The 72,089-nt window shown below is 34.1% G+C and overlaps 2 protein-coding genes across 2 annotated transcripts; both read right to left on the bottom strand.

Moving 5' to 3' along the window:
- Positions 1–28,478: 28,478 nt before the first annotated feature.
- Positions 28,479–28,859, bottom strand: LOC139870596 (uncharacterized mitochondrial protein AtMg00820-like). Its single transcript, XM_071858378.1, has one exon. The coding sequence runs from the start codon at positions 28,857–28,859 to the stop codon at positions 28,479–28,481; it is 381 nt and encodes a 126-aa protein (XP_071714479.1).
- A 4,056-nt stretch (positions 28,860–32,915) lies between these two features.
- Positions 32,916–33,987, bottom strand: LOC139873656 (uncharacterized). The gene has a single exon (XM_071861595.1). It carries the CDS (start codon positions 33,970–33,972, stop codon positions 33,001–33,003), a length of 972 nt encoding a protein of 323 aa, XP_071717696.1. The 5' UTR covers positions 33,973–33,987; the 3' UTR covers positions 32,916–33,000.
- Between the last annotated feature and the right edge of the window lie 38,102 nt (positions 33,988–72,089).

Below are 72,089 nucleotides of genomic sequence, written 5' to 3'. Positions count from 1 at the left end.
ACCATAAACTCATAATGACCGTAACGTGTTCTGAAAGCAGTCTTTGGAATATCATCTTCTTTCACCCGCATTTGATGATACCCGGAACGTAAGTCAATCTTTGAATAAACAGACGAGCCTTGTAGTTGATCAAATAAGTCGTCGATTCTCGGTAGTGGGTAGCGGTTCTTGATGGTAAGTTTGTTCAACTCTCGGTAGTCGATACACAACCTGAATGTACCATCTTTCTTCTTGACAAACAAAACAGGAGCTCCCCACGGTGATGTGCTTGGTTGAATGAAACCACGCTCTAAAAGTTCTTGTAATTGGCTTTGCAGTTCTTTCATCTCGCTGGGTGCGAGTCTGTAAGGAGCACGAGCTATTGGTGCAGCTCCTGGTACAAGATCTATTTGAAATTCAACGGATCGATGTGGGGGTAATCCCGGTAATTCTTTCGGAAATACATCGGGAAATTCTGTTGCAATGGGAACATCATTGATGCTCTTTTCTTCAGTTTGTACTTTCTCGACGTGTGCTAGAACAGCATAGCAACCTTTTCTTATTAGTTTTTGTGCCTTCAAATTACTAATAAGATGTAGCTTCGTGTTGCCCTTTTCTCCGTACACCATTAAGGGTTTTCCTTTTTCTCGTATAATGCGAATTGCATTTTTGTAACAAACGATCTCTGCTTTCACTTCTTTCAACCAGTCCATACCGATTATCACATCAAAACTCCCTAACTCTACTGGTATCAAATCAATCTTAAATGTTTCGCTAACCAGTTTAATTTCTCGATTCCGACATATATTATCTGCTGAAATTAATTTACCATTTGCTAATTCGAGTAAAAATTTACTATCCAAAGGCGTCAATGGACAACTTAATTTAGCACAAAAATCTCTACTCATATAGCTTCTATCCGCACCCAAATCAAATAAAACGTAAGAAGATTTATTGTCAATAAGAAACGTACCCGTAACAAGCTCCGGGTCTTCCTGTGCCTCTGCCGCATTAATATTGAAAACTCTTCCACGGCCTTGTCCATTCGTGTTCTCCTGGTTCGGGCAATTTCTTATAATGTGGCCCGGTTTTCCACATTTATAACAAACTACATTGGCATAACTTGCTCCGACACTACTTGCTCCGCCATTACTCGTTCCGACACCATTTGTTCCTTTCGTTCTATTAACCACTGGTCCGTAGACCTCACACTTCGCCGCGCTATGACCATTTCTTTTACACTTGTTGCAAAATTTGGTGCAGAACCCCGAGTGATACTTTTCACACCTTTGGCATAGCTGCTTCTGATTGTTGTTGTTGCGGTTATTATTGTTGTTGGGATGATTGTTGTAGTTGCTGTTGTTGCTGTTGTTGTTGTTGTTATTGTTGTTGTTGTTGTTGTTGGGCCGTTTGTTGTAGTTGCGATTGATGTTGCGATTGTTGGGATAATTGTTGCGACTATTGTTGTAATTGCTGTTGTTGTTGTATTGGTGATTCTTATCACCGTTTTCCTCCCACTTTCTTTTGACTTGCTTCACATTGGCCTCTTCAGCAGTCTGTTCTTTAATTCTTTCTTCAATCTGGTTCACTAGTTTATGAGCCATTCTACATGCCTGTTGTATGGAGGCGGGCTCGTGTGAACTTATATCTTCTTGGATTCTTTCCGGTAATCCTTTCATAAACGCGTCGATCTTCTCTTCCTCATCTTCGAATGCTCCCGGACACAATAGGCACAATTCTGTGAATCGTCTTTCGTACGTGGTAATATCAAATCCTTGGGTTCGTAACCCTCTAAGTTCTGTCTTGAGCTTATTGACCTCGGTTCTGGGACGGTACTTCTCGTTCATCAAGTGCTTGAATGCTGACCACGGTAGTGCGTACGCATCGTCTTGTCCCACTTGCTCTAGATAGGTATTCCACCATGTTAACGCAGAACCTGTGAAGGTATGCGTAGCGTACTTCACTTTGTCCTCTTCAGTACACTTACTTATGGCAAACACCGATTCGACCTTCTCGGTCCACCGTTTCAATCCGATCGGTCCTTCGGTTCCATCAAATTCCAAAGGTTTGCAGGCAGTGAATTCTTTGTAGGTGCATCCTACACGATTTCCTGTACTGCTAGATCCAAGGTTATTGTTGGTATGTAGCGCAGCATGTACTGCGGCTATGTTTGAAGCTAGAAAAGTACGGAATTCCTCTTCATTCATATTCACGGTGTGTCGAGTAGTCGGTGCCATTTCCTTCAAAATAGTCAAATGGAACAAGTTAATCATACAGAATATTAAGAGTAGTTAATAGTATTTCGTAGCATAATATGAACTCATTTATAAAAGCTTTTTCTTCATATTAGCGTTTTATAAGTTTAAATTCGGGTAGTACCTACCCGTTAAGTTCAAACTTAGTAGCTAATATACAATTCAACTACTACAATTCTATATGAAAAACTGATTATAATAATATTTCGCGTTCAAACTTTTACACAATATTTTACAAACTTACAATACCGCTTATTTTACATATAGCATGAAATATAGCACACAATAAATTTGATACAAGATGGTTGTGAATATAATTCTAGCTAGTACACAAGTCGTTCAGCAAAGGCAATAAAGACACGTAATTCATACGTCCAGAAACAAGTCATGCATTCTGGTTTTACTAGGATTACTTCCCATCCTTGGTCTTGTGGAACATAACCGTTATGGCCATTGATAAGACAGCGTGTTGTAACGTCGTCAAAGGGACGAGGGTTACGCAATGACCAACAGTCTCGTAATAACCTAAAAACCTCATTTCTTACCCCAATTACCGACTCCGTCACTTATGGGAACGTTTTGTATAATAGCTGTAGCCCGATGTTCTTTTTCTCACTTTGGTGAGAAGCGAACATTACTAACCCGTAAGCATAGCATGCTTCTTTATGTTGCATGTTAGCCGCTTTTTCTAAATCACGAAGTCCAATATTCGGATATATTGAGTCAAAATAATTTCTTAACCCATTGCGTAAAATAGCATTTGGGTTCCCCGCAATATATGCGTCAAAGTAAACACATCGTAACTTATGGATTTCCCAATGTGATATCTCCCATCTTTCGAACGAAAGCCTTTTATAAACCAAGGCATTCTTGGAACGTTCTTCGAATGTCTTACAAACTGATCTCGCCTTAAATAGTTGTGCCGAAGAATTCTGACCGACTCTAGACAAGATTTCATCAATCATGTCTCCGGGTAGGTCTCTTAAAATATTGGGTTGTCTATCCATTTTGTGTTTTTATACTGTAAAATAGACAAGAGTTAGATTCATAAAAAAATACTTATTAATACAAGCAATTTTTACATATATCATAAAGCATAAGCACACTATATTACATATATTACACCATACGAATACAACTATCTTATTCCGACTCGCTTGTTTCTTCTTCTTCGGTTTTGGTTCGTTTTGCCAAGTTTCTAGGGATATATGATGTTCCCCTAATACGAGCCGTCGTTTTCCACATTGGTTTAGAAAAACCTGGTGGTTTAGAGGTTCCCGGGTCATTGTTACAACTTAAGGACTTCGGGGGTTGACGATACATATAAAGTTCATCGGGGTTGGAATTCGATTTCTCTATTTTTATGCCCTTTCCCTTATTATTTTCTTTTGCCTTTTTAAATTCAGTTGGAGTAATTTCTATAACATCATCGGAATTCTCGTCGGAATCCGATTCATCGGAGAATTGGTAATCCTCCCAATATTTTGCTTCCTTGGCGGAAACACCATTGACCATAATTAACCTTGGTCGGTTGGTTGAGGATTTTCTTTTACTTAACCATTTTATTATTTCCCCCCACCGGTTCTATTTCTTCATCCGGTTCCGATTCTTCTTCCGGTTCCGATTCTTCTTCCGGTTCCGACTCTTCTTCCGGTTCCTCTTCGGGAACTTGTGAATCAGTCCACGAATCATTCCAATTTACATTTGACTCTTCATTATTATTAGGTGAGTCAGTGGGACTTGTTCTAGAGGTAGACATCTATCACATAATATCAAACGCGTTAAGAGATTAATATATCACATAATATTCACATGTTAAAAATATATAGTTTCCAACAAAATTTGTTAAGCAATCATTTTTCAAGTAAACACGGTCGAAGTCCAGACTCACTAATGCATCCTAACAAACTCGATAAGACACACTAATGCAAAATTCAGGTTCTCTAAGACCAACGCTCGGATACCAACTGAAATGTCCCGTTCTTATTGATTAAAAACGTTCCATATTAATTGATTTCGTTGCGAGGTTTTGACCTCTATATGAGACATTTTTCAAAGACTGCATTCATTTTAAAACAAACCATAACCTTTATTTCATAGATAAAGGTTTTAAAAAGCTTTACGTAGATTATCAAATAATGATAATCTAAAATATCCTGTTTACACACGACCATTACATAATGGTTTACAATACAAATATGTTACAACAAAATAAGTTTCTTGAATGCAGTTTTTACACAATATCATACAAGCATGGACTCCAAATCTCGTCCTTATTTAAGTATGCGACAGCGGAAGCTCTTAATAATCACCTGAGAATAAACATGCTTAAAACGTCAACAAAAATGTTGGTGAGTTATAGGTTTAACCTATATATATCAAAACATAATAATAGACCACAAGATTTCATATTTCAATACACATCCCATACATAGAGATAAAAATCATTCATATGGTGAACACTTGGTAACCGACATTAACAAGATGCATATATAAGAATATCCCCATCATTCCGGGACACCCTTCGGATATGATATAAATTTCGAAGTACTAAAGCATCCGGTACTTTGGATGGGGTTTGTTAGGCCCAATAGATCTATCTTTAGGATTCGCGTCAATTAGGGTGTCTGTTCCCTAATTCTTAGATTACCAGACTTAATAAAAAGGGGCATATTCGATTTCGATAATTCAACCATAGAATGTAGTTTCACGTACTTGTGTCTATTTTGTAAATCATTTATAAAACCTGCATGTATTCTCATTCCAAAAATATTAGATTTTAAAAGTGGGACTATAACTCACTTTCACAGATTTTTACTTCGTCGGGAAGTAAGACTTGGCCACTGGTTGATTTACGAACCTATAACAATATATACATATATATCAAAGTATGTTCAAAATATATTTACAACACTTTTAATATATTTTGATGTTTTAAGTTTATTAAGTCAGCTGTCCTCGTTAGTAACCTACAACTAGTTGTCTACAGTTAGATGTACAGAAATAAATCGATAAATATTATCTTGAATCAATCCACGACCCAGTGTATACGTATCTCAGTATTGATCACAACTCAAACTATATATATTTTGGAATCAACCTCAACCCTGTATAGCTAACTCCAACATTCATATATAGAGTGTCTATGGTTGTTCCGAAATATATATAGATGTGTCGACATGATAGGTCGAAACATTGTATACGTGTCTATGGTATCTCAAGATTACATAATATACAATACAAGTTGATTAAGTTATGGTTGGAATAGATTTGTTACTAATTTTCACGTAGCTAAAATGAGAAAAATTATCCAATCTTGTTTTACCCATAACTTCTTCATTTTAAATCCGTTTTGAGTGAATCAAATTGCTATGGTTTCATATTGAACTCTATTTTATGAATCTAAACAGAAAAAGTATAGGTTTATAGTCGGAAAAATAAGTTACAAGTCGTTTTTGTAAAGGTAGTCATTTCAGTCGAAAGAACGACGTCTAGATGACCATTTTAGAAAACATACTTCCACTTTGAGTTTAACCATAATTTTTGGATATAGTTTCATGTTCATAATAAAAATCATTTTCTCAGAATAACAACTTTTAAATCAAATTTTATCATAGTTTTTAATTAACTAACCCAAAACAGCCCGCGGTGTTACTACGACGGCGTAAATCCGGTTTTACGGTGTTTTTCGTGTTTCCAGGTTTTAAATCATTAAGTTAGCATATCATATAGATATATAACATGTGTTTAGTTGATTTTAAAAGTCAAGTTAGAAGGATTAACTTTTGTTTGCGAACAAGTTTAGAATTAACTAAACTATGTTCTAGTGATTACAAGTTTAAACCTTCGAATAAGATAGCTTTATATATATGAATCGAATGATGTTATGAACATCATTACTACCTTAAGTTCCTTGGATAAACCTACTGGAAAAGAGAAAAATGGATCTAGCTTCAACGGATCCTTGGATGGCTCGAAGTTCTTGAAGCAGAATCATGACACGAAAACAAGTTCAAGTAAGATCATCACTTGAAATAAGATTGTTATAGTTATAGAAATTGAACCAAAGTTTGAATATGATTATTACCTTGTATTAGAATGATAACCTACTGTAAGAAACAAAGATTTTTTGAGGTTGTATGATCACCTTACAAGATTGGAAGTGAGCTAGCAAACTTGAAAGTATTCTTGATTTTATGTAACTAGAACTTGTAGAATATATGAAGAACACTTTGAACTTGAAGATAGAACTTGAGAGAGATCAATTAGATGAAGAAAATTGAAGAATAAAAGTGTTTGTAGGTATTTTTGGTCGTTGGTGTATGGATTAGATATAAAGGATATGTAATTTTGTTTTCATGTAAATAAGTCATGAATGATTACTCATATTTTTGTAATTTTATGAGATATTTCATGCTAGTTGCCAAATGATGGTTCCCACATGTGTTAGGTGACTCATATGGGCTGCTAAGAGCTGATCATTGGAGTGTATATACCAATAGTACATACATCTAAAAGCTGTGTATTGTACGAGTAAGAATACGGGTGCATACGAGTAGAATTGTTGATGAAACTGAACAAGGATGTAATTGTAAGCATTTTTGTTAAGTAGAAGTATTTCGATAAGTGTATTGAAGTCTTTCAAAAGTGTATAAATACATATAAAAATACTACATGTATATACATTTTAACTGGGTCGTTAAGTCATCGTTAGTCGTTACATGTAAGTGTTGTTTTGAAACCTTTAGGTTAACGATCTTGTTAAATGTTGTTAACCCAATGTTTATAATATCAAATGAGATTTTAAATTATTATATTATCATGATATTATCATGTATGAATATCTCTTAATATGATATATATATACATTAAATGTCTTTACAACGATAATCGTTACATATATGTCTCGTTTAAAAATCATTAAGTTAGTAGTCTTATTTTTACATATGTAGTTCATTGTTAATATACTTAATGATATGTTTACTTATCATAGTATCATGTTAACTATATATATATCCATATATATGTCATCATATAGTTTTTACAAGTTTTAACGTTCGTGAATCACCGGTCAACTTGGGTGGTCAATTGTCTATATGAAACATATTTCAATTAATCAAGTCTTAACAAGTTTGATTGCTTAACATGTTGGAAACATTTAATCATGTAAATATCAATCTCAATTAATATATATAAACATCGAAAATTTTGGGTCACTACAGTACCTACCCGTTAAATAAATTTCGTCCCGAAATTTTAAGCTGTTGAAGGTGTTGACGAATCTTCTGGAAATAGATGCGGGTATTTCTTCTTCATCTGATCTTCAAGCTCCCAGGTGAACTCGGGTCCTCTACAAGCATTCCATCGAACCTTAACAATTGGTATCTTGTTTTGCTTAAGTCTTTTAACCTCACGATCCATTATTTCGACGGGTTCTTCGATGAATTGAAGTTTTTTGTTGATTTGGATTTCATCTAACGGAATAGTGAGATCTTCTTTAGCAAAAAATTTCTTCAAATTCTAGACGTGGAAAGTGTTATGTACAGTCGCGAGTTGTTGAGGTAACTCAAGTCGGTAAGCTACTGGTCTGACACGATCAATAATCTTGAATGGTCCAATATACCTTGGATTTAATTTCCCTCGTTTACCAAATCGAACAACGCCTTTCCAAGGTGCAACTTTAAGCATGACCATCTCTCTAATTTCAAATTCTATATCTTTTCTTTTAATGTCAGCGTAGCTCTTTTGTCGACTTTGGGCGGTTTTTAACCGTTGTTGAATTTGGATGATCTTCTCGGTAGTTTCTTGTATAATCTCCGGACCCGTAATCTGTCTATCCCCCACTTCACTCCAACAAATCGGAGACCTGCACTTTCTACCATAAAGTGCTTCAAACGGTGCCATCTCAATGCTTGAATGGTAGCTGTTGTTGTAGGAAAATTCTGCTAACGGTAGATGTCGATCCCAACTGTTTTCGAAATCAATAACACATGCTCGTAGCATGTCTTCAAGCGTTTGTATCGTCCTTTCACTCTGCCCATCAGTTTGTGGATGATAGGCAGTACTCATGTCTAGACGAGTTCCTAATGCTTGCTGTAATGTCTGCCAGAATCTTGAAATAAATCTGCCATCCCTATCAGAGATAATAGAGAGTGGTATTCCATGTCTGGAGACGACTTCCTTCAAATACAGTCGTGCTAACTTCTCCATCTTGTCATCTTCTCTTATTGGCAGGAAGTGTGCTGATTTGGTGAGACGATCAACTATTACCCAAATAGTATCAAAACCACTTGCAGTCCTTGGCAATTTAGTGATGAAATCCATGGTAATGTTTTCCCATTTCCATTCCGGGATTTCGGGTTGTTGAAGTAGACCTGATGGTTTCTGATGCTCAGCTTTGACCTTAGAACACGTCAAACATTCTCCTACGTATTTAGCAACATCGGCTTTCATACCCGGCCACCAAAAATGTTTCTTGAGATCCTTGTACATCTTCCCCGTTCCAGGATGTATTGAGTATCTGGTTTTATGAGCTTCTCTAAGTACCATTTCTCTCATATCTCCAAATTTTGGTACCCAAATCCTTTCAGCCCTATACCGGGTTCCGTCTTCCCGAATATTAAGATGCTTCTCCGATCCTTTGGGTATTTCATCCTTTAAATTTCCCTCTTTTAAAACTCCTTGTTGCGCCTTCTTTAGTTGAGTAGTAAGGTTATTATGAATCATTATATTCATAGATTTTACTCGAATGGGTTCTCTGTCCTTCCTGCTCAAGGCATCGGCTACCACATTTGCCTTCCCCGGGTGGTAACGAATCTCAAAGTCGTAATCATTCAATAATTCAATCCACCTACGCTGCCTCATATTCAGTTGTTTCTGATTAAATATGTGTTGAAGACTTTTGTGGTCGGTATATATAATACTTTTGACCCCATATAAGTAGTGCCTCCAAGTCTTTAATGCAAAAATAACCGCGCCTAATTCCAAATCAAGCGTCGTATAATTTTGTTCGTGAATCTTTAATTGTCTAGACGCACAAGCAATCACCTTCGTTCGTTGCATTAATATACAACCGAGACCTTGCTTTGATGCGTCACAATAAATCACAAAATCATCATTCCCTTCAGGCAATGACAATATAGGTTCCGTAGTTAGCTTTTTCTTCAATAACTGAAACGCTTTCTCTTGTTCATCATTCCATTCAAATTTCTTCCCTTTATGCGTTAATGCAGTCAGGGGTTTTGCTATTCTGGAAAAGTCTTGGATGAACCTTCTGTAGTAACCAGCTAGTCCTAAAAACTGGCGTATGTGTTTCGGAGTTTTCGGGGTTTCCCACTTTTCAAAAGTTTCTATCTTTGCTGGATCCACCTTAATACCTTCTTTGTGCACTATGTGACGGAGGAATTGAACTTCTTCCAACCAAAATGCACACTTTGAAAACTTAGCGTACAATTCTTCCTTCCTCAATACTTCTAACACCTTTCTCAAATGTTCACCGTGTTCTTGGTCATTCTTTGAGTAAATAAGTATGTCATCAATGAAAACAATGACAAACTTGTCAAGGTATGGTCCACACACTCGGTTCATAAGGTCCATGAACACAGCTGGTGCATTAGTTAAACCAAACGGCATGACCATAAACTCGTAATGACCGTAACGTGTTCTGAAAGCAGTCTTTGGAATATCATCTTCTTTCACCCGCATTTGATGATACCCGGAACGTAAGTCAATCTTTGAATAAACAGACGAGCCTTGTAGTTGATCAAATAAGTCGTCGATTCTCGGTAGTGGGTAGCAGTTCTTGATGGTAAGTTTGTTCAACTCTCGGTAGTCGATACACAACCTGAATGTACCATCTTTCTTCTTGACAAACAAAACTGGAGCTCCCCACGGTGATGTGCTTGGTCGAATGAAACTACGCTCTAAAAGTTCTTGTAATTGGCTTTGCAGTTCTTTCATCTCGCTGGGTGCGAGTCTGTAAGGAGCACGAGCTATTAGTGCAGCTCCTGGTACAAGATCTATTTGAAATTCAACGGATCGATGTGGGGGTAATCCCGGTAATTCTTTCGGAAATACATCGGGAAATTCTGTTGCAATGGGAACATCATTGATGCTCTTTTCTTCAGTTTATACTTTCTCGACGTGTGCTAGAACAGCATAGCAACCTTTTCTTATTAGTTTTTGTGCCTTCAAATTACTAATAAGATGTAGCTTCGTGTTGCCCTTTTCTCCGTACACCATTAAGGGTTTTCCTTTTTCTCGTATAATGCGAATTGCATTTTTGTAACAAACGATCTCTGCTTTCACTTCTTTCAACCAGTCCATACCGATTATCACATCAAAACTCCCTAACTCTACTGGTATCAAATCAATCTTAAATGTTTCGCTAACCAGTTTAATTTCTCGATTCTGACATATATTATCTGCTGAAATTAATTTACCATTTGCTAATTCGAGTAAAAATTTACTATCCAAAGGCGTCAATGGACAACTTAATTTAGCACAAAAATCTCTACTCATATAGCTTCTATCCGCACCCAAATCAAATAAAACGTAAGAAGATTTATTGTCAATAAGAAACGTACCCGTAACAAGCTCCGGGTCTTCCTGTGCCTCTGCCGCATTAATATTGAAAACTCTTCCACGGCCTTGTCCATTCGTGTTCTCCTGGTTCGGGCAATTTCTTATAATGTGGCCCGGTTTTCCACATTTATAACAAACTACATTGGCATAACTTGCTCCGACACTACTTGCTCTGCCATTACTCGTTCCGACACCATTTGTTCCTTTCGTTCTATTAACCACTGGTCCGTAGACCTCACACTTCGCCGCGCTATGACCATTTCTTTTACACTTGTTGCAAAATTTGGTGCAGAACCCCGAGTGATACTTTTCACACCTTTGGCATAGCTGCTTCTGATTGTTGTTGTTGCCGTTATTATTGTTGTTGGGATGATTGTTGTAGTTGCTGTTGTTGCTGTTGTTGTTGTTGTTATTGTTGTTGTTGTTGTTGTTGGGCCGTTTGTTGTAGTTGCGATTGATGTTGCGATTGTTGGGATAATTGTTGCGACTATTGTTGTAATTGTTGTTGTTGTTGTATTGGTGATTCTTATCACCGTTTTCCTCCCACTTTCTTTTGACTTGCTTCACATTGGCCTCTTCAGCAGTCTGTTCTTTAATTCATTCTTCAATCTGGTTCACTAGTTTGTGAGCCATTCTACATGCATGTTGTATGGAGGCAGGCTCGTGTGAACTTATATCTTCTTGGATTCTTTCCGGTAATCCTTTCACAAACGCGTCGATCTTCTCTTCCTCATCTTCGAATGCTCCCGGACACAATAGGCACAATTCTGTGAATCGTCTTTCGTACGTGGTAATATCAAATCCTTGGGTTCGTAACCCTCTAAGTTCTTTCTTGAGCTTATTGACCTCGGTTCTGGGACGGTACTTCTCGTTCATCAAGTGCTTGAATGCTGACCACGGTAGTGCGTACGCATCGTCTTGTCCCACTTGCTCTAGATAGGTATTCCACCATGTTAACGCAGAACCTGTGAAGGTATGCGTAGCGTACTTCACTTTGTCCTCTTCAGTACACTTACTTATGGCAAACACCGATTCGACCTTCTCGGTCCACCGTTTCAATCCGATCGGTCCTTCGGTTCCATCAAATTCCAAAGGTTTGCAGGCAGTGAATTCTTTGTAGGTGCATCCTACACGATTTCCTGTACTGCTAGATCCAAGGTTATTGTTGGTATGTAGCGCAGCCTGTACTGTGGCTATGTTTGAAGCTAGAAAAGTACGGAATTCCTCTTCATTCATATTCACGGTGTGTCGAGTAGTCGGTGCCATTTCCTTCAAAATAGTCAAATGGAACAAGTTAATCATACAGAATATTAAGAGTAGTTAATAGTATTTCGTAGCATAATATGAACTCATTTATAAAAGCTTTTTCTTCATATTAGCGTTTTATAAGTTTAAATTCGGGTAGTACCTACCCGTTAAGTTCATACTTAGTAGCTAATATACAATTCAACTACTACAATTCTATATGAAAAACTGATTATAATAATATTTCGCGTTCAAACTTTTACACAATATTTTACAAACTTACAATACTGCTTATTTTACATATAGCATGAAATATAGCACACAATAAATTTGATACAAGATGGTTGTGAAGATAATTCTAGCTAGTACACAAGTCGATCAGCAAAGGCAATAAAGACACTTAATTCATACGTCCAGAAACAAGTTATGCATTCTGGTTTTACTAGGATTACTTCCCATCCTTGGTCTTGTGGAACATAACCGTTATGGCCATTGATAAGAAAGCGTGTTGTAACATCGTCAAAGGGACGAGGGTTACGTAATGACCAACAGTCTCGTAATAACCTAAAAACCTCATTTATTACCCCAATTACCGACTCCGTCACTTGTGGGAATGTTTTGTTTAATAGCTGTAGCCCGATGTTCTTTTTCTCACTTTGGTGAGAAGCGAACATTACTAACCCGTAAGCATATCATGCTTCTTTATGTTGCATGTTAGCCGCTTTTTCTAAATCACGAAGTCCAATATTCGGATATATTGAGTCAAAATAATTTCTTAACCCATTGCGTAAAATAGCATTTGGGTTCCCCGCAATATATGCGTCAAAGTAAACACATCGTAACTTATGGATTTCCCAATGTGATATCCCCCATCTTTCGAACGAAATCCTTTTTTAAACCAAGGCATTCTTGGAACGTTCTTCGAATGTCTTACAAACTGATCTCGCCTTAAATAGTTGTGCCGAAGAATTCTGACCGACTCTAGACAAGATTTCATCAATCATGTTGTCACACCCCCAAATTAGGGCCTAGGGTATTTGTGACTAATTATATCAAATCACAGTTGTATAAACGAGAACGACTCTATATGAGACGTTTTGAATAAAACATTTATTAATAAAACAGCGGAAGCATTAAAAGTTTTACATCAAATTTAAACTGAAATAATAATAATAGTCTTAATGCAAAGTAAATGTAATGAAATGAAGACTCCATGTAGCAGCATTCAATTCATCAGGTAGCAATCATGGCAATCATCTTATTCGTCACCTGAGACAAAACATGCTTAAAGTGTCAACCAAAAAGGTTGGTGAGTTCATTAGTTTATCAAAATCAATCATTTCCGTTATAATAATAGGCCACAAGATTTCAGTTTCATAAATATCCGTACACTAGCAAGTGTATAAAAGCATTCTATAAGTTGTAGGCACCCGGTAACAAGCCTTAACGTTCATGTTTTACCCTCTGAAGTACACCAGATCAGGTGTGTTTAAAATAACCTCGAAGTACTAAAGCATCCCATAGTCAGGATGGGGTTTGTCAGACCCAATAGATCTATCTTTAGGATTCGCGCCTACCGTACATAGACAAGTAGTTTAATGTTACCAAGCTAAGGGTATATTTCTGGTTTAAACCCACATAGAATTAGTTTTAGTACTTGTGCCTATTTCGTAAAACATTTATAAATCAGCGCATGTATTCTCAACCCAAAAATATATATAAAAAGGGAGCAAATGAAACTCACCTTAAATAGCAGTTGAAGTATTCCACGCAAGAAAGGAAAGTAAAGCAAGTAAGTGACCGAGATATCAACTAGAAGTAGTTCTTTAAGAGAGAAATGAGAGATTAAGGTGTAAGTTTGAAATGAGAAATGTATGTGGTATTTATAGTTGAAAATGTTAGGTAAAAAAAAATTAAAATAAAATAAGTAAATCTTAAAAGTTAAAATAAGAAAAATTATTTTGTATTTTTATTAAAAGTAAATCTTAAAAGTTAAAATAAGAAAAAGTAGTTTGTATTTTTATTAAAAGTAAAATCTTAAAAGTTAAAATAAAAAAAAGTAGTTTGTATTTTTATTAAAAGTAAAATATTAAAAGTTAAAATAAGAAAAAGTATTTTGTATTTTTATTAAAAGTAAATTTTAAAAGTTAAAATAAGAAAAAGTAGTTTGTATTTTTATTAAAAGTAAAATCTTAAAAGTTAAAATAAGAAAAAGTAGTTTGTATTTTTATTAAAAGTAACATCTTAAAAGTTAAAATAAGAAAAAGTATTTTGTATTTTTATTAAAAGTAAATCTTAAAAGTTAAAATAAGAAAAAGTAGTTTGTATTTTTATTAAAAGTAAAATCATAAAAGTTAAAATAAGAAAAAGTAGTTTGTATTTTTATTAAAAGTAAAATCTTAAAAGTTAAAATAAGAAAAAGTATTTTGTATTTTTATTAAAAGTAAATCTTAAAAGTTAAAATAAGAAAAAGTAGTTTGTATTTTTATTAAAAGTAAAATCTTAAAAGTTAAAATAAGAAAAAGTAGTTTGTATTTTTATTAAAAGTAAAATCTTAAAAGTTAAAATAAGAAAAAGTATTTTGTATTTTTATTAAAAGTAAATTTTAAAAGTTAAAATAAAAAAAAGTAGTTTGTATTTTTATTAAAAGTAAAATCTTAAAATAAAAGTAGTTTGTATTTTTATTAAAAGTAAATCTTAAAAGAAAAAATAGTTTGTATTTTTGTATTTATTTATTAAAAGTAGATATAGTTTTTTTTTTTTTTGTATAAAATTCTAAAAAAAATTTGTTTAATATATTTCTAAGAACATTTAACATTTTATTTCTATATTTGTTTAATTATTAAATACGAATTTTATATAAAAATTATTATTATATTTAGTTTTTATAAAAATTAAAATTTATGATTATTAATTTATAGTTTTTATTAGTTTTATAAATGTTATAATATTATGTATTATTTAGTTAATTATATATTCTATTAACTAAATAACAAAAGTAATATAAATATTATATATATATTCATTGATGTAATTATGTTATATTATATATCATAATCTTATTTATAATATTTATAATTATATTATTTATTTTAAGCGTACGTTTATTCGGTTAACGTTAAATTTATTCGTATATAACAACTCTAGGTATTTTAGTAAAATCGGAAGTCGAAAAGTGAGGGTTGTTATAGTACCTACCCGTTAAAAGAAATTTCGTCCCGAAATTTAGTTTTTGCCATCAATCAGCGTTGTTCGTACCTAAACGAGGATATTTACGTTTTATCTGGTCTTCACGTTCCCAGGTAGGTTCGGGGCCTTTCGTGAATTCCAACGGATAGAATATTGTTCTGTTTCATGCATTTAAATAATACGAACCCTAATTTCTTACAGGTTCTTCTATAAAGTGCATTTTATCATTAATGCGGAGGTTATCTAAAGGAATAATAAGAGTGTCATTTGACTAGGTTATCCTCAAAAGGGATGATGGTGTTATACGAGCATTTTAGTAAACTGAACACATGAAATGTGTTATGAATAGTATTGAGCTTATTTAAAACTTTGAGTGTTTATGTCACAATATTAGGGTAGACAAAACAGAGAGTAGTTCATGAAAATTATAGTCATGAAGTTTGATAGAGATCATCATTGTTTACAACAAGAATATTGTAATGATGAATATAAGTTGAAAAAATAAAGTTTTATCACTACTGAATAATATGGATAAAACGATTTGATTATAGGAAGCGTATAAACGAAGCTATTGTAAAAGAGTGAATGAGAAATTAAATGTTCGCCTTAACTTTTGACGTAGTCACGATTGATTTTTGGAATTCAAGGGATTAAAGGAAATCTTCGTAATCTATAAGATTTGATTCTCCGGTAATTAAGGAATTTGAAATTTTCTTTGATTAAATGAGGTGAATTGCTTCAATTGCTGTGTTTGGAATTTTGCTATAAATTAGCTTCTTCCGTTTCATTATCTTCACCACTTCTATACTTTCTTCCTCAATTCATACTTCCAAAGATTGTGAGAATGCTCCATCCAGTTCTTATCCTGGATATTTTTCTGACTATCATTTCAGTCATTCTTCTTTTTCATTTACCACTAGAGGAATTTGTTTTCTTCTACTATTACCTTGGGGTTATAGTGTTTTTAATTTTCCCATGTCTTTACGTTGCAATACGTATTGATATACACGGTTTGTAATTTCGGTATCGTTATCGGGCTACATATTTTCCCTTATATGTCGGAGCTCTTTGCCTTTTTATTCTCCTCTCGACTCTAAGTAAAGCGAGTAATGGTCCAGAATTTGTAGGTATGAAGTTTCGAATGGACCTACTGTTCTAAGCGTAATATCACGATTTGATTTGGTAAATTACCAGAATTACTGAGGATAGAACTATCAAGAATATATTTACTTGATATGTTCAGAGATTAAGTAGAATGTAAGAGTCGTGTAACATGGCAAATGATGATTATAAAGTCTATGAATCATCATCTTCCATTAAAAATTTAGCATGACTTACTGTAATATAATCATGTTGGCCTGACGTCATTATATTATACTAACTCATGCTTCAATTCTCAACACTACTTCAAATCATTCAAAATTTGAATTTAAATTTTACGGAATATAGAAACTTAAACAGTTTTCCTTTATGATGTAATAAAGATATTGCAAAGAGATAATTAATTGCGGACAAGAATCGTTATGAAGATATCTTTAGAAATATCGAGGATATTTATAACGAAAGATATGATGATATTTTAGAATTTCTAAAATCGATGGATAATGAAGAAATTCTTCTGTAAGGATTTAGAATGCGTAAAAAGATCTTCTGTGATTTCCTTCAGAAATCGAATCATCTAGATTCTTTGGTTATAGGTTTAGTCCTTGGGATTTGTCCTTGGTCTCCTTCATGTTTTGCTCAATCCGTCTTTCAATACCAGATATTCTTTTGAGCTTTTCCAACACACAATTCTTTATTATCAAGCTTCTGGTCATTAAGGCCATCTACAGCTTTTGCTGCTTCATCAGCATTCTCAAGGTTAACTGATCTGAATCATTGATTATCAATCTGATATGTTTTCAAGGATTTTGAAGAATGTACAATGTAATATATTAATGTGAATGTTAGATATTTCTTGGGTATTACCTACCCGTTAAAATATTTTCACAATTAACAGTTTGTACAAAAGAATTTTTAAATACAATCTTTATGAAAATATACATACATATATATTTTCTTCAGATGTAATTATGGATTTAATAAGTTAATATAATATTAAACTCATTTGATTTACGGTTGAAACGAGAATAAATAATCTCCAAAACTTTAGAGATTAAATAATCGTCGTGGAATATTTCTTTAATGAAGTTATGAATCAATACTTCATCGTTCATTGTTATTAATATACCTCAGTAAATGATGTTGATGCTCGTGGATTTCTTGTGAAATTCATAAGGTACAAATGATGTTTTCGAGAAATTTTCGAGTACATCGAAAAATAGGAGTGTAAAATCACACATGCATTTGAATAATACACTTAGTTTATTATGAAATGGAGTTTATTGTACTGAAGCAGTGATTAATGATTGTTAAGTCATTAACGAAGGATGTACATCATAGCGTATTAGTGATATGAATTAACCAAGTAGTACATACTAGTTAAGATTCACACGTAATAGTTTAGTACGAAAAGATTTATTATTGTTCCAAACCATATATATATAAAGTATACATATATAATTCTTCAGGAAGAATGAGTCAATACATCTTAACTCATTATTACTAATATTCCTTAGTATCTATGGGCGTATGATGTCGATGTTTGAGGTACCGATTATGATGTTGAGACGTGGGATGCTGATGTTGTTGTTGGTGAAGCTGATGCTATTGGTGGTGATGCTGATAGTACTGGTGGTGCTGGTGCTGGTGCTGGTGCTGCTGTTGGTGCTGCTTGTGGTACTTGGTTAGTAAGTGTGAGCCTAGCTACCAAATCGCGCACTATTTCCTCCAGGGTTTCTACTTTACGCTCGAGTCTATGGATTTGTTCTACCCATTCCTCTGTAAGGTTTGTCAATTCTTGATATTTAGTTCGAAGTCTTCTAACTTCTTCTAATAACCCTTTCTGGTTAGAATTCGAGAGCAGAGGACGAATATTGTCGTTGGTTACATCGAGTCGACCTTCGAGGCGGAAAATCCTTGCGAAAAGAGTGAAAACGGTATTGCGAACAGGTTCGCCAGTAAGAGGATCGAGTACTCCGACGTTTGGTGGTAAGTTTGGCTCGTGATAAGGAGTACCTTCTTCATTTCTCCATAGGGTGAGTATTTCGCGAACCCATCCCCATTTTCTAAAGAAATCACGGTAATTGATCGGTGGGTGTGCTCCTGTCACGCTATCTTTGGAGCTAGAAGAACTTGAGGAATTAGGTGAGAAATCCATATTATGTGTTTGGAATAGGGTTTGATATGAAATGGGTGTTGAATATTGAATGATATATTCATCTCCTTGAATACATATATATAGCAGAAAGATTTCCGTAATTTACGGAGGAAATTTAGGAAAAGTGTTAGACAAGGTCTATTGGGAATAGATATGCTAAGATATGATTTGTCTATACTCTAATAATTGCAGTATGACGTGTCGAGATTATAAAATGATAAGTATGTAATCTAATAATCTTTCGATTAAAGACTTTCAATTCGTATACTGTGATAACCCAATGACATTTCCCGGTTCGCAAACCGATGCATAAAGGCATAAGGCATATAGGTTCGTGATATAACAGGGAGTTATATACGTTTGAGTATGAATTATAGGAGTTTCAAAAATCTTGGATAATATTTCATGTAATACATATGTAATACACAAAACCAGGATAGATGACTAGGTGAGTTGTTCTTAATAAGTTCACCACTTATTAAGTGCGTAAGTGACTAAGTGTTGTATGATCACTATAGTCAGGTTTGATATTGTGCACCATACCCAAACATCTATGCCACCGCCGAGTCACTTGAATGATCAATTGTTACCGGTTGGCCCAGGAATTCTCGACCAAAATCTAAGTTTGGCATTCGAAATCCACAAGCGTCCCATAGTGGTACCAAGGATCACCCTAGGCCTTAAGTAGCGTTGACGTTCGAGTAATTTCACATTATCGTGTATGTTATAATCTTAAGATTTAAGTATAGTTTCTAAGGTATAGTGTAGCATTTATCAATTAAAGGCAACAATTAAAGGCACTATGGTCAAGGAAAGTTGTAGTCCTACATTGCTAAGGTACCTAATTGTATAAGGCACACATAAAATGCAATCCTGGTTCTCTACAACAACCTGCTCTGATACCAATCTGTCACACCCCCAAATTAGGGCCTAGGGTATTTGTGACTAATTATATCAAATCACAGTTGTATAAACGAGAACGACTCTATATGAGACGTTTTGAATAAAACATTTATTAATAAAACAGCGGAAGCATTAAAAGTTTTACATCAAATTTAAACTGAAATAATAATAATAGTCTTAATGCAAAGTAAATGTAATGAAATGAAGACTCCATGTAGCAGCATTCAATTCATCAGGTAGCAATCATGGCAATCATCTTATTCGTCACCTGAGACAAAACATGCTTAAAGTGTCAACCAAAAAGGTTGGTGAGTTCATTAGTTTATCAAAATCAATCATTTCCGTTATAATAATAGGCCACAAGATTTCAGTTTCATAAATATCCGTACACTAGCAAGTGTATAAAAGCATTCTATAAGTTGTAGGCACCCGGTAACAAGCCTTAACATTCATGTTTTACCCTCTGAAGTACACCAGATCAGGTGTGTTTAAAATAACCTCGAAGTACTAAAGCATCCCATAGTCAGGATGGGGTTTGTCAGACCCAATAGATCTATCTTTAGGATTCGCGCCTACCGTACATAGACAAGTAGTTTAATGTTACCAAGCTAAGGGTATATTTCTGGTTTAAACCCACATAGAATTAGTTTTAGTACTTGTGCCTATTTCGTAAAACATTTATAAATCAGCGCATGTATTCTCAACCCAAAAATATATATAAAAAGGGAGCAAATGAAACTCACCTTAAATAGCAGTTGAAGTATTCCACGCAAGAAAGGAAAGTAAAGCAAGTAAGTGACCGAGATATCAACTAGAAGTAGTTCTTTAAGAGAGAAATGAGAGATTAAGGTGTAAGTTTGAAATGAGAAATGTATGTGGTATTTATAGTTGAAAATGTTAGGTAAAAAAAAATTAAAATAAAATAAGTAAATCTTAAAAGTTAAAATAAGAAAAATTATTTTGTATTTTTATTAAAAGTAAATCTTAAAAGTTAAAATAAGAAAAAGTAGTTTGTATTTTTATTAAAAGTAAAATCTTAAAAGTTAAAATAAGAAAAAGTAGTTTGTATTTTTATTAAAAGTAAAATCTTAAAAGTTAAAATAAGAAAAAGTATTTTGTATTTTTATTAAAAGTAAATTTTAAAAGTTAAAATAAGAAAAAGTTGTTTGTATTTTTATTAAAAGTAAAATCTTAAAAGTTAAAATAAGAAAAAGTAGTTTGTATTTTTATTAAAAGTAAAATCTTAAAAGTTAAAATAAGAAAAAGTATTTTGTATTTTTATTAAAAGTAAATCTTAAAAGTTAAAATAAGAAAAAGTAGTTTGTATTTTTATTAAAAGTAAAATCATAAAAGTTAAAATAAGAAAAAGTAGTTTGTATTTTTATTAAAAGTAAAATCTTAAAAGTTAAAATAAGAAAAAGTATTTTGTATTTTTATTAAAAGTAAATCTTAAAAGTTAAAATAAGAAAAAGTAGTTTGTATTTTTATTAAAAGTAAAATCTTAAAAGTTAAAATAAGAAAAAGTAGTTTGTATTTTTATTAAAAGTAAAATCTTAAAAGTTAAAATAAGAAAAAGTATTTTGTATTTTTATTAAAAGTAAATTTTAAAAGTTAAAATAAAACAAAGTAGTTTGTATTTTTATTAAAAGTAAAATCTTAAAATAAAAGTAGTTTGTATTTTTATTAAAAGTAAATCTTAAAAGAAAAAAATAGTTTGTATTTTTGTATTTATTTATTAAAAGTAGATATAGTTTTTTTTTTTTTTTTTTATAAAATTCTAAAAAAAATTTGTTTAATATATTTCTAAGAACATTTAACATTTTATTTCTATATTTGTTTAATTATTAAATACGAATTTTATATAAAAATTATTATTATATTTAGTTTTTATAAAAATTAAAATTTATGATTATTAATTTATAGTTTTTATTAGTTTTATAAATGTTATAATATTATGTATTATTTAGTTAATTATATATTCTATTAACTAAATAAAAAAAGTAATATAAATATTATATATATATTCATTGATGTAATTATGTTATATTATATATCATAATCTTATTTATAATATTTATAATTATATTATTTATTTTAAGCGTACGTTTATTCGGTTAACGTTAAATTTATTCGTATATAACAACTCTAGGTATTTTAGTAAAATCGGAAGTCGAAAAGTGAGGGTTGTTATACATGTCTCCGGGTAGGTCTCTTAAAATATTGGGTTGTCTATCCATTTTGTGTTTTTATACTGTAAAATAGACAAGTGTTAGATTCATAAAAAAATACTTATTAATACAAGCAATTTTTACATATATCATAAAGCATAAGCACACTATATTACATATATTACACCATACGAATACAACTATCTTATTCTGACTCGCTTGTTTCTTCTTCTTCTTCGGTTTTGGTTCGTTTTGCCAAGTTTCTAGGGATATATGATGTTCTCCTAATACGAGCCGTCGTTTTCCACATTGGTTTAGAAAAACCTGGTGGTTTAGAGGTTCCCGGGTCATTGTTACAACTTAAGGACTTCGGGGGTTGACGATACATATAAAGTTCATCGGGGTTGGAATTCGATTTCTCTATTTTTATGCCCTTTCCCTTATTATTTTCTTTTGCCTTTTTAAATTCAGTTGGGGTAATTTCTATAACATCATCGGAATTCTCGTCGGAATCCGATTCATCGGAGAATTGGTAATCCTCCCAATATTTTGCTTCCTTGGCGGAAACACCATTGACCATAATTAACCTTGGTCGGTTGGTTGAGGATTTTCTTTTACTTAACCATTTTATTATTTCCCCCACCGGTTCTATTTCTTCATCCGGTTCCGATTCTTCTTCCGGTTCCGATTCTTCTTCCGGTTCCGAATCTTCTTCCGGTTCCTCTTCGGGAACTTGTGAATCAGTCCACGAATCATTCCAATTTACATTTGACTCTTCATTATTATTAGGTGAGTCAATGGGACTTGTTCTAGAGGTAGACATCTATCACATAATATCAAACGCGTTAAGAGATTAATATATCACATAATATTCACATGTTAAAAATATATAGTTTCCAACAAAATTTGTTAAGCAATCATTTTTCAAGTAAACACGGTCGAAGTCCAGACTCACTAATGCATCCTAACAAACTCGATAAGACACACTAATGCAAAATTCTGGTTCTCTAAGACCAACGCTCGGATACCAACTGAAATGTCCCGTTCTTATTGATTAAAAACGTTCCATATTAATTGATTTCGTTGCGAGGTTTTGACCTCTATATGAGACGTTTTTCAAAGACTGCATTCATTTTAAAACAAACCATAACCTTTATTTCATAGATAAAGGTTTTAAAAAGCTTTACGTAGATTATCAAATAATGATAATCTAAAATATCCTGTTTACACACGACCATTACATAATGGTTTACAATACAAATATGTTACAACAAAATAAGTTTCTTGAATGCAGTTTTTACACAATATCATACAAGCATGGACTCCAAATCTCGTCTTTATTTAAGTATGCGACAGCGGAAGCTCTTAATAATCACCTGAGAATAAACATGCTTAAAACGTCAACAAAAATGTTGGTGAGTTATAGGTTTAACCTATATATATCAAATCATAATAATAGACCACAAGATTTCATATTTCAATACACATCCCATACATAGAGATAAAAATCATTCATATGGTGAACACCTGGTAACCGACATTAACAAGATGCATATATAAGAATATCCCCATCATTCCGGGACACCCTTCGGATATGATATAAATTTCGAAGTACTAAAGCATCCGGTACTTTGGATGGGGTTTGTTAGGCCCAATAGATCTATCTTTAGGATTCGCGTCAATTAGGGTGTCTGTTCCCTAATTCTTAGATTACTAGACTTAATAAAAAGGGGCATATTCGATTTCGATAATTCAACCATAGAATGTAGTTTCACGTACTTGTGTCTATTTTGTAAATCATTTATAAAACCTGCATGTATTCTCATCCCAAAAATATTAGATTTTAAAAGTGGGACTATAACTCACTTTCACAGATTTTTACTTCGTCGGGAAGTAAGACTTGGCCACTGGTTGATTTACGAACATATAACAATATATACATATATATCAAAGTATGTTCAAAATATATTTACAACACTTTTAATATATTTTGATGTTTTAAGTTTATTAAGTCAGCTGTCCTCGTTAGTAACCTACAACTAGTGGTCTACAGTTAGATGTACAGAAATAAATCGATAAATATTATCTTGAATCAATCCACGACCCAGTGTATACGTATCTCAGTATTGATCACAACTCAAACTATATATATTTTGGAATCAACCTCAACCCTGTATAGCTAACTCCAACATTCACATATAGAGTGTCTATGGTTGTTCCGAAACATATATAGATGTGTCGACAGGATAGTTCGAAACATTGTATACGTGTCTATGGTATCTCAAGATTACATAATATACAATACAAGTTGATTAAGTTATGGTTGGAATAGATTTGTTACCAATTTTCACGTAGCTAAAATGAGAAAAATTATCCAATCTTGTTTTACCCATAACTTCTTCATTTTAAATCCGTTTTTAGTGAATCAAATTGCTATGGTTTCATATTGAACTCTATTTTATGAATCTAAACAGAAAAGGTATAGGTTTATAGTTAGAAAAATAAGTTACAAGTCGTTTTTGTAAAGGTAGTCATTTCAGTCGAAAGAACGACGTCTAGATGACCATTTTAGAAAACATACTTCCACTTTGAGTTTAACCATAATTTTTGGATATAGTTTCATGTTCATAATAAAAATCATTTTCTCAGAATAACAACTTTTTAATCAAAGTTTATCAGAGTTTTTAATTAACTAACCCAAAACAGCCCGCGGTGTTACTACGACGGCGTAAATCCGGTTTTACGGTGTTTTTCGTGTTTCCAGGTTTTAAATCATTAAGTTAGCATATCATATAGATATAGAACATGTGTTTAGTTGATTTTAAAAGTCAAGTTAGAAGGATTAACTTTTGTTTGCGAACAAGTTTAGAATTAACTAAACTATGTTCTAGTGATTACAAGTTTAAACCTTCGAATAAGATAGCTTTATATATATGAATCGAATGATGTTATGAACATCATTACTACCTTAAGTTCCTTGGATAAACCTACTGGAAAAAAGAAAAATGGATCTAGCTTCAACGGATCCTTGGATGGCTCGAAGTTCTTGAAGCAGAATCATGACACGAAAACAAGTTCAAGTAAGATCATCACTTGAAATAAGATTGTTATAGTTATAGAAATTGAACCAAAGTTTGAATATGATTATTACCTTGTATTAGAATGATAAACTACTGTAAGAAACAAAGATTTCTTGAGGTTGGATGATCATCTTACAAGATTGGAAGTGAGCTAGCAAACTTGAAAGTATTCTTGATTTTATGTAACTAGAACTTGTAGAATATATGAAGAACACTTAGAACTTGAAGATAGAACTTGAGAGAGAGATCAATTAGATGAAGAAAATTGAATAATGAAAGTGTTTGTAGGTGTTTTTGGTCGTTGGTGTATGTATTAGATATAAAGGATATGTAATTTTGTTTTCATGTAAATAAGTCATGAATGATTACTCATATTTTTGTAATTTTATGAGATATTTCATGCTAGTTGCCAAATGATGGTTCCTACATGTGTTAGGTGACTCACATGGGCTGCTAAGAGCTGATCATTGGAGTGTATATACCAATAGTACATACATCTAAAAGCTGTGTATTGTACGAGTAAGAATACGGGTGCATACGAGTAGAATTGTTGATGAAACTGAACGAGGATGTAATTGTAAGCATTTTTGTTAAGTAGAAGTATTTTGATAAGTGTATTGAAGTCTTTCAAAAGTGTATAAATACATATTAAAACACTACATGTATATACATTTTAACTGAGTCGTTAAGTCATCGTTAGTCGTTACATGTAAGTGTTGTTTTGAAACCTTTAGGTTAACGATCTTGTTAAAAGTTGTTAACCCAATGTTTATAATATCAAATGAGATTTTAAATTATTATATTATCATGATATTATCATGTATAAATATCTCTTAATATGATATATATATACATTAAATGTCTTTACAACGATAATCGTTACATATATGTCTCGTTTAAAAATCATTAAGTTAGTAGTCTTATTTTTACATATGTAGTTCATTGTTAATATACTTAATGATATGTTTACTTATCATAGTATCATGTTAACTATATATATATATATATCCATATATATGTCATCATATAGTTTTTACAAGTTTTAACGTTCGTGAATCACCGGTCAACTTGGGTGGTCAATTGTCTATATGAAACATATTTCAATTAATCAAGTCTTAACAAGTTTGATTGCTTAACATGTTGGAAACATTTAATCATGTAAATATCAATCTCAATTAATATATATAAACATGGAAAATCGTAGAGTAGTGTAGTTTTTAGTAAGTCCGGTTCGTTCCACAGGGAGCTAGTGATTACGTACTATATTTTTAACAACTATATTTATACAAATATATATATTTACATATAAGTGTTTATTATTATTATAAAAGGGGGGTTTTACCATTTAATGACCGGTTTGTCGATTTTAAATAAAGCGTAAAGATAAATAACAATAATTAAAATGCGTAAAATAAAATTACGACAAATTAAACGACAGTAATTAAAAGTACGATGAGAAATACAATAAAAGAATTATGCTTATTTAAACTTCCGTAATCTTGATGTTTGATATTTTGATTTTAATTTATTAGTCTGGGTTAATTGTCCTTTGTCCTGGAATTATTTGAAACCTATCTGGTTTTTGCCCATAATAGTCCATCGGTCATAATTATAAAATGATCGTCAAATTAACCTTATTCTCGAAGTCAAATATTCCAACTAATTAGGGATTCAAACTGTAACAAGGTTTTAATACTTTGTTAATAATTACACCAGGTTATCGACTGCGTGTAATCCAAGGTTTTAATACTTTGTTAACAATTACACAAATTATCCTTGTATGTAATCCACCCATGTTTTAATGAGATATGAATATTAATTTACCCACTTGATCAGAATGAATAATCAATTACCCAATCCAAATAATTAATTAAATGATTGTAAAAGATGTCGTATAAACGTCACTAAATAGGACATACATAATCATTAAATAATTATTAGAGTAACTAATTTGAAGATAGGTTCGACAGATTCCAATGAGTAGTCATTCGATTAAACAATACCCCCCATCTATTAATAGTCCATAGTCCAATGTCCACAAGTGTCGGTCTTTTGTCCAAACCCCAATTATAGTACAAAATCTAATAACCCCATCTTAATATTTAGTCCAATATCATGATTACTTCGGCTCAAATAAGCATAATAATAACTTAGTTACGATACATTAATTTAAAAAGGAAGAACATAGCTTACAGTGATTATTTATCGCGTAGCGTCGCACGGACAGAGTTTCGACTTTAAAACCCGTAAAACATTTCTTACCAATTATTATTAATCTTAAATTAAACTTAATATTATAAATATAAATATAAATTACAGAGAAAGAAAGAAAGAGTGTGTAGAGGTGGTAAGAACTCGTTAGAAAACTAGCCAATTTATACAACTTTTTTGGATCACGAAGCTCATGCACTCGCATGAGATTTCAGTGTATTTCCCATGCACTCGCATGGGAAAGCTGGCCAGCTCACATTAATTTATTTTTTAGTTTGTCGACATAATATTTAATTATATAATATAATATATATAATTTTATATAATTATATATATATATTATATTATATTCATGTGCATAGTTGACTTGTAACTTTAGGTTCGTTGACTCGCGCGTTGATGCTCGGTTCATGTCTCGGTTCTGGATTTTCGTACGCCTTTTCCTATGCTTAGATATCTTGTACTTTGCATTCCACTACTTGTACTCTTGTAATTTTTAGACGTTTCTCATCAATAAATTGAACCACTTGGATTGTAACTTGTACGTTTTAACTTTTTGGTCATCTTCGTCTTCAAATCGTCGTTTTCTTCTTTTATCTTCGCACTTATTTATTTAAACGAATATTACCTGAAAATAGAACAATTGCAACTAGAAACTTTACATATTGGGATGATATTGCAACTAAATATATGTTCGTTTGGAGCAATATCATCAGCCTCCGCACTAGACCTAGAAAATGTAGGCTGATGCTTTGAAGACCATGAAATGAGATTATCACCAAAGTAGACACAATAACCCAAAGTAGAACGTCGAGTATCAGGACATACACCCTAATCCACGTCCGTAAAAGCAACCAAAGAAGTTAATCGAGACTTATTGATATGAAGACCTAGAGTCGGTGTACCTTGCAAGTATCGTAATATGAGTTTAAGAACCAACATGTGAACATCTTTTGGATCGTGCATATGCAAACAACCCTGTTGAACTGCGTAAGATATATCTCGGTGTGTAAATGTTAAGTATTGTAAGGCACCCGCTAAGCTTGGATATTTGGTAGGATCCGGATATCGGGTTCCGGAGTGGGAAATGACTTTACCATAAGTGCCCATTGGTGTAGTGGCAACGTTACATACAGACAAACCGTTGCATTGTATTATGTCTTTGGGATATGCATGTTAATCTAAAAACAAACCATCCGATGAGCGTGTAACTGAATTACCCAAAAAAGAATGTAACGGACCCAAATCCTTTATAGGGAATTCACGTGAGAAAAGAAGCATGAGTTTCTGTTTTAACAACTCTCCTGATGTAACAAGTACAATATCGTCAACATAGAGTAAGATGTAAGCGACATCTTGACCATGGTGATAAATGAAAAGAGAATGGTCACACCTGCTATGCGTAAAGTCGATGGTTGATGCGAAATTGGCAAACCTTTGATACCATGCACGAGGCGCTTGCTTCAAACCATAGAGAGATTTTTTTCTATAAGCATACATGATCCGGTTAGTTAGCGTCACAAAAACCCATCGGTTGGCACATATAAACCGTTCCGTTTAAATTCCTATGTAGAAAAGCATTTTTAACACTATGTTCATGAATTTATCAAGAGTTGGAAACGGCTATACTAAGGACCATGCGAATAGTTACAGGTTTAACAACGGGACTGAAAGTCTCATAATAGTCAATATCAGGTTGTTGTGACCAACCATCACCAACCAAACGAGCTTTGTAACGTTCAAATGTCCCATCAGATTTCATTTTGTGCCTGTATATCCACATAGATCTAATAACCTGCATGTTAAGTAAACGAGGAACAAGAACCCATGTATTATTATTATTATCCATTAAAGCCTTATACTCGTCGACCTTGGCATGCTTCCAATTGGAATCGGCAAGAGCATCTTTGGGGTTAGTTGGTAGCTGAGAAAGAGTAGTAGTAGCCGAGAGATTAAATGGAATTTTGGGTTTGACAATACCCGACATGGAACGAGTTTGAATAGTACGAGTGTGAAGAGGCAAAGGAACAGAAGGTGCAGTGGTGAATGTAGGTATAAGTCCGTGGGGTCACGGGACACCGCTAGTTTAAAATTTTTTAATAGAAAATACTCTGTAAATTGTATAGGAGACCACTAAATTTAAATGTATGACCCCATATATTTTTAAAATCTATAGTTTTTCTTTTAAATTGTATATGACACCACTAAATTAAACTACTCAGATCCCATATATTTTTTGAATTTATAATTTTTTTGAAGGTAAACTATCACTAAAATATCATTCTAATATAATTAACCTTATATACTAATCAACACCAAGATTTTTGTAGTTTTGACCAAAGTCACTCACAAACTTTGGTCAAAACTACAAAACCAAAATCATCCCAAAAACACCTCTAAAACCCCCCAAACTTTTAGCAACTTTCAAAATCACACCCCCAAACTTAACTCAATTCCACCCAAATCTTTAACGGAGCATATCTTCCCGCTCGCCGCGAGTTAAATTTTTCAACACCATCGTTCAACTCGAAATAATTTTACGAACACAACGCAACTTCCTATACGTGAAACCGACGCTTTTTAGAAAATGCTAAATACTCTGGGCTATCTTCTATACATAACACACCCGTGGCAATACATTTTTTATTTTGTAAATACATAACGTGACGTTAATTATGAGTATGCAACCCGAAAGGTGCCGCAGCAATGCGCGGCTGAAATTTTTTCTAGTTACTACTAAAAAAAATTTCAGGACCCCATTGACTTGTAATCCTAGAACCGCCACTGAGAAGGTGATGAAGAAGGTTGATTTAAGGTGGTACCAGAAGGTGGCGATGTTGGAGGTGAAATAGAAGTGTCAGTAATAGTATTTGAATGTGAGTGAGGAGATTGAGAAGGTGACGGGCTTAGTGGACTCTTGGATGGAGATGAATCGGGCTCAATAGAATTTATTGGTGGACTGATTTTGGTGTGTGGATTGGAGGAAATCTTTACGTGAGAGGGTGGTGGGCTTGGACTTGGTGTTGGAGACAGAAACGTATTTGTGTAGATATGGGGATTATGATAACCTATGAAGCATTTATAAGAGTCAATGGTAGATGTATTAGTATTAGAAAAAGGAAAAATTGGTTCATAAAAGATAACATGGCACGAGATAATAATTTTGTGGTTAGAGAGATCGTAGCACTTATAGCCACGATGATTCGGAGTGTAACCTAAGAAGACACAAGAAGTAGAGCGAAATTCGAGTTTGTTGAATTTAACGGAAGGAAAAAGTGGGTAACATAAACACTCGAAAACTCTGATACCATACTGGAATTATGAACCGTGATTGTATTCCTTGGTGCCATCGCTTATATGTACCCTAATATAATGTTCTAGAATTGAGATCTTAACAACCAATTGGAATTGGTTTTACAATTATTTTCTATACTTATCTATATAATACATAAATATAAACATCCATATATAAGGTAAATATATTTGGCTATTATATATTAATTTATCTTCTTTGCGCTTTTCAGTCGAAGGCAAGAAATATTAAAACATACTTGCTTTGTTTTAATTTTTCAATACGTTAAAACAATATGGGATTTTGTTTTTCGGTTATGTACAAACTAGCATCTGGTTGGTGTTTCCCGATGTGCTATATGGATTAACCATAGAGATATTCATACACTTTGAATATTTGTTTCAATCTAGACGTGGACAATTGTTTTTAGCGTTCTGAAATCAATTCGCGAAGGTATATCTAAACTCTACTTTATAAATTACATATTTGACAATTACTAGTGGTGTATTTGGATCTCTTTGGGGATCGTTAATCATGTGAATGTTAATTAAAAATTTATGATTAAATTAAAATATGTTTATTCTTATGTTCGTTGCGTTTATAAAATTTAAAAGTACACACGGGCTTCCATCAGTGGTAATCAGAGCCATTTTTACACTGTTTTAATTGTCGCGTGATTATTCTTTAGATTTAGCTTTGTGATGTATTGGTGAAAGTCAAAACCTTTCTGTTTTTTAAAGTCAACTCGGTTGATTTAGACTTAACCTCATGACGCACAAATATGATTAAAAGAATATCACTATTTTAAATTGTAGATTTAATTGTTATCACTTGAATAATTGTTATATAATTGTTAATTGTTTTATTCCATGGTTATACACATGCATTGTAACTATGAAAAAATCATATGTAAATTTTAATAATGTAGTTATTAAGATTGTGATATCATACATAGCCCATAATATTCCGACCTATGTGTTTGGTTTTGTGTAAATGTTGTGATTGTTGGTCGTGATAATTTTAAGCCATGTTGGTTATTGATATATTGAGAGACCATGAAGTCAAAGTTGTATTGTATTTATTTTCGATTTCAAAGTTTTGTAATTTGGTTTATTTCAAATTGTAAAAGTATTATATTAGTTGTATTTTTAAATTTTAAATAAATGTAAAAAGATGAAGATTGAAGATAACGATACGACACGAGGTTTTGGCTTGGAAGATGGCGTTTAGATTAAGTTACGGCAGTGACGTTCGGCACAAGTTTTCACTTAGTACTTGAATTAAGTGGGAGTCATGGTATTGTTCTTAGTTTGACCTCTTAATCCTATGTCGACTCATGGGATCAAGCATTGGATGTTGGGCTAGGCTATCTATGTGTGTGATGTTGGTTGTGTTTTATTTAAATGTTTATTTATAATTGTTGATTATAATCTATGTTAAATTGTTTGTTGATTATAATCTAGGTAAATATTTGTTACGAAACTGTAGGAATCGACAGATAAATACGGTATCACTACAATTCAATTGTTTAATCGGTTTTAACAAAGTAATCATAACCAGGTGAATTGATTCTGAGTGGATACCTTTGTCTCCATTGAATTCTTGTTTAATTACTTTTGCGTTAATTAATTTAAAAATAAAAACTCCCCTTCTTACTACAATAATTATTAGTTTGAAATCTTGATCACAACAGTTCCATGTGGAACGAACCAGGACTTACTATAGCTTTTACTGCATGATTATGATAGTTGCCTACTCGTGTATTAAATGATAATAGTGAATTCTAGTTTCAATTTTATAGATTAGATTTAGCACATCATAAACCTCATACATCCCTGAAGCAAGCCTTGCGGTTTGAAAAAATAATCTCTAATAAGATTGAAAGGGGGTAAATTTACTTGGGAAGGTACTGTGTTAGTGATGGTGATAATACCGTTAGATGTATTTTTTGATAATCTCTAAGTAATAGTTCATACGTTTGAAGACAAAAAATACACAATTTAAAAAAAAAAAACACTATCACACATATTTTTTGTTAACTTTTCAGTCTTACCCCTTACATTTTATCGATTTTTTTCTTATACATGTATAAAATATGAGCATAAAAGAACATTCCAAAAATGAATAGTGGACAATAGAGAGGCAGAGAGTATTTTGGGATAATCTTTAAGTAGTATTTTGTGATAATCTCTAATTACGATTACAATAATAATATCTAATTATGTACAACAACAACAACAATGCTACCCAATCCCGTGCTCGCGAGGTAAAGGAGATGTGAGATGTAGATAATCATTCCTCTTCCATAGAATAGAATAGAAGTCGTTTCTCCACCCACGTGTAGAGAAAAAAAAATTCTCCAGTTACATGAAGAGAAAGTCATCTCTCTCTATACTCTATAGTAGAGAGATTGCTTTCGTGAGGATATCCAACCAATGGTGAAAACTAAAAAATAAAAATTGATACATACCTTTTGTGTAGGAAAAATAAATAAATAATGAAATGCTATACACTAAATGAAACGATAAGCACATGTAAAAGATCTCTAATTATGTATCTTGTGATATTAGATTTTAAGAATCATATAAAAGTTCCATTATTAGAAACATTGTAATTATTCGATATCAAACTTTAGGAATCATGTATTTTGTTATATTAAAATTTATGATTCATATAAGAGTTAACTTGTGATGTTAAATTTTAGGAATCATATAAAAAGTCTCAATTATTAATTACAAATCAAAGTTACATTATTACAAACATACTAATATGATTTGATCAATACATCTCAAAGCAAAGACCATAACTTTTACATACAAAGTCCTACATATTAACATCAAAAACCATCCATCAAAGGTTGAGCATTCTCGAACGATTTTCTCCTTACCAAAAGACAATTAATTTTCGACGGTTGAGCATGCGTATTTTCAACACTGCAAATCACGAAATCAGGCCTATGAAGTGCCAACGTTAATCGCTCCCTTTTTGGTTCCAATTCAGTTGCGTCCAAAAGAACATGCCAAGAATTTCGATGCCCTTCAGAGATCCAATGCATTGAGTAACTAGTCCCATTCATATAAGCCGGATATGCAAATAACCCTTTCGGACTATACTTACACTTTCGCCTAAAATATTGACTAAGTTGTGACCCTTTGATTCTTAAATCTAACCATGATTCAGGAGCTGCTATAACTTTCGAGTCTTTAGTAGTCACAAATTCTCTAATCGAATCCTCTTTTTCACTTATAATACTCATGTAATAATTCCCTTTATAAAAAGGGTATGATTCTCCTATCATAACCATAGCTTCTTTAAAAGTTGTAGTAAACAAAACTAAATACTCATCTTCTTGTAGCCCACAATTTTGTAAAGCCTTGTTTCGCACTTGGATTTCGGGTATTGACATGAAATTACCTTGAAATGAGGATTTTTTGTTTAATATTTCTAGTAATTTAGAAGGCTCTAATTGGGTACCATCAAGATCTTTTATGGGGCTAAATGAAGAAGGTGAAGATGAGTCTTTAATGGTGATAACACGTGGGGAGTACCTTCGTTGGTCATTGGTTATACTTGGCTTAAAAGTTGATTCGTCGTTGTTACATATATTGTATAGATCAATATGGTCGCCTTGTTCAACTATAAGGCCGTTGTAGTATTCAGGGTATTTTGCGAAAATATATTGGTTGACGTATTCCATTTCTTGTGGCGTGATTGGGCCTGACCATCTTAGATCGAGCCCATGGAGCGTTGAGATTGCTTCGGCTACCAAATGTGCTGGAAAGACAATATGTGCTTTCTGTTTTTTCATATAAAAACACAATTGAAGTTATTTGACACAACTCTAGCTAGATGTATATACAAAAAAGTACGTAAACTATTTGATTAATAATATTGAGATGTTGATACCAAAAGATGTCAGCATAGAATACTTGGAGATTTCGTAATAGTTTTTCATTTCATTCTGAGCATGACAGTCACGTTAATTATAAAGGCCTAATTAAATAAAGAACAAGAAGCTCTCTGTACACGAAAGTAATTAGTTTCTTATAAATTCGTAAAATGATGATTTCATTTTTGCTTATGTGACAATTCTCATATAAAAGCCTTTTGTTTTGTTTATGTCATATATTTTAAATTTAAAAATTAAATATTTGAAATTGTAGAATACTACAATTTTATATTAAAAATTCACAATATATGTCGCTAAAAAGTAATTAAAGGCAATACCATTTTACAAAGGATTTTAACACGTATTCTAAATTTTTATTTGTTTTAATACTAAATACACAATCAATTTAGTAAATACTGTAATTAAACAATTCGATATTTTCATTATATATATATATATATATATATATATATATATATATATATATATATATATATATATATATATATATATATATATATATATATATATATATATATATATTGAAAAGCAAACTCACGCATCCACCTAATACTAACACGAATATATACACCACGAAATGTCGTAAACGGGACTTGAACCTCAACCTCAAAGTTGTAAGGGTGACTTCGATACCGTCAAGTCATTGGCTCTTTAGTATAATTTTTTCTTTTATATTTATATATTTTCTACATTTTCTGAAGATTTTCTAGGCAAACTTCCATCTGCATATCAATTAATTTATAATACAAAGTACAAAACAAACTATAATGTGGTTAGTTTACATAATTTGAATGTAATAATGTCAATTTTTATTTATTTTCTAATTAAAGTAATCGTCTTTTATTAATTTTGTAATCGTATTTTTTTATTTAATTTATGTATTCGTATTTTAATTTATTTATGTAGTCGTATTTTTTGTTTATAGTAAAGTGTTATAGTATTTTCATTTATTTATTGTATTTAATAATAAAATAATTTTAATAGGTTAAAGTTTGACGTGAGAGTGTAAGATTGAAAAATTATTTAAAAGAGAATGTTAAAGTTATTTGTACTCATTTGAATGAGAAAAGTTCCGTTAATGTCTGTTACTATAGGTAGTGATCTAAGATCTTAAAAGATAGTAAGATCATCTTTTTTGATTTTGCTAAATCTGATTATGATTTCTAAGGCTTTAAACTCCACAATTATCCATTGTGATAAGATAACAACTTAACAAGTAGCTACTTGTTAGATGCTAAATCCGGTGTTAAGTTTAATATTAGGGGCCGTTTGGTTTAAGGATTTCAATTTCCAGGATTTGAAATCCCACGGGATTTAAAATTCTGGGATTTGAAATCGTATCTTCTGTTTGATTCGAGGTTTTCAAATCTCAGAATTTGTAATGCGAACACGAAACGGGAACGATCGCAAAACGCAAACCCGAAATTGAAACTTGAATCCAAAACGAGAATACGACCGTGATATGCGAACCCGAAACCGAAATGCGAACCCGAAATCGAAATGCGAACCCGAAATGGAACACGAAACGCGAACCCGAAACGCGAACCCGTAACACGAACCCGAAAAGCGAACCCAAAACGCGAGCCCGAAACGCTAGCTCGAAACGCGAGCCCGAAACGCGAGCCCGAAACGCGAGCCTGAAATGCGAGACCAAAACGCGAACCCAAAACGCAAACCCAAATCGCGTATCCGAAATGTGAACCCGAAACGCGAACCCCAAACTCGAACTCGAACTCGAAACGCGAACCCGAAACGCGAACCCGAAACGTGAACCCGAAACTCGAACCCGAAACGCGAACCCGAAACGGTAACCCGAAAAGCGAACCCGAAACGCGAACCCGAAACGCGGACCTGAAAAGCGAACCCGAAACGCGAATCCAAAACGTGAACGCGAAACGTAAATCGTAAACGTAAAATCTTAGAACATGGGATTTCAAATCCCTCATATATACAAAGGATTTTAAAATCCTTAATATATAGGATTTTATGGGATTTGAAATGCAAATCCCTCCAACCAAACATGAAATTTCATGGGATTTGAAATGCAAATCTCTCCAAATCCCACGAAATCCCACGAACCAAACGCCCCCTTAGAGTTTATTCAAATGCAATGTTAAAGTTGGAGTTAAAAGGAGTCCCAATATCTTCTTTAGCCCAATGATCGATAAAAGGAAAAATAATATTAACACCAGTTTAATCCGCAATTGAAACTCGATATCGGAGTTAAACTCTAGTCAGAAAGTGGTGAACGTCGTCCAATTTCTATTTCCATGTATACTAAATGTTACCATTTTTTGGTCATTTTACATGCTAAGACATGTCATTTTTGTCAAAGAAGAAAAGTTTCAAATGACACATACATTAAAACCTCTATAAATTAATAATGTTGGGATCGTGATATTTTATTAATTTAGCGAGATATTATTATATCGATAAACTAATAAATTATCAATTTAAAGATTGGCTTATATTTGTGAGCAATTCTCAAATTAATGTATCGGCATTCGAAATTATCATGTCCGTTCACTTTAACTATTTGAATAAAACATAAACAAGAACCTTCAAAATTCACATGTATGTACATTCACACATTAATGAACTTGTCAAGTTCAATGTATATTGGGATTTAAAAAAATATATAGTAAGAGCACTGGGAGTGGTGACTGAGGTCACTTGGCATGTCAGGCGTGATTTGCTGAGTCAGAAAAAGTGAGGAGTGGTGACCTAAGTCAGTTAGTGTGTTAAAATAATATTTTATTATATTTAATAATTTATCCATTTGAAAAAAAAGAAGCAAAAATGAAAGTAAATGGGGTAAGGTCCGTCGCCCATGAGACTGACCAAGGGGACTAGACTAAGTGACTAGCAAGGAGAGTGGGGACTCAGTCACATTGTGTGAGACGAGGGGGTGACATACCACCACTCCCAGCACTCTAATTATTAATTTATAGTTTCGATGGGACCAATATATTTACATTGGGATTTCAAAAAAATTATTATCTTATTATTTTATAGATTGGGGTCCAAATTTATACTGGTCCCAAGTTGGAACCGGACAAATTATTAATTTAATCGAGGTTATTAATTTATCGAGTATTAAATTACAGAGGTTTTACTGTACTTAATAGATAAAAGATGAAACTCTTCAGGGATAAAAGATGAAACTCTTCAGAGTTAAAAATTATAACTTAAGAGACTAAAATGTAACTTTTTAAATTAATATATCCTTTAAATAAAATTTACCCATTTTTAACGGGATTTATCTTTTTTTCAGCTGCGATTTAAGTTTCTCCATTATAAATGTCTAATTCGAAATAACTTTACAAACAAAATGCGACTAAATATAATTGAAACTGAGTTTTTATTTTGAAAACAAATATACACACACACACACACACACACACACACACACACAGATATATATATATATATATATATATATATATATATATATATATATATATATATATATATATATATATATATATATATATATATATATATATATAAACAAATAAACCCGAGTTACCATGTATATAAAATGTTACCATTTTTTTAGTCATAAAGAATGTTGTTGTTGTTGTTGTTTTAGAGTCAATATTCTTGTTTTTTTTGAAAACCTTATCTCTTTGACTTGAAAAGAGTGCCTTACATTTCTTCTCTTACTTTTGGTTTTCTCCAGTAACTTTTTCTTCTTCTTTGTAATTAATTCATTCTACAACCGTTCACATTTTTACCCGATCTGTTTCAATTTCTTCAATAAATTCACCTTGAACAACCCACTTTCCGGTAGGGTCATCTTCTTCACTCAACCAAAGAACCTCTTCTTCTTCTCAATTTCTCTCTACATAAACCCTCTTCTCCTTATTCCTTTTATAGACACCGTTTTGTAGTGCTCGCTACTACAATCTCCGGCCACCGGCATCTCGCCGGTCGTTCGGTTTTACCAGCTTTATGTTGAATAAAGTTCAGCCGCCACTCTCCTTTTCTGGTTCGTGAGGTCCGACAGTGTAAAATCATCATATCGGGCTAAATGTAAGATGACCTTTTTTCTCTTTGGCATAATTGTGTGGCTAATTATGCTTTATTTTAATTAAATATTTTATGTTATTTTATTATCTGGTTAAGACTAGTTTGTGACAAGGGTCACTGAACAGGATCGTTTATTTAATTTGGACTCCGTTAGGGCAGTCAAATTAAGTACGAAAGTTTTCAGATAACTAGTAAATACCCGTGTGTTGTGGGGTATGGGATTTAACCCCAAACAAGTGTATATTGCAGCCTTATTCTTTCATTTCTCCACCTCTCTTAAGAAAATTCACCTAACACCCCGTACTCACTTCATCTTCATCATCTCTAACCCTAGATTCCTAAATTGTGTTCTACAGCTCAAATTGTTGATATTATCTTGTTCTTTACAGCTTACTGAGTCTTTTGAGGTAAGAATCAACGTGTGTCAAGCTTTAATCTTTTAGAAAATAGAGTTTTGTGTTAAGTTTATTTAAAGTACAATTTGAGTCAAAATAGTTGATTTTGATGTTGTTTGTGTCAAAATCTTGTGGGTTTGTGTTTATTGATGTTTAATGTATTTGATTTGGTCAGTTTTGAGGTAAGAAACAAGCTCTAGAGCAAGAAAGGGCGAATTTTGGGTTAAACCCGTAGCTGTGTTCATCTTCATCTGCAGATGAACACCACGACCGAGTATCTCCTGACACTCGACCGATTGTCTCGACGATCGACCGATTGAGTGACACACTCGACCGAGTGTGTCTGAGTTCTGGCTAGATGATTTAACTTAGTCAGTCGACCGAGTGAGAGGACACACGACCGAGTGTGTGGACACAGTCGGCCGACTATGTGAGTGAGTCCACCATGTCTTTGAGGGCAGAATATTTTACTAAGTGTTGATGTCTAGCCGTTATGCTGCCCGCATGACTTATGATAATCATAATGTAAATTCTGAAAATGCATAAATGTTGAGTAGACTTTTTAGTGGCGCTTTTGTTACTGATTTGCTGTATTGTGCTGTTTTGTGCTAACGTACAGAAACTAACTTGATTTGCCATATGTTCAGGTGATAAGGATAAGGAAGCAGCTCAATGATAGATTATCTGAGCTAGTTGCTGGTATTCGGTGAGTGGGTCTATCTCCGGATAGAGTATTAAGTAGCTGATACACTACTTGTTCAGACTCTTTATTATTATGTTGATGTTCAGTATGATTGCCATGTGTAGTTAGATATTGCCATGCTAGTTGGGACGACTGCATGATTGATTATCTGTGATCTTATGTGCGGTGCACTGTTAGTTGGACACCAACCGAGGCGGCAAGGTTGGGAACCCACCAAGGCGGCTAGGTAGGGTTTGTGTGAGGTCGACCATGGTAGCCTGGTCGGGTCATGATGTTAGTGATTGTTCAGTATAGCATTGAAGGACGCATGTGTTGCGTCTGGACGGTTATGTAGTTGATTCAGTAAAACGGACTATCGGTAGACTGTAGCCTGATCAGCTAAGTCGTGTGCTCGTACAAGCCGCCGATCCTCATATTGTCAGTTGTTGTTATATGCTAGTTCGGGACGTTAGCATATTTTTGACCCTTACATGTTCAGTTACTTAAGCATGGTCTGTTAGATAGTATCCATTCACTTAGCAGTTGTGCTAATTCCCTCACATTTCCACTCATTGCAGGTTTAGGTACTGCTGGTTAGAAGGGTGTTGCGGACAAGTTGAAGACATGTTTGACTATGAGATTAACTCTGATGTTTGCTCTTTTTGTAATGTTTTATGTAACACCGTCGTTTTGGAAAGTTGTAATGAATGTTAACTAAGTTGGTTTGTAAACAATGTTATGTAAACATTAACTAAGGGTATTTTGTTCCAGTACGGGAACTATTGTTGGTCATGGGTTGAGGTTGTTTTGCTTTGGTCCTTCTATTCCGGCCATTGGGGTTAGGTAAGTCTTCATGTTTCTTTGGATTCAGTGCCTTTTTGCCGTTTCGTTATCTTCGGTGGGTGTAGGCGATGAACTCCACAGAGTTCTATACCCATTTAGGTAGGGTTTCGGGTTTTTTGGTGGTGGCCCTTAGATCTAGTGGATTGGTGGTTGTAGTGTGTATTTATTGAAACCTATTGATTCCGGACGCGCGGCGGCTGCCAGCGGCTACCTAGGACGGTCGGCGACTGCTGGCGGCCTAGGTTGGTTGTTAGCGGTTGTTGGTGGTCTCTGGTGGCTGTAGGTGGTTGAACTTGGCGGTTGGTGGCTGATGTTAAGGCTGTTGATGGTTATTTGGTGGCTTAAATTTTCATTGGTGGCTGCCTGGCGGCTGCTAGCGGCTGTCGACGGCAGATGGCAGCTTTTTGTTACTTGTGAAGCCGTTGGCGGCTGTTGGTGGTAGCCGATAGCCTTTGGTGGTACTGGTGGTGGCTGCTCGCCGCTAAATGGCGGCTGGAGTTTGTGGGTTTGTAAAGTCTTACAAATTTTGGTGGAAATGGTTCCGTTCCTTTACAGTTTGATCATGCGTTGGGTTTTAGTCAGTTGCTGCTCGTTTGGTTCTTTCATTCCATTTTTCCCGTCACCGGGTCTTTAGTGGGCTTAGTGTTGTTGCCGGCGTAGTTAACTTTGTTGACTTCGAAAAATAGGCCTCGGGTTAGGTGTTCTTGGTTTTCCTGGTGAACGGTTTGAATTTGCAGTGTCTGAGGAGCGAAGGTGCGAGGTTGGATACGGGATCAGGGTTATGTATATATATGTTTTAGGCTTAGGTTTGGTGGTTTGTTTGTAGGCATTTTCAATTGTTGTTTCTACAGTGCTCGCTCAACTTTTCAATGTAATCGTTCGTAGTGTTTAGAACGAACTGAGCGAGGGTCAATGAGTTTTGGTCGTTTGTGACCAAGTACTTTCAATGTTTGTACCACATATATATATATATATATATATATATATATATATATATATATATATATATATATATATATATATATATATATATATATATATATATATTAATATTTTTGACAAAAAAAAAAAAGAATGTTGTTTTTGTAAGGAAGAAAAGTTTCAAAAGACACATATTTTTAAAGGATAAAGTATGAAACTATTCAGGTGTAAAAGATGAAAATCTTAAGAGGTTAAAATTATAACTTCAGGAAGTTAATATGTAACTTTTTAATTTAATATAATATATATTAATTAAAATCCACCTATTTTTATAGGGGATTTACTTTTTTTCAGCCGTGATTTAGGTTTTTCCATTTTCACTGTTTGATTCGAAATAATTTTACGAACAAAATTCAATTAATTATATTCGAAACAGAGGTTTTTTTTAAAGCAAATATATACAGAGTATATAATAAATGAACTCAACTTATTATAACAATTTGATGACTATACCAATTGGTAATTTCATGAGTTGGTAAGGGAAAAGATCTGGGTTCGAGTCTTTAAGAATTTTTTTTTTTATGTTCGTAATATTTTTTTTTTCCTCGTTTCTCGCTAACATTAATTCATATAAGACGTAGAATGTTTCGGTGGACGTTCCAAATTTTTCTAGTTTACCATAAAGTTAGCCAAATCTATTAATATAAAAAAACATAGCACTATGCAGATCGAGAATGCTAGGTTGCATGAAGAAATAGAGAACTTGCCTTCATGACCATGCTTGTTGGTCTACTACCATTATTCTGATTTGGTGAAGTTGATAGAGATGCAAACAATGATTTTCCATATTCAATTGCATCCATCTCCTGACCAAATATATAATCCATGTTCGTTATTTACATAAGTTATTTAAAAAATCTACTCCGTATTAAGAATACCTAAAGCTTATATTAATAAATTTAAATGAATCTAGATTTTTCACCAAGAATTACTGAAAGTTTCACTACACATGATTAAACCATTTTCTAGAAAGTGAATATTTTGATTTTTAGCCATCTTTATTTTAATTTGGTGTCTTGTATCATAAATTCGTTTTCGTTTTTTCCCATAAATTCATCACAAATATACACTAATAAAAAAGGGAAAAAAAAATAATACACAAATTAACGTAACACCTTCAAACAATATTAACAAAATAAATAAGTGTTAATTACCTTGGATTCTGGTTGCAGGAGAACTTGTTCCTCAATGTTTCTTCCCATGTTTAGTACTGTTTGAGTTTAAGGAAGGAAACAGATGATGCAATGATTAATGTTTGCGTCAATCATCATTTTCACATATATATATATATATATATATATATATATATATATATATATATATATATATATATATATATATATATATATATATATATATTAATATTTAATATTAATATAATCCAAGGTAGATTAGTGACAACGGCGTGAGCTGGGCCTCTCATATTAATAATCGGAATACACACGTAACCTTTTGTTAACTGAGAAAACAAATTGAAAAAGAATATGATATTTTGATTCCCAACTATAATACTTTCATATTTTTTTTGAAGGTTTTTTATACGTCTACTTGTAATCAGAAAACAACTAGTCAACTACGTAGTAATGATGTAAGATAATAAAATGATGAAAATAAGAAGTAAAATATTCCGGAGTAGTAGTTCATTACACATCAAATTATTTAATACCGAGTGATATATATATTCTATACTTTTGGATCTAACGATTCAAGGCCTGGAATATTCAGTACCTTTTAAAATTTTGAGGACTTAAAAAAAAAACTCTAAATTTTGTTCAAATTTTCACAGATGTACTTATTATATATATTTATGAGCAAATGGCCCGAAAAAGTAACATAAGTTAACCAATTTGACAATCAAGGTAACCCCCAATTTGCACAAGCCCGAAAAGGATTGCAAATTAATGTTTGCTCGCAAAAAGGATTGCGTGTTCAAATTTTTTAAAATTGAATTAATATCCAATGAACTTAAAATCTAAAATCACGAATTACTTCAAATTGAGACTTGGAATAGATTACTAATGCTTCGATTATCATTTTTTGTGAAGCAACTTGATCCAAAACATCATGAAAAACAACGAATCGAGATCAACAAGTCGACTAACGACTTGTTCATAGCTACACATCCATTGCGCATTATCAAAATGACGCGCTTCGCCTTTTATAATCGCGCAACACAATGTCTATGCGCTTGCTTACGCGCCATCTGATTATGCCGTAATAATATTGCCACGACGTTGTGAAATATCCCGATCATATCGATTATAAACGTTTCATATTAATTGATTTCATTGCGAGGTTTGACCTCTATATGAGACGTTTTTCAAAGACTGCATTCGTTTTATTAAAAAACAACCCATAACCTTTATTTTATCAATAAAGGTTCAAAAACTATAACGTAGATTATTAAGTAATGATAATCTAAAAGATAACGTTTTACACATGAATATTACATATTGGTTTACAACAATATTACACATTGATTTAAATCTTCGAATGCAGTTTTTAAACAATATATTACGAGCATGCTGACTCCAATTCTTGTCCTTAAATTAGCATGCAACAGCGGAAGCTCTTAATAATCACCTGAGAATAAACATGCTTAAAAGTCAACAAAAATGTTGATGAGTTATAGGTTTAACCTATATATTTATCAAATCGTGATAATAGACCACAAGATTTCCATTTTCATTTTTCAATAACATGCAAACTGCATAAAAACCATTCATATGTTCAACACTTGGTAACCGACATTAACAAAATGCATATAGAATATCCTCAAAACAGAAATCCATCTGTATTAATAACTCGAAGTACTAAAGCATACTATTTTCCAGTATGGGGGGAGTTAGTGCCCGTAGATCTACCTTTAGGATTCGCGTCAATTAGGGTGTCTGTTCCCTAATTCTTAGGTTACCAAGCTAAAAGGGTGATATTCAGTATTCATAATCCAACATAGAATGTAATTTCAAGTACTTGTATCTATTTTGTAAAACATTTACAAAACTGCATGTATTCTCATCCCGAAATATTAGATAGTAAAAATGGGACTATAACTCACTTTCATGTATTTTCACTTCGTCGGAAAATAAGACTTGGCCACGGGTTGATTCACGAACATATATATATATATATATATATATATATATATATATATATATATATATATATATATATATATATATATATATATATATATATATATATATATATATATATATATATATATATATATATATATCAAAGTATGATCAAAATATAATTATACCATATTTTATTACATTTTAACGATTTAAGTTTGTTAAGTTGACAGTCCAACGTTAGTAATCCACAATTAGTTGTCCACAGTTAACAGTACAGAAATAAATCAAAATATATTATCTCGAATCAATCCACGACCCAGTGCATACAAGTCTCAGACTCGATCACAACTCAAAGTATATATATTATTTTGGAATCTACCTCAACCCTGTATAGCTAACTCGATCATTACCGCATATAGAGTGTCTATGGTTGTTCCAAATAATATATATAGATGACGTCGATATGATATGTCACAACATTGTATACGTGTCTATAGTCTATCAAGGTTACATAATATGTTAGAGTACATGTATAATACAATATAAGTTAGTTAAGTTATGGTTAGTATAGATTTGTTAGAAATTTCACGTAGCTACAACAAGAAAAATTATCAAATTTTGTTTTACCCATAACTTCTTCGTTTTAAATCTGTTTTGAGTGATTCAAGTTGCTATGGTTTCATAATGAACTGAAATTTATGAAACTAAATAGAAAAAGTATAAGTTTATAGTCGGAAATACAGGTTACAAGTCAATTTTGTAAGAGGTAGTCATTTCAGTCGAAAGAACGACGTCTTGATGACCATTTTGAAAAACATACTTCCTCTTTGAGTTTAACCATGATTTTTAGATATAGTTTCATGTTCATAAGAAAAATCATTTTCTCAGAAGGGCAACTTTTAAATCAAAGTTTATCATAGTTTTTAATTATCTAACCCAAAACAGCCCCCAGTTTCACTACGACGGCGTATGTCCGGTTTTACGGTGTTCTTCGTGTTTTAAGGTTTTAAATCATTAAGTTAGCATATCATATAGCTATAGAACATGTTTTTAGTTGATTTTAAAAGTCAAGTTAGAAGGATTAACTTTGTTTGTGAACAAGTTTAGAATTAACTAAACTATGTTCTAGTTATTACAAGTTTAAATCTTCGAATAAGATAGTTATATATATATGAATCGAATGATGTTATGAACATCATTACTACCTCATGTTTAGTATGTAAACCTACTGGAAGTGATAAGAAATGATCTAGCTTCAAAGGATCTTGAATGACTTGAAAGTTCTTGAAGCAGAATCATGACACGAAAACAAGTTTAAGTAAGATTTTTATTCGAATTAAGATAGTTTATAGTTATAGAAATTGAATCAAAGTTTGAATATGAATTATACCTTGAATAATAAAGATAACCTACATTAAATAACAAATGTTTCTTGATCTTAGATGATTACTTGGAATGGATTAGAAAGCTTGAAAGTAGACTTGCAAACTTGAAAGTGTTCTTGAAGTTTTCTTGAGTAGTTGTTTTATAAGTTGATATAGGTTAAGATTTATGAGCTAGATTGATGTAGATTTTGATGAATATGATGAAGAACACTTAGAACATCATCATAAAACTAGATAGAGATCAAATGGATGAAAGAAAATTGAAAAATGAAAGTGTATGAGAGTGTGATAAAAAACGTGAATGCTTAGTCCATATATGCAAGTTGTAATTTGATTTTTAGTATAATAATTCATGCTAGTTGCCAAATGATGGTTCCAAATATTTGTTGACTACATGAGGGCTGCTAAGAGCTGATCATTGAAGTGTATATACCAATAGTATATACATATAGGAGCTGTGTATTGTACGAGTATGAATACGGGTGCATACGAGTAGAATCGTTGATGAAAATGAATGAGAATGTAATTGTAAGCATTTTTGTTAAGTAGTAGTACTTTGATATGTGTCATGAAGTCTTTTAAAAGTGTTCTAATACATCTTAATATACTACATGTATATATATTTTAACTGAGTCGTTAAGTCATCGTTAGTCGTTACATGTAAGTGTTGTTTTGAAACCTTTAAGTTAACGATCTCATATAATGTTGTTAACCCAATGTTTATTATATCTAATGAGATGTTAAATTATTACATTATCATGATATTATGATGTATGAATATATCATAATATGATATATATATACATTAAAATGTTGTTACAACGATACTCGTAACATATATGTCTCGTTTCGAAATTCTTAAGTTAGTAGTCTTGTTTTACATATGTAGTTCGTTGTTAACATACTTAATGATATATATAATTATCATTTTATCATGTTAAATATAGTGTAACAATATCTTAATATGATACAATGTATTTTAGTAAGACGTTGTTATAACGATAATCATTATATATATCGTTTCGAGTTTCTTAACTTAGTAGTCTCATTTGTATGAATATAACTCATTGTTAATATACCTAGTGAGATAATTACTTATCATAATATCATGTTATATATATATATATATATATATATATATATATATATATATATATATATATATATATATATATATATATATATATATATATATCCATTTATATATCATCATATAGTTTTTACAAGTTATAACGTTCGTGAATCGCCGGTCAACTTGGGTGGTCAATTGTCTACATGAAACCTATTTCAATTAATCAAGTCTTAACAAGTTTGATTGCTTAACATGTTGGAAACATTTAATCATGCAAATATAGTTTTCATTTAATATATATAATCATGGAAAAGTTCGGGTCACTACATGTTGGTCACGCAATTTAAACGTGGCGCCATCTAAATGACCTAGACAAGGCTAGAAATGTACCATGGCGACACTAAAGCAAAAAGGACACCCGTGGTAGGACAGAACGATCCTGGCATGAAATAAAGGTCAGAAAATGACAACAGGGTATAAAGGAGACAAGCACTAAAATAATGGCAGCACTTTTACAGCTTTTTGATATAAAAGGACAAAGACAATACAACGTGACATCAACATATCCTTTTGTCCCTCTACGTGGCACTAAGGGACAAAAGCTCACATGTATAAATAGAAGTAACTTGGGCAAGAAATACACACAACTTCGGAATTACATTCCATCCCACCAATAAATCACTCTGGATCATATTAATCACCACAGCTAACCTGTGCGACCAGAATAGCTCTTCCATACACTTTGCGGTTCCAGGTAATGTTTACGCAACATAGATCCTAACACCACCTTCGAGCCATCAATTCCGGCTAACCCGAATGATGGTTGGTTACGTTTAACCACCCTTTATAAGATCATCATCTCGTATGAGGGTTATTCAAGGTACTCCGGACCAGAGAGTTGAACTCAAGAAACCCTTAAATCCCCCTTATTTTTTGATCTTCCATGAACCGAACCCCTTGGACCATTTTATGATTGATCAAATGACGCCATTCGTGGGACTCTAATTTAAAAAGTTTTGTTAAAATCTTTTCTCCTTATAGTTCTTTACGTTTAAACGTTTCTTTTGGTATGTGTGTTTCAGTCCCAGGAAATTTAAAAGCGTAATGCGAAGAAATGACGAGTCAACCGGAGGCTTCTGTAACATCCCGCGTTTTTTCGTTAAAATTATTTTAACGCCCGTCTTTTTATTTTATTAATATCTTTCGTATGTAGATTCTTATGCTCCGTTAGCTAATGTTCTTAATATTTCCGTTATTGGATTTTAACATCTCCCGTTTACTCTCGCGTATTTAAATTAATTCGTTTGGTTAATTCCCACACCCGCTTTCAAACTCGAGGGACTAATGTGGTCAAGTGGGCAAAGTTGTAACTAGTGGTTGACTAGTCAACCACCATCCTCCCACCATTCATTTTCATTTTATTTTCTTTTCTCTTTTTCTCTCATTTCTTTCTTCCATTTTTACACCATTTTCTCCATTTACACAAATCCATCATCTAAATTGAATCTAGCAAGCTAACTTCAAAACAAATTCTACTTTTGAAATCCTCTCTTCATCCTCTACAACTTGATACCAATTTCTTCTCGTTTGGGTAACATTTCTAAAACTCTAAATTTCATGTTCTTAGTGTTTTTGACTTAAAATGGTGTTAATTAGTGTGTATGGCTCAAGTCTAACATGAATATGTGATTTGTTTGCTCGATTTGTTGTTTTGGAGTAACTAGCATGAACACTTGAAATGAGTTAGTTTAATCTTTGATTTTGGATGATTAAATGTTGTTTAAATGTTAAAGTTCATGTATTAAATGTGTTACTAGCATCATTAGCTTCGTTTTGGTATGTAGGTTGATTTAGAAAAAGTTCATTAACATGATTGTTGATTTTGTGATTTTTGGTTAGGGTTTGATAGACTTAAAACGAACTTTTGATGAATTGAATGCTATGAGATGTTATTTGTAAGTATTTAGTTGTATTGTATGTTTAATTACCTTCGAAACGGCGTATCGTATGTGTAAATTGGATTCCCGACTCGCCATTTACATTTTTGACCTTGAAACGTTAAATAATGATCTTTCGGCGAGATTTCAGTTATTGTAAATGATGTTTTTGTTTAATGAAATGTGTTTAGTTGTATTCCTTGTTAAATTACCTTTCTAACAATATAGGATACGTGTTTTGAGTGTTTTCGGTTCTTGATTTATGTGTGAAAGAAGTTTGGCTCGACACTTAGAAAATTCAGCATTTCAGCACCTAGAAGACCAAAGTTACGGCCGTAACCCAGGACATTGCGGCCGTAAGCCTTGCCATTGCGGCCGTAACCCAGGACATTGCGGGCATAACATTTTGGTCTGTCCAAAATTGTCATTTTTCGTTTAATTCTAACTATGCTACGCACCTCCGATTAACATGAAACTTGTTCTAACATGCTCATATATGATTATTAGACTTAGAAAAATAGTTCGGGACCCGAACCGAACGTGTTGACTTTTTCGTTGAATTTGACTTGACCAAAGTTGACTTTTGCCTAAACTTAACCAAATACTTATGCAATCATTCTAACATGCTTTTATCTTTGTATCTTGCATGAAACTCGACAAGTTGACTCACATGCTATATTTATCGAGTCGTAACGAGCCATATGACTAATTGAGCACTTTGACCAATCGTGTTTACCGTTATTGATACAACCTATTGTTTAGGTCAAGACTAGCATTCGTTTTTGCACACGTTTACTTTTGAAGTACTTTTATACTCTTGCACTCGAGGTGAGATCATAGTCCCACCTTTTTAACAACTTTTATACTTTTAAATCGTGGGCTGAGAAACATATGCATTACATACTTATATACATTTCATATGTATATATACTTTTCATACTTTTATTCTTCGAACACAAATACGAATACAAAGATACAGATGAGTTTGAACGAAAACCCTCAATTCAGTTATCATTAGTTACACTTGATGGTGTAAGCGAGACTATGTTGTGTGGATCTATACGGGTTTGACTAACCCTCATTCGGACGGTTCGCTACCGTTAAGCGAATGAAATATATTCTGTTACGATGTATGTTCTAACACTTTTATGCTGAGGTAAATGATACAGTTAAGCTTTGATAATTGGGTGCTCGGTAAACAACAAAATTTATGGAATTCAAACGATTGGAATAATCGGCTTATACTAAACTTGTGGTTCAACTTACTTACCTACGTACTCACTTACTAAACCTATGATTTCACCAAAGTTTTCGTTGACAGATTTTCTATGTTTTTCTCAGGTCCTTGAACAATACGTGTTACATGCTTCTGCTCACTATTTTGATACTTGCTTGGATGTCGAGTATACATGCATACATGGAGCGTCTTTTGACTTACTTTTAAATTGTGTCGCATAGGTTTCATTTGTACGTTAAACGTTGTAATGTAACTAGTCGTTGAATTACTTTTGTAAACTTGAAACATCTTTACATTTGAAATGAATGCGACATTTTATTGGTCAAACGTCATTTTAAAGAATTATGACCACGTAACGGGACCTAAGTAGACGGCGCCATCAATGACGATTTTATCGGGTGGCTACAGATGGTATCAGAGCGTTGGTTGTAGGGATTTAGAGTTCATTGGTGTCAACCCCGAGTCATAGGGTACATTAGTGAGTCTAGACTACAACCGGCATATAGACTTGAAGTAGGAATTACTTGACTACTTGTGCATTTATACTCGAACTCTTTTATTCATACCTAACTCTTATTCTATCTTAATCTCACGTTATTTAATTTGATTGACACGTCACCTTGACTTTGTGAAATAATGTCGAATGCACATATGAATTAGGGTAATATAATTGCCGGGATTATATTACGGTGACTCATATGGACGTTCCGACATTATGACATAAAGAATTTAAGACGGGTCAAGGAAAATTTTCTCTTCATCATTATTCCATATCACGATTAGTATTATTGAGAATAGTAATCAACGATATTCTTGTGTCATGAAGGAACAATGCCTCCTCGCCGCGGCACACGTAATGAGACTTCCGAACAAGCTCTTCAACGCATTATAGCCACCACCGTAGATGCGGCTATGGCTGGTCACTCCTCCAACAACAATAACAACAACCACAACAATAACAATCAAGGAGCCGGTAATTCAAGCGAAGGGTGCTCCTACAAGAACTTCATGGGGTGCAAGCCTCACACTTTCGATGGGACCGGGGGACCGGTTGTGCTCACCCGATGGTTTGAGCAAACGGAAGCCGTCTTTAGCATAAGCGGTTGTCGGGACCAAGACAAAGTCAAATACTTCACTCACACTTTTGCCGGTATCGCTCTCACATGGTGGAATACGTATGTGCAATCGGTGGGTACCGATGAAGCCCACACTCTCTCTTGGGCCGACTTAAAGAAAAAGATGATCACCGAATATTTTCTGTGCGAAGAGACCCGCAAGCTTGAACACGAGCTAAGAACTTTAAAAGCGGTCGGGAATGACCTAAAAGGCCTATAATCAACGATTTTTCGAGCTAGCCTTGATGTGCCCAAACCTCGTGACTCCCGAGTCCCTAAGAGTTGAACTTTACATGGATGGTCTCCCTAAGAGCATCAAACACGGGGTAATGTCATCCAAACCCGTTGACCACCAAGAAGCTTTAAAGATGGCCCGCCAATTGATCAAAAAGGTGGACGAAATTGAAGTGTCGGCACCTAAAGTCGATGATAAGTCGGGTGGCAACAAAATAAAATGGGAAGCCCCCCAATCAAGCAACTACAACAACAACCCCGCCAAAAAGCCTTTCACCTCCGACGACAAGAAAGGCTATGCCGGAAGTCTACCATCTTGCAACAAGTGCCACAAACATCATTATGGTGAATGTAGCAAGCCATTTTGCAACAAATGCCGCAACCATCATTATGGGGAATGTGGCAAGCTAATTTGCCACCGGTGCCAAGGAAGTGGTCACATGGCCAACGATTGTAGAAGTGTCACCCCCGTCACCCAAAAGGCGCCCAATGCACACCGAACGGGTGTTTGTTTCGAATGTGGCTAACCGGGTCATTTTAAGAATGCGTGCCCAGAGAAGAAAGCCAACCCCAATGCACGCGGCCAAGCTTTCAACATTAACACCGAGGAAGCCCGAGATGACAACTAGTCACGGGTACGTTTCTTCTCAACAACCCTTATATTTCACGTTTATTCGATTCGGGTACCGTTAGACGTTTTATAACCAAGGCTTTGACTCGTACTCTTTGCACTCCACCACTTCCCCTAGACACTACTTTGGCCATTCAAGTGACCCACGGAAAACTATAGCGTGCCGATGAAAATTTTATCGGAGGGTGTACGTTAAACTTTTGGAGTAAGGAATTTGAAACTGACTTGATACTTATAGAACTAGGGAGCCCAAAACCTATTCGTTAAGAAGAAATGTTTCCCTACAATTATGTATAGATTATCGTAAACTAAATAATTTTCGGTTAAGAACCGATATCCTCTTCCCCGTGTCAACGACCTCTTGATCCATTACAAGGATCTTGTGTGTATTCCAAATCGACCTCCATTCCGGTTATCATCAATCGAGGGTTAAGGGAGAAGATGTCTCCAAAACCATTTTCCGAACTCGTTACGATAGTTATGAATTTCTTTTAGTGACCATTCAGTTTATCTAAGGCTCCGTCCGTATTCATGGACCTCCTGAACCACGTATGCAAACTCATCTAGACAAACCCGTTATCGTATTCATAGCTGATGTCTTAACCTATTCAATTCAAATGAAGAAGAAAACAAACAACGTCTCTGTCCTACGCTCGAACTCTTGAGAAAAGAGCAACTCTATGCCGAATCCTCCAAGTGAGAATTTTGGTTAAACGAAGACCAAATTCTAAACCATGTTGTTAGTGGTTAAAGTATTAAAATAAATCCCACAAAGATCAAAGCCCCACGTAATCGGGAAACCCTCACAACTCCGACTTGTATTCGTAAAAATTTGGATCTCGCCGGTTGTTACCGGAGACTCATTTCTGACTTTTTCCATATCGCTCGTCCTTAAATCTCTCCGTATCCGAACCTCGAACGTAATTATCCACACCAACCTTACTAGCTAAATTCGTGTAACGCAAGATGGAACTCAAATATGGAGATATTTCTACGTGAACGCCTGAAAGGCATATCTCTCAACTCAAAATCAAGGAAACTGAAATTCGTTAATTTACACGAAGAATTTGAATACTTAATTATGGATCCGATCAATCTTCTCATCACCACGTACCACGATACATAACTCTGTTAATTCACTATTTCCGTATGATATTACTGGGACCCAAGATAATACATAATCCAAGGATACCCCTTTCTTCTTTGACTTATTTTCCTTATGCTTCTGATATATGGCCAACTACTACTCAACTCCGGACTATACAACTACGTGTACTATCTCGTTCCCACCAAGTCTCAACGTTTGGCCAGAAGATGCGCGATATGGCTACATCGAGGTGAAAACTCATCCTATTCTAAATCCTCATTTCACTCCTATCTTTTCGCTCGTACATCTGTATAAGAAAACCTTTTATCTAAATTCTTAATGGAGAGAGAGACTCTTCACGTATTACTAGTATTCACCATGAGGGTGAGTAGCCCTGACGAATGTTTTCAGTAGCCGATAAGAAACTTGTTCCAACAAACGTATTCGAGCCCTAACTAACTGCTCAAACATATCTTAAAGAATTCTGTTCCAACACAGTGTACCATGGTCCTTTATCCCAGATCGAAATACTCGTTTCACTTCTAGACTTACAAAAAGCCTCGGGACCACGTTTAAACATGGGTGCCGCATATCCCCCACAAACTGACGGACAAAGCAAATGTACGATTCGAAGCTTGGAAACTATAATGCGAGTTTGTATTATCAACTACAAATTACTTGGGAAAAGTCTTTGCTTTTAATCGAATTCTCTTACAACGATAGTTATCACACGAGTATTAACGACGCACCTCTTCGAAACTTTATATGACCGCAAATGCCGTTCTCCTATTCGTTGGGCCGAAGTAGGTAACAGGCAAATCACTATATCCGAACTCATTCAAGAAACAACCGTTGAGATAGTTCAAGTCCGAGAAGGGCTCGAGCCAGCCCGTAGTCGCCAAAAGAGTTATACCAATGATAGACGAAAACCTCTCGAATTCCAAATGAGTAACCGCGTAATATTGAAAAACCGCACCTTGGAAAGGTATAATCCGTTTTGGGAAATCAAGAGAATTTAAATCCAAGATATATTGATTCTTTTGAAATCTTGGGGCATTTTGGAACCACTTCCTACCGTTTAGATCTTCCGACTCAATTAAGTTTCCATTTATCCTACATTCCAGGTATAGAACTTTGAGAAGTGTCCTGCGGAACATGAACTTGTTATTCTTCTAGATGAGCTTACTATTGATGACAAACTCCACTTCATAGGAGAACCGGTTGAAATTATGGATCGTAAAACCCCGATTATCCAGATTCGTTGGAATGCCAAAAGAGGACTAAATGAAAAGAAAGTACCTTCACTCATTCGTAAATTTGACAACACTAGGTCTCGAGGAAAAGACATCGACTACTACTTCCAACTAAATTTCGGGACGAAATTTCTTTTAAGGTGTGGTTAATGTAACATCCTGCGTTTTTCCGTTAAAATTATTTTAATGCCCGTCTTTTTATTTTATTAATATCTTTCGTATCTAGATTCGTATCCTCCGTTAGCTAATGTTCTTAATATTTCCGTTATTGGATTTTAACATCTCCCGTTTACTCTCGCCTATTTAAATTAATTCGTTTGGTTAATTCCTGCACCCGCTTTCAAACTCGAGGGACTAATGTGGTCAAGTGGGCAAAGTTGTAACTAGTGGTTGACTAGTCAACCACCATCTTCCCACCATTCATTTTCATTTTATTTTCTTTTCTCTTTTTCTCTCATTTCTTTCTTCCATTTTTACACCATTTTCTCCATTTACAAAAATCCATCATCTAAATCGAATTTAGCAAGCTAACTTCAAAACAAATTGTACTTTTGGAATCCTCTCTTCATCCTCTACAACTTGATACCAGTTTCATCTCGTTTGGGTAACATTTCTAAAACTCTAGATTTCATGTTCTTAGTGTTTTTGACTTGAAATGGTGTTAATTAGTGTCTATGGCTCAAGTCTAACATGAATATGTGATTTGTTTGCTCGATTTGTTGTTTAGGAGTAACATTTTGGTCTGTCCAAAATTGTCATTTTTCGTTTAATTCTAACTATGCTACGCACCTCCAATTAACATGAAACTTGTTCTAACATGCTCATATATAATTATTAGACTTAGAAAAATAGTTCGGGACCCGACCCGAACTTGTTGACTTTGACTTGACCAAAGTTGACTTTTGCCCAAACTTAACTAAATACTTATGCAATCATTCTAACATGCTTTTATCTTTGTATCTTGCATGAAACTTGACAAGTTGACTCACATGCTATATTTATCGAGTCGTAACAAGCCATAGGACTAATCGAGCACTTCGACCAATCGTGTTTACCGTTATTGATACAACCTATTGTTTAGGTCAAGACTAGCATTCGTTCTGGCACACGTTTACTTGTGAAGTGCTTTTATACTCTTGCACTCGAGGTGAGATCATAGTCCTACCTTTTCAACAACTTTTATACTTTTAAATCGTGGGCTGAGAAACATATGCATTACATACTTATATACATTTCATATGTATATATACTTTTTATACTTTTATTCTTCGAACACAAATACGAATACAAAGATACATATGAGTTTGAACGAAAACCCTCAATTCAGTTATCATTAGTTACACCTGATGGTGTAAGCGAGACTATGTTGTGTGGATCCATACGTGTTTGACTAACCCTCATTCGGACGGTTCGCTACCGTTAAGCGAATGAAATATATTCTGTTACGGTGTATGTTCTAACACTTTTATGCTGAGGTAAATGATACAGTTAAGCTTTGATAATTGGGTGCTCGGTAAACAACAAAATTTATGGAATTCAAACGATTGGAATAATCGGCTTATACTAAACTTGTGGTTCAACTTACTTACCTACGTACTCAGTTACTAAACCTATGATTTCACCAACATTTTCGTTGACAGATTTTCTATGTTTTTCTCAGGTCCTTGAACAATAGGTGTTACATGATTCCGCTCACTATTTTGATACTTGCTTGGATGTCGAGTATACATGCATACATGGAGCGTCTTTTGACTTACTTTTAAATTGTGTCGCATAGGTTTCATTTGTACATTAAACATTGTAATGTAACTAGTCATTGAACTACTTTTGTAAACTTGAAGCATCTTTACATTTGAAATGAATGCGACATATTTTTGGTCAAACGTCATTTTAAAGACTTATGACCACGTAACGGGACCTAAGTAGATGGTGCCGTCAATGACGATTTTGTCGGGTCACTACAGCTTCAAAGGCAGTTCCAGCACGTCCGCAAGCACCGCGAGTATTCAAACCTATGGCTACACAGGCGAGCAGCGGCACGAGTGCGTTGTCAAGAAGAACTACCCTTCCTCCCTCACCAGAGACTCATGTACAGGGTTTCAAAACCACAGAGACTACACGACCAATACCGTGGGCGGCGAAAACCACATATGTGGGAACCATTCCCATCTATGTCGGCGCGTCTGGGTTGTCTGCGCGCGGTACTAAAGTCAATTTTTCCAGTATCGAATCGTGCACACCCACTATGCCAGCCAGCGCGATAGAAGCTTTGCATAAATGGGCTTGACACACAAGATTTGAACATTCAAAGCACCCAGCTGAACTCAGGGTTGTATCAGATGGCACCGCCACCAGATCCGTGCCTAACCCCAACAGTTTATGTCTCTCAGCAGACACCTCTGAACGCAGTGTTAAACGCTGCGCCAAGCACCTAAACACTTGAAGAGCGCGGCCCAAACCAAGCTAACTTGATTTATTCACTAATGAAAGCTACACCAGATGATATGGTTAAGGAATTTGAGCAACTAGGGAAGGCAGAGCTGATGATTAGGAACCTATTCGTGCGCATGAAAGGAGTCAGTGTTAAGCCTAACTTTGAGATTGCGCCCACTTCTGAAAAGTTTTTGCCTCACATACTTAACTACATTACCCATACCTTACCCGTGATCCCACTTACATTTGGGTATTTTGATGGACTTTCCGATCCTGATGACTTCTTGCAAAAATATGAAGGCATCGCCCGAGGGAATAGCACGCCAATTATTCAATAACCTACCTGCACCACTCATCATCTCCCACTATGATTTGAGAGAGCGATTCTTGCTCAACTTTCACAACATGAGAGCATCCAGAAGGACTTACGCTGAGTGTCACGCATCAAACACGGACGCGGAGAGTCTATGGAATAGTTTATTGATAAGTACAGTCGAGAAGTTTCGCACATCCCTAATTTAGAAGAATCACAAAAAGTTTCAGGATTCATTCACGGAATCTGTAGAGAGCGCCACTTACATTTGTGGCAAAAGCTGCGAAAAAGACCGCCAGAGACACTGGATGAAACTATCAGAGAAGCATACGAACATTTGCGCGCAGCAGAAGACACCATACGGTATTCAGAATATGGAAACATTCATGATCGTCGCAATGAGCATGACTCACCTAGGGGAGGGCTCAATTCGCACAACTCTCATAGAGGATACCAAGATAACTGTCCTTACCAGCATAACAATGACAACTAGCGAGGACACGCTCGTGGCCAGCACGGCAGCAACAACCAGCGAAACCAAAATCGAGAACATAACCAAATGCTCATAAAAAACATTGCAAAAAGTCTCAAAGAAATTCTTGCGATAGAACCTATATCGCAGACCTTTGGCAGGCCTGCGCGCATGTCAGAATATGAAAGGCGTGACAAGTCTAAATTCTGTGACTTTCATGATGATTACAGGCATGAGACTAACAGATGCAAAGCGTTGACGGATAAGGTGGTGGCATGCTTGAAGCGAGGAGAGCTTCAGCATTTCTTGAAGCCTAAAGGGCGATCATGCAAGGAAGAGTATGATGAAGAAAAGGAAAAGGGTTGAGATAAGGTGATCCACATTGTCACAAAGGAATGCAATGCCATAAAGACAAGGCCTGCGCACTCCCGGGAATACCTGCAGGTCACATTTTTGATCAATGAAGTTCAAGAATCTAATAGTGACCTCATCGTGGTTGGCGGTCATTTTCCTGAGTTAAGACTCAAGATCAGGCGCCTCTGCGTAGAACACTGGTAGCAACGCCGATATCGTGTTTGAGCGTTACTACAAGAAACTTACGCGGAAAATCAAACTTAACTTGCAGCCATCGAAAGATAGGTTCCAAGGGCTCTCCGGCGATCCACTGCTTACCCTGGGAACTTTGGAGGTTGAACTGCAACTCCAGGATGACGACGGTTGAGTGAAAAGGAGAATTGAGAAAGTGAAGTTTAGGATTGTGCGTGGAACATCAGATTACGATGCGCTATTGGGATACCCATCATTTTAGAAGTTTGAGGCGGTGCTCTCCATCGCGCATGGTTTGTTTAGGTTTCCACAAAAGCTGGAATTGCAACGATGATGTCGAAATCATCAGAAAGCAGTCACAATCAGGTATTTTATTAATTATTAACTTCACAATTATAAGATGGTTACTTGATCTAAATAGATGCTTAAACGCGATAACAGTTCAGCGCGCTTACCGCATTTAAATGAGCACAATGTTGTATAATCCGAAACATAAGCCGCATGCTCTAATGCACCTAATGCATATTAACGCGCATTCGTTGATTTATAAAAAATATTGAACTGAGAAAAACATGCTTAAAAATGTCAACACAAAGGTTGGTGAGCTATAGGTAAAGTATAACAGTATGTAAGGTAGGCCACGAGATTTCAGTGCTACAAAGAGCGTTTCAAAATAGTATGATAAAATATATGTTAACCGTGGGCACTTGGTAACTAACTTAACGTTTATACCCCCTGAAAGTACACTTGGAAAGTGCGTATGTTTACGAAGTATTAAACACTCATTAAATGCTAGCGCGACTAGCCCGAGTGGGGATGTCAAACCCTATGGATCCATATCTAAGATTCGCGTTCACCGGTTCAAAAACCAATGACTAAACGTTACCGAGCTAAAGGGAATGTTTATGCCGTCGTATAACCCACACATATATAATTTTAAGTACTCGTGCCTAGTATGTAAAATGTAAAATGCGCATGTATTCTCAGTTCCCAAAATAGTTAAAGTAAAAAGGGATGCTATAACTCACAATGATAAAGTAGCGGTAAAGTATGACTCGGAAAGTAAGCCAGTGTGTAGGTCCGGAAAGTCCTCAACCTAAGTCAAATAGTACTAAGTCAGTAAATCATCCGAAAAGGTTTAAAAGTATGTAAATAAGGTCTTAAAGGTCATCATCATTCATCATCAAACAAAAGGTGTAAGGTAAGTTTCCTTCATGAAAAGAGTTTAAAACAAAGACTGAGTTCGGTCAGTCACCACGGCCTCTATACCTACTGAAATAAGGTGAGACCAGTGGCCATGGCTCTGTATATGAGTCCTTTAAGTGTGGTAAAAATTACAGAAGCAAAATCGTCTTCGTTTGACCGTGGCGACGGTCTAAGTGAGAGTAGGTCAGAATTTTTAGCACAACGTTAACTGGACATAGTGACGATCGGAGGGCCATAAATCCTAAACCGTAACTCGGATTAAGACGAGTCCTATATGAAAAGTTATCTTCTCGAATAGAGCTATTTTAAAATCATAATTACATAGCCCAGGTCGTAAGAGTCAGACCCAGAAACAGTAGAACAGTAGGGTCAGTAGGTTCCGGTGGTTCTTGGTGCTCGATGCTTATCATGGTTCTCATCCTTGATGCATATAGCTTCAAGTGTATAACTCGTTGATGTGTTTGCATCATTTTCACCAAGGTTTGACCATGATAACCTAAGTGTAGGTCTAAGACATGAAGCACAACTCACTTAAGTGTTGCAAGTGTTTTGATGAACCAAGGTTAAATCAAAGTCTTAGATTCAACACATACATGAACTATAAAAGTAATATTAACCAAGTTTTGACTATTATGACACTAGTGTAGGTCTAAGACATGTAGCACAACTCACTTAAGAGTTGTATGAAGTTTGATGAACCAAAGTTACATCAAAGTCTTAGATCTAACACATACATGAACTTTAAAACTAATAATAAGTTACAAACTTGAAAGTGAACTTATGAAATCAAGATCTTAAGTTGTAGAACATAGTTCTTAGTTAGATCTTGAAGATCCTAGACCCAAAAGTCTAGATCTAGCATAAGTGTACAAAGTTATAATTAAAGAAAGCTTACTTACATGTTCTTGAACTTTTAAAGTTAACTTTTGTTCAAGATAAATGAGATCAAAGTTAACTAGTAACACTTGACCAATTTTAACCAACAAACATGAATTTAAAGTGCATAATATAAAGAAATAAACTAAGTAAACAAGTAGTTAGTTCAAGGTTGTTCATACTTTAAAGATTCAAACCAAAGTTTGATCTTTAAGAATGTAAACTTTAAAGTTTACTTCATGAACTTTAAGTATGATTTACAACCATGAACTTACATTCTTTGAAGCAATAAAGGTAGAATCATAAACTAGTAAGTTTATGTTCTTGAGTGTTCTTGTAATACAAGATAAAAGAAGAATGAAACTAGTAAGTTTGATTCTTGAAACTAGTAAGTAAATAATAAATAACAACTAGTAAGTAAGTAATAACAACAACTAACAAGTATCAAGTAATTAATCAACAAAGAATGATGATGAAGAGATGCTTATGTTACGGTTTTGGCCAAAGGAAAAGGGAGAAAAAGAAGTTCATAATACTTACCAGAAAGGAAAGAATATGAGAGAAAAGTTGAGAGGATTTTTTCAAGTAAAGTGTGTGTGTGTGTGTGTGTAAATGAAAGAGTATGAGTGCATAAGTTAGCAAAAATTGAAGTCAAAATCCACCCCACATGGCCCTTAGGCCGACGGCCTGCAGCTCCAAAGTGGGGAGGGAAATGTTCCTTGGTCACTTGCATGTAAAGCTTGAAAAAGTTGGTTAAATGAGGTGGTCTCATGGGGATCATGGTGTAACAAGATTCCTTAAGCACAAAACTAGCTAGTTCCATTCTAAAATGGTACTTACATGTCTTAGTGGGCTAATTAATCCATTTAAATGGGTAGGGTGGGCTTATAAGTCCAAAATCATGAGTCCTTAACATTAACAAGGCCCAAGTTCAAGTAATTAACAAATAAATCCAATTAAAGCCCAAGTAATTAACTAATAACCATAGTTAATCAAAATGATTAATAAAATCAATCATGAATGTAAATAATATTCTAAAATATTATTCGTGAAAGTTTCGTGTGTCACAAAGACGTTTCAGGCATTTAAAAGTCAAGTACGGTTAATCATGGCAACAAGTAAATGTAATAACATACATTCGTTTAATCATAGGTATTAATAATAATAATTATTAATAAATAAACGTTGGAAAATCCAGGGTCGTTACATTACCCACCTGTTAAAGAAAATTTCGTCCCGAAATTTTAAGCTGAGGTAGATGGAGGAGTCGGGAAAAGGTGAGGATACTTCCGCATCATTTGATCCTCTCGCTCCCAAGTAAACTCAGGTCCTCGTTTGGCATTCCATCGCACTCGGACGATCGGAATCTTGTTGTGTTTTAAAGTTTTGATCTCACGATCCATAATTTCAACAGGTTCCTCCACAAAGTGGAGTTTGTCATCAATTGTAAGTTCTTCCAGTGGTATGATAAGTTCGGGTGCAGCAAGACACTTCTTCAAGTTTGACACGTGGAAGGTAGGATGAACTGAGCTCAATTGTGCTGGAAGATCTAAACGGTATGCAACGGGTCCAACACGTTCCAAGATTTCAAAAGGACCAATGTATCACGGTTTTAACTTTCCGCGTTTTCCAAAGCGAATCACACCCTTCCAAGGTGCAACCTTAAACATTACACGGTCACCAACGTTGAATTCAAAGTCTTTACATTTAAGATCGGCATAACTCTTTTGACGGTCACGAGCAGTCTTAAGTCTAGCTTGAATCTGAGCAATCTTCTCCGTTATTTCATGGACTACCTCGGGTCCGGTGATTTGCTTTTGCCTACTTCGGCCCAACAAATAGGAGATCGGCACTTATGGCCATACAATGCTTCAAAAGGTGCGGCATTAATGCTTGAGTGATAACTGTTGTTGTAAGAAAATTCGGCGAGTGGCAAATGCCTTTCCCAGGCCTTTCCGAAATCGATAACACATGCACGCAACATGTCTTCCAAGGTCTGAATCATTCGTTCACTTTGCCCATCAGTCTGAGGGTGATAAGCAGTACTCATGTCAAGACGAGTTCCCATGGCTTCTTGTAAAGAACGCCAAAATCTGGAAGCAAAATGGGGATCGCGATCTGAGATGATCGATAAAGGTACACCATGAAGAGATACAACCTCTTTGATGTATAGTTGAGCAAGCCTCTCCATTGTATCCGTTTCCTTCATCGCTAGAAAGTGTGCAGATTTAGTGAGATGGTCAACAATAACCCAAATAGTATCGTATCCGCCCACCGTCTTTGGTAACTTGGTGATTAAATCCATTGTGATCCTTTAACACTTCCATTATGGGATTTCTGGTTGTTGAAGTAAACCAGAAGGTCTCTGATGCTCGGCTTTAACCTTCGAGCAAGTCAAACACTTACCAACATAAGTCGCAACGTCCTTCTTAAGATTCGGCCACCAATACTGTTCTTTAAGGTCGTGGTACATCTTGCCCGCTCCGGGATGAATCGAATATCTCGATTTGTGGGCTTCATCAAGTATAAGGTTCCGTAGATCTCCAAAATAAGGTACCCAAATTCTTCCGGCATAACATCAGAGTCCAGACTCCCTAACCTCGAATCGAGAGACAAGTATGTTCAAATGTTCATGAGATATATTCCCTTCCTTGAGAGCCTTATCTTGGGCTACTCGGATCTGAGTGTTGAGATTCGAATGGATGGTGATGTTCAGAGCCCTAACACGAAGAGGTTCCGTCCTCTCCTTTTGGCTTAAAGCGTCAGCTACAACATTGGCCTTGCCAGGATGATAAGGAAGTTCACAATCGTAGTCGTTGAGAATCTCGATCCATCAACACTGTCTCATATTCAATTGCTTCTGATCGAAGATGTGTTGGAGGCTTTTGTGGTCGGTGAAGATAGTACTCTTAGTTCCATACAAATAGTGTCTCCACAATTTGAGTGCAAAGACAACGGCTCCAAGTTCAAGATCATGCGTAGTGTAGTTCCGCTCGTGAATCTTCAGTTGTCGGGAGGCATAAGCGATAACCTTTGATCGTTGTATCAGTACACAACCAAAACCACTTTTCGAAGTATCGCAATAAATGACAAAATCGTCACTGCCTTCAGAAAGCGATAGGATAGGTGCTGAAATGTCCCGTTCATATTGATTATAAACGTTCCATATTAATTGATTTCGTTGCGAGGTTTTGACCTCTATATGAGACGTTTTTCAAAGACTGCATTCATTTTTAAAACAACCATAACCTTTATTTTATCAATAAAGGTTTCAAAAGCATTACATAGATTATCAAATAATGATAATCTAAAATATACTGTTTACACACGACCATTACATAATGGTTTACAATAGAAATATATTACATCGACATATGTTTCTTGAATGCAGTTTTTACACAATATCATACAAACATGGACTCCAAATCTTGTCCTTATTTTAGTATGCAACAGCGGAAGCTCTTAGTATTCACCTGAGAATAAACATGCTTTAAACGTCAACAAAAATGTTGGTGAGTTATAGGTTTAACCTATATATATATCAAATCGTAACAATAGACCACAAGATTTCATATTTCAATACGCATCCCATACATAGAGATAAAAATCATTCATATGGTGAACACCTGGTAACCAACATTAACAATATGCATATATAAGAATATCCCCATCATTCCGGGACACCCTTCGGATATGATATAAATTTCGAAGTACTAAAGCATCCGGTACTTTGGATGGGGTTTGTTAGGCCCAATAGATCTATCTTTAGGATTCGCGTCAATTAGGGTGTCTGTTCCCTAATTCTTAGATTACCAGACTTAATAAAAAGGGGCATATTCGATTTTGATAATTCAACTATAGAATGTAGTTTCACGTACTTGTGTCTATTTTGTAAATCATTTATAAAACCTGCATGTATTCTCATCCCAAAAATATTAGATTTTAAAAGTGGGACTATAACTCACTTTCACAGATTTTTACTTCGTCGGGAAGTAAGACTTGGCCACTGGTCGATTCACGAACCTATAACAAATATGTACATATATATCAAAGTATATTCAAAATATATTTACAACACTTTTAATACATTTTGATGTTTTAAGTTTATTAAGTCAGCTGTCCTCGTTAGTAACCTACAACTAGTTGTCCAACGTTAGATGTACAGAAAAAAATTGATATATATTATCTTGAATCAATCCACGACCCAGTGTATACATGTCTCAGGCTAGATCACAACTCAAAGTATATATATTTTTGGAATCAACCTCACCCCTGTATAGCTAACTCTCTCATTACTGCATATAGAGTGTCTATGGTTGTTCCAAATAATATATACACATGGGTCGATATGATATGTCAAAACATTTGCATACGTGTCTATGGTATCCCAAGATTACATAATATATTAGAATACATATATAATACAATATAAGTTAGCTAGGATATGATTAATATAGATTTGTTACCAATTTTCACGTTGCAACAACAAGAAAAATTATCCAATCTTGTTTTACCCATAACTTCTTCATTTTAAATCCATTTTGAGTGAATAAAATTGCTATGGTTTCATATTGAAATCTATTTTATGAATCTAAACAGAAAAAGTATAGGTTTATAGTCAGAAATATAAGTTACAAGTCGTTTTTGTAAAGGTAGTCATTTCAGTCGAAAGAACGACGTCTAGATGACCATTTTAGAAAACATACTTCCACTTTGAGTTTAACCATGATTTTTGGATATAGTTTCATGTTCATAAGAAAAATCATTTTCCCAGAAGAAAAACTTTTAAATCAAAGTTTATCATAGTTTTTAATTAACTAACCCAAAACAGCCCGCGGTATTACTACGACGGCGTATGTCCGGTTTTACAGTGTTCTTCGTGTTTCCAGGTTTTAAATCATTAAGTTAGCATATCATATAGATATAGAACATGTGTTTAGTTGATTTTAAAAGTCAAGTTAGAAGGATTAACTTTTGTTTGCGAACAAGTTTAGAATTAACTAAACTATGTTCTAGTGATTACAAGTTTAAACCTTCGAATAAGATAGCTTTATATGTATGAATCGAATGATGTTATGAACATCATTACTACCTCAATTTTTCTGGATAAAGCTACTGGAAATGAGAAAAATGGATCTAGTTTCAAAGGATCCTTGGATGGCTTGAAAGTTCTTGAAGCAGAATCATGACACGAAAAACAAGTGCAAGTAAGATTTCCACTCGAAATAAGATTGTTATAGTTATAGAAATTGAATCAAAGTTTGAATATGAGTATTACCTTGTATTAGAAATATATCTTACTGTAAATAAGAAAGATTTCTTGAGGTTGGATGATCACTCTACAAGATTGGAAGTAAGCTAGCAAACTTGGAAGTATTCTTGATTTTATGAAACTAGAACTTGTAGAATTTATGAAGAACACTTAGAACTTGAAGATAGAACTTGAGAGAGATCAATTAGATGAAGAAAATTGAATAATGAAAATGTTTGTAGGTGTTTTTGGTCGTTGGTGTATGGATTAGATATAAAGGATATGTAATTTTGTTTTCATGTAAATAAGTCATAAATGATTACTCATATTTTTGTAATTTTATGAGATATTTCATGCTAGTTGCCAAATGATGGTTCTCACATATGTTAGGTGACTCACATGGGCTGCTAAGAGCTGATCATTGGAGTGTATATACCAATAGTACATACATCTAAAAGCTGTGTATTGTATGAGTACGAATACGGGTGCATACGAGTAGAATTGTTGATGAAACTAAACGAGGATGTAATTGTAAGCATTTTTGTTAAGTAGAAGTATTTTGATAAGTGTATTAAAGTCTTTCAAAAGTGTATGAATACATATTAAAACACTACATGTATATACATTTTAACTGAGTCGTTAAGTCATCGTTAGTCGTTACATGTAAGTGTTGTTTTGAAACCTTTAGGTTAACTGATAGTGCTCTAAATGAACATATATTTAGTATCAATATCCTTCCGAAATGACAAGATTTTAGTTGTAATTGTTCCATATTCAAGTAATATTCGTTTATATTAAATAAGTGCGAAGACAAAAGGCGAAAACGAGATTTGAAGACGGAAAGGTCCAAAATGCTCAAATGTACAAGATACAATTAAAATGGTTCAAATTATTGATGAGGAACGTCTAAAAATAACAAGAGTACAAGTTACGAAACGCAAAGTACACGATATAAAATAGTACGCAAGGACGTCCGAAAATCCGGAACCGGGACCCGAGCCAAGAAGAAACGCCCGACGCAATGGACCAAAAATATCTAGTCTACTATGCACATAAATATAATATAATATATAAATAATTATTAAAATTATTTATATTTTATATATATTTAATAAATATGTCGACGAACAAGAAGACAAAAGATATGTGAGCTGTCCAGCGTGGCCATGCGAGTCGCATGGCAAATAGGCATAAACCCATGCGAGTCGCATGAGGATCAGAATCAGCTCACATTCTATAAATTGCCAGTTTTTCGTTCGTTTTTAACAGACCACACACATAATAATAATAATACTCTGTAATAAATAAATATATATAATATATATAGTATAGTGTAGTTTTATATTAGATTAGTTCGGGTTATGTAAAGGTTATTTTACGGGTTTTAAAGTCGGAGCTCTGTCCGTGTAACACTACGCGATAAATAATCAATGTAAGCTATGTTCTTCTTTTTAAATTAATGTCTCGTACTTAAGTTATTATTATGCTTATTTGAGCCAAAGTAATCATGATGTTGGACTAAATATTAAAGACGGGGTTATTGGGCTTTGTACCTTAATTGGGGTTTGGATAAAAGAACGACACTTGTGGAAATTAGACTATGGGCTATTAATGGGCTTTATATTTGTTTAACTAAATGAAAGTTTGTTAATGTTAATATAAAGATTTACAATTGGGCGTCCCTATAAATTACCATATACACTCGATCGGACACGATGGGCGGGGTATTTATATGTACGAATAATCGTTCATTTAACCGGACACGGGAATGGATTAATAGCCACTAGAATAATTAAAACAGGGGTGAAATTACATTCAAGGGTAATTGGTGTAATTGTTAACAAAGTAATAAAACCTTGGTTTACACGCAGTCGATAACCTGGTGTATTCATTAAACAAAGAATTAAAACCTTGTTACAATTCGAATCCCCAATTAGTTGGAATATTTAACTTCGGGTATAATAATAATTTGACGAGGACACTCGCACTTTAAATTTATGACCGATGGACTGTTATGGACAAAAACCAGACGGACATATTAAATAATCCAGGACAAAGGACAATTAACCCATGGGCATAAAACTAAAATCAACACGTCAACCATCATGGTTACGGAAGTTTAAATAAGCATAATATATTTTATTTCATATTTCCTCATACTTTTATTTATTGTCATTTTAATTATTGTTATTTATTTTATATTGTTATTTAAATATCGTCATTTACTATACGCTTCGCTTAAAATATAAAATCGACAAACCGGTCATTAAACGGTAAACTCTCCTTTTATATATTATTATATATAATTATATATATTTTGTACAAATATAATTATATAAAAATAAGTGTTTCATAAGCCCGTCTCCCTGTGGAACGAATCGGACTTACTAAAAACTATACTACTCCGCGACTAGGTACACTGCCTATTGTGTTGTAGCAAGGTTTTGGTATATCCATTTTGTAAATATTTAATTAAAACTTGTTAAAATTTTGTAGCATTCCGTATTAAAAATATAGTATATTTCGTAACCCCACGCTACGACATCAAGTTTTTGGCGCCGCTGCCGGGGAGTCGGCGAAATATTTATTTACATTTTTAGAAAAAACAATATAAAATCTAAAAAAAAAAAAAAAAAAAAAAATTTTTAAAACCGAAAACAAAATATACTTATATATATATTTTTAAGATTTTTATTTACAAAATTATCAAATATTTCTATTTTTAGTTTTATAAAAATATAAGTTTTTATTTAAACTATATAAATATTTTATATTAAATTTTAAAACAGAAAAATTAAAAAATAGAAAAACAGAAAAAAAATAAAAAAAAAATAATAAGTAATCGGGCCAAGGTACTGTAGCAGCCCAACTTTTGGCCTGGATCCGAACACCATGCGAGTCGCATGATATTTCAACTGAACCCCATGCGAGTCGCATGAGGTCTTCTGACAGGCCACCATTCTACCCTAATTTCGCATTTATTACGGATTTTATTATTATTATAAACCCTAATCTATTTATTATTATTATATTTCAGTTTTTAATTAGTTATTATTACTTATAATTAGTTTTATTTTATTTAAAATTAATACTTTTATAATATAAATATAAAAATAATATTTTTATAAAAATATATAATTTTATCAACTTTTTATTTTCCTTTATATTTTGTATCTTTTATTTATTTTTAGCGTAATTTTTGTATTTTTATCATTCGTGCTTAGTTTTAAGTCTAGTTTTTGCCGTAGTTTCATTTTTATTTCTAGAATTTTTAGGCATTGCCGTAAAATCCCTTAAGTGCTTATTCCTTAGACTAAGATTTAGGTGCTTTAGAATTTTGCGACGCTGTTTTTCGCTTTAGTTTTAAATAGATTTTAGTGCCTTTAAGTAATTGCGGATTTCCTATAGAATTGCTTCTAAGCCTTAATACCTTTAGGCACAACTTTTTAGATTTAGTTTTTAGACTTTTAAGTTCCGACGTTTTATTTTCTTATTTTTATTTTTCGACGCCTATTTTTCTACCTTTTTATTTTTTCGACACTTTTCGACGCGCAATCTATTTCTTTCTTATTTCTCGACGCTCTAGTTTTTAGGACCTAGAATTTTCTCTATTTCTTATCTAATTCTCAAAACGGAAAGAAAAATTATTTAAGCGGTTAAGTTAATGGACGTTGACATTTTTCTGGTTCGTAGTAATAGTTGGATTTGTTAGTGGCTAGTTGTGGGCTTCCGATTTAAAGGGTCCTGGCTACCTGCTGCATCTTTTGGCTATTCGAAACGTGGGCAAAAATCAGAAAAGTCTATTAATTGGACAACTTATATAACTTTTTCTATTTTTATAACTAATAGGATCATTTGTGAATGTAGCTAAAATTTGGCCGTCGCAATAAAATGGAAAATTTTGAAAACAAGGCCTTGGAAACTCTTTTTGAACTCCAAAATCAATTAAATCAATACTCTCAACCGAGTGTTGATGACAATTCGTTCAGTCAATCTTGGATCACAAATGACGAAACAATAACTGGTTGTGAAATCTGTGGAGATTATCACTCAACATGGGAATGTTATTATTACGTTCCTATGGAAAATTACGTACCCACAGAACCTGAATGGAACGATTATGAAGAACGCAATTCAAACTGGGATTATTCCCAAGAATATATCCAAACTCAACAACCAGAAGACGAGGAAAATTACGTGTCCGAAAATTCTTTAGACAATATGAAAATCAAACTCGAAGAACTTGATGCTCAAAAGGAACAAATGAGAGAGTTTGTAAACCGGCAAGCTGAAACTCTATCAGATTACACACCTGTTGATCTGAGGAGTCGTGTGCAAGAAAATCTCAAATCATCGAATTTTGATGAATTTGGGAGCTCCGAAATCACCAACTATCCCGATGATACTTTTTATTCAGTCTTACCAAATTCACAACATATCGACACATTAGCCTCTACTGACGAAATAATCAATCCATCAATGGAGGATGAAGAAGAAGAAAGGGTGACAAATTGGTACTCTTGGGAAAACGATAACGTTGAAAATTTTACCCCCGAGGCCAAACCGAACTTTACCATCCCACAACTTTCCAACCCAATATTCTCAATAGACGAGTCATCTACTGAAGATGAACTACGAGCTGTAATAGATAATGACACCTCGGATTTCACCCAACTGGGTAATAGAGGTGAAAACTTTAATCCCGAGAATAAACGGAAGGACACTTTTGGAATTGACCACCCTATAGATATAAGTATGTCGGTGTATATCGATCCATTTGACCAAGAACCAGAAAAGAGACATATCCATTTACTAAAAGCTACACTTAAAAAAGAATTAAGTAGTGACGATCGGGTGAGTCTAAACTTTAAACCCATTGATATATTATACACCACCCGAGATGCAAATAACTGGCTCACTATTTTAATTCGTGGAACTTATTCCACCGATTTCACATGTCGTCAGCTAAGTGTGGGGAAGTCTAACCCCACTTAACGTTAAATTAGGGGTTCGGGTTAGTGCATAACTCGTTAATAAACATGCATAATAAATTAGGGTAAAAGATGCATTTTCAAAGATTAGCAAACAGTTCAGAAAAGCAACCATTTTTGAAGAAAAACATGTGTGATAATACAAGAAGGAATGAACGATGAGGCGCGCCATCTATCATTCGTCGAGCTTTGTAAGTACAAACTAGGTATTCTTAATCACTTTTCTACACTAATCACCCTCATGAATTTATAATTAGAGTCTAATTTCATGCAAATGAGGGCATTGCATGATCTCAAGTGTGGGGAAGGGTTATAGATTCTCTCGGGTTTACACTTGGTGTATTTGCCAAATTTTGTGAAAATTTGAAAAAAATTTCAACTAAATGAATTTAAAATCATGTTTATACATATTTATGAACGATGAAAACTAGGTGTTAATACCGAAATTATCGTTACCTTAAAAAGGACATAAATTGAGAAACAACCCAAAACGCTTGAATTCATTTAAGAATGGAATAGAAGAGAATAAAAAGGCAAAGAAATAAACTAAGTGTGGGGAGAATGTACCAAGTTATTCAATTAAAAATTATCTATCACATGTTTCTGTAAAGTTATTGCAGGTGCTTTTGTTTTGAACTAAATTAATAGTTTTACCCGGTTTATTGTGATACTTTTGAAAGAAAGATGGATCTACACGATGAATCAATTCCATCATTAGAAGGAAGTAAAGTCTTCCGAAAAAGACACGCGCTTCTTGATTTAGGTCATGAAGTTGTCGTCCAGACCAGCTGTAGGTTGACGAAAAATCTAGAAAAGTCATCACTAAAATCGGCTGGAAATCCACGGACCTCAGCATCAAACAGGGTCGCCAAGTGGTCAGATTTATCCTAACCATGAGAAGGATTTATCTCGTACAATGGGGGGGCACCGTGCAAATTAGCTTGATAAGACTAATGAATCAGATCCCCAGAAAGGATAATCTCCTTAAAGATTAAAAATCAGCTTTTAAGACTGATATTACTCAATCCTTGAGATTGACCTTAAAGATTGAGAATTCAAACTCATGGAATTCAATGATATCTAAACTCGAGCTTGAACGAGAAAATATTTTGATCAAAAATACAAACCGATTTGTTTTCTGAAAATCCATTTTCAATGCGTTCATTACCATTGAACGTTAAATCCTAGGAATTCACCTGGAATTCATTAGGTCACCTGAACCAAATCGGGTGTCAACCGTAAGAACGGTGGTTGCATAGCATGGTCGGAGACAGGACCTTGTGCCAGACCGAAAAATCATAGGATGATCTTTACTATTGCTCCTACCAAGGATAGTACTAGCATCCGACACGTAATTAGACCATGAACAAATGCATGTCACGGGACATTGCCTTAACAGTTTCTTGTTCATCGCTTTCCTTTATAACCGGACTGTAGTTTACCGAAAGGTAATATACGGAACAAGTAAACTGGATGTGTGCTTTCCGATACCGGGATAGCAGTGGATTACACGAACCTAAAAGTTTTTAGCCAAAATATTGATCCACAAATATATTTTGCAACACCGATGGTGGGTCAAATCAGAAAACTTGTCTAGGGTAAAAGCTAGAATGAATTTTCAAAAGATCAAATGTTTTCATAAAGATCCAATTTCCTTAAGGATCTAAATTTTTATAGTCATGTGGGACTGTAAACCGCCTTTCAAATGTGCACTTTGCTTTGGAAACCGAAAGTAAATCGGCTATTTGATTGCCAGTGTCGTTGACCTAAACCCGAGGCAACTATAAAAGACACACCCACCTTTAACCACATCGTTACTATCATTGTTTATACCGCTCTATCAAAATCACTGATGTACAAAGTGTGAAGAATAAAGAAGTGATTCGTATGTTTTTATTTCAAGACTGTATTGCTTGAGGACAAGCAACGTTCAAGTGTGGGGATATTTGATAGTGCTCTAAAT

This window comes from Rutidosis leptorrhynchoides, chromosome 10 (assembly GCF_046630445.1).
Source record: "Rutidosis leptorrhynchoides isolate AG116_Rl617_1_P2 chromosome 10, CSIRO_AGI_Rlap_v1, whole genome shotgun sequence".
In the NCBI taxonomy this organism is placed as follows: domain Eukaryota; kingdom Viridiplantae; phylum Streptophyta; class Magnoliopsida; order Asterales; family Asteraceae; genus Rutidosis; species Rutidosis leptorrhynchoides.
Note: the sequence above shows the minus strand (reverse complement) of the source record. Positions and strands in the feature narration are given on the sequence as shown.

Excerpts from the sequence above, each read along its gene's own strand:
- LOC139870596 (XM_071858378.1), bottom strand. The coding sequence starts at position 28,859 with ATGTCGGGTATTGTCAAACCCAAAATTCCATTTAATCTCTCGGCTACT.
- LOC139873656 (XM_071861595.1), bottom strand. The coding sequence starts at position 33,972 with ATGAAAAAACAGAAAGCACATATTGTCTTTCCAGCACATTTGGTAGCC.